This window comes from Akebia trifoliata, unplaced genomic scaffold (assembly GCF_017979445.1).
Source record: "Akebia trifoliata isolate Shusen 1 unplaced genomic scaffold, ASM1797944v1 Contig01305, whole genome shotgun sequence".
Lineage (NCBI taxonomy): Eukaryota > Viridiplantae > Streptophyta > Magnoliopsida > Ranunculales > Lardizabalaceae > Akebia > Akebia trifoliata.
Window position 1 is genome coordinate 1 of NW_028237661.1, and position 71597 is coordinate 71597.

General features: G+C 34.4%; 6 protein-coding genes and 2 pseudogenes across 11 annotated transcripts in view; 1 reads left to right on the forward strand and 7 right to left on the reverse strand.

The window, feature by feature from the left end:
- Positions 1 to 838: 838 nt before the first annotated feature.
- LOC147380554 (uncharacterized) lies at positions 839 to 2311 on the reverse strand. Its single transcript, XM_086431528.1, has 4 exons — positions 2093 to 2311; positions 1846 to 1999; positions 1294 to 1393; positions 839 to 1176 (listed from the first exon to the last, which is right to left on the reverse strand). Exons 1-4 carry the CDS (start codon positions 2303 to 2305, stop codon positions 1059 to 1061), a joined length of 585 nt encoding a protein of 194 aa, XP_086287654.1. The 5' UTR covers positions 2306 to 2311; the 3' UTR covers positions 839 to 1058.
- Positions 2312 to 3448: 1137 nt separating this feature from the next.
- On the reverse strand, positions 3449 to 19587 carry LOC147380555 (ent-kaurene synthase-like 1; annotated as a pseudogene). Its single transcript, XR_015175255.1, has 14 exons — positions 19372 to 19587; positions 16478 to 16533; positions 16116 to 16401; positions 15846 to 16026; positions 6835 to 7052; positions 6634 to 6754; positions 6459 to 6556; positions 6158 to 6384; positions 5955 to 6067; positions 5759 to 5857; positions 5449 to 5664; positions 5187 to 5328; positions 4704 to 4949; positions 3449 to 3871 (listed from the first exon to the last, which is right to left on the reverse strand). The product of XR_015175255.1 is annotated as an ent-kaurene synthase-like 1 (transcript).
- Positions 12629 to 15839, reverse strand: LOC147380556 (U2 small nuclear ribonucleoprotein B'' 2-like). Of its 2 annotated transcripts, none has more exons than XM_086431530.1 (2): positions 13200 to 15839; positions 12629 to 13039 (listed from the first exon to the last, which is right to left on the reverse strand). In XM_086431530.1, the coding sequence occupies exons 1-2, from the start codon at positions 13243 to 13245 to the stop codon at positions 12702 to 12704; spliced, it is 384 nt and encodes a 127-aa protein (XP_086287656.1). In that variant the 5' UTR covers positions 13246 to 15839; the 3' UTR covers positions 12629 to 12701. The 2 variants fall into 2 exon arrangements, with proteins under 2 accessions (XP_086287656.1, XP_086287655.1); XM_086431529.1 differs by having other exon boundaries at positions 13191 to 15839.
- A 24463-nt stretch (positions 19588 to 44050) lies between the features above and the next one.
- Positions 44051 to 48628, reverse strand: LOC147380557 (uncharacterized). 2 transcript variants are annotated; one of them, XM_086431531.1, is made up of 7 exons: positions 47391 to 48628; positions 47195 to 47310; positions 46072 to 46614; positions 45289 to 45553; positions 45042 to 45195; positions 44490 to 44589; positions 44051 to 44407 (listed from the first exon to the last, which is right to left on the reverse strand). In XM_086431531.1, exons 1-7 carry the CDS (start codon positions 48297 to 48299, stop codon positions 44191 to 44193), a joined length of 2304 nt encoding a protein of 767 aa, XP_086287657.1. In that variant the 5' UTR covers positions 48300 to 48628; the 3' UTR covers positions 44051 to 44190. The 2 variants fall into 2 exon arrangements, with proteins under 2 accessions (XP_086287657.1, XP_086287658.1); XM_086431532.1 differs by having other exon boundaries at positions 44112 to 44375; positions 47391 to 48625.
- A 5185-nt stretch (positions 48629 to 53813) lies between these two features.
- On the reverse strand, positions 53814 to 57176 carry LOC147380558 (ent-kaurene synthase-like 1). Of its 3 annotated transcripts, none has more exons than XM_086431522.1 (10): positions 56928 to 57176; positions 56727 to 56847; positions 56552 to 56649; positions 56251 to 56477; positions 56048 to 56160; positions 55852 to 55950; positions 55542 to 55757; positions 55281 to 55421; positions 54798 to 55043; positions 53814 to 54285 (listed from the first exon to the last, which is right to left on the reverse strand). In XM_086431522.1, exons 1-8 carry the CDS (start codon positions 57055 to 57057, stop codon positions 55373 to 55375), a joined length of 1053 nt encoding a protein of 350 aa, XP_086287648.1. In that variant the 5' UTR covers positions 57058 to 57176; the 3' UTR covers positions 53814 to 54285; positions 54798 to 55043; positions 55281 to 55372. The 3 variants fall into 3 exon arrangements, with proteins under 3 accessions (XP_086287648.1, XP_086287649.1, XP_086287650.1); XM_086431523.1 differs by having other exon boundaries at positions 55264 to 55421; XM_086431524.1 differs by lacking the exon at positions 55281 to 55421.
- On the reverse strand, positions 53965 to 54977 carry LOC147380559 (ent-kaurene synthase-like 1 pseudogene; annotated as a pseudogene).
- A 2258-nt stretch (positions 57177 to 59434) lies between the features above and the next one.
- Positions 59435 to 63675, forward strand: LOC147380560 (uncharacterized). The gene is made up of 4 exons (XM_086431526.1): positions 59435 to 59514; positions 62080 to 62159; positions 62543 to 62644; positions 63486 to 63675. The coding sequence occupies exons 1-4, from the start codon at positions 59469 to 59471 to the stop codon at positions 63654 to 63656; spliced, it is 399 nt and encodes a 132-aa protein (XP_086287652.1). The 5' UTR covers positions 59435 to 59468; the 3' UTR covers positions 63657 to 63675.
- A 7208-nt stretch (positions 63676 to 70883) lies between these two features.
- Positions 70884 to 71597, reverse strand: part of LOC147380561 (ent-kaur-16-ene synthase, chloroplastic-like) — a 7049-nt gene continuing 6335 nt past the window's right edge. The window contains exons 4-5 of the mRNA XM_086431525.1: positions 71446 to 71597; positions 70884 to 71294 (exon numbers count right to left, since the gene is read on the reverse strand). The exon at positions 71446 to 71597 is cut by the window's right edge and continues 2684 nt beyond it. The gene's annotated coding sequence lies outside the window, so the exon portion shown is untranslated. The remainder of the gene's footprint in view (positions 71295 to 71445) is intronic.

Here is a 71597-nt window from a genome sequence, read left to right on the forward strand (position 1 = left end):
GAGAGTAGACTCGTAGCTTCCTTTTCAATTATGTTCCAAGTTCTTTACTGTCATAGTTCCTTGAAGTTCTTTTGCTTTCCTAGTAGTTTCAATGACACATATAAAACTAGTTAATTATGTACTTAAAGATCCTGACATTGCAACGGTTAGAGTAAAGGGTTACTTTTTCTTCATTTTTTTTTTCATTAAGGTGGCAACTACTTATACAAGGTAGTAACAGTTGTGCTCGACTGGATTAGGTGATTTCAACTCCACAGAGGAAACTTGCCCATTGTGGGATTGAACCCATGACCTCCCACTTGGGTATACACACTCGAAAACACATACACACCATTACATCCTACACAAGCATGTCAAATTCGCCACAACTGAGTGCACACATGTGAACTTAATGATAACTTGAAATTTCCCTAAATAAGTAGAAGAATTAAATTATCTTTATCTGATCACATAACAATTGCTTTCTTGTTTGGCTCAAATGGAGTAGTGATGGGGTGTCAACATGTCTATTCCTCCAAAAGGCACAATTACTTGTTCTGTTGTGGGCTTGGTTGTTTTTCAAAGAAACTTTGCTTACCTATATGTCAGTTAAGACTAGGAAAGAAAGTCATCAGAACTAAGTGTATTCGAGAGAATTTAGGAATAGCTCCATTATGAAATAATACGAACGAAAATCGTTTGAGATTGTTTCAATATGTACCATGGAGACCAATAGTGATACCAGTGTCCCCCCGCCCCCCTCCTATCTCTATCCATCTCTTCGGTTCCTCTGCAATTTATATGATTTTTCCCCCGTGAAGACCACATGTACACCCATACACACAAAGAGAGAGTAATGGAAATGAATAATTTCATTTATTCTCGTCAAACTCAACGTATACAGAGTATGTATGTTTATAAGGGAGACACCCAGTTCAATGTATAACATTTGGTATTGTACACAAAACATATAAGTTAAGCTGGCCATGTAAATAAATAAATTTCCATTTTTCTATTCAGGTATCATCAAATTAAATTTTGTAAAGTAGAAATGGTCCTCCAGAGCAAGAATTCGTTCACTATGAGTCAGAATATGCCCGCACCACGTCCACAATGGTATCTTGACATATCGGACATCTACCGCTGCTCCACTGCAACTCATGGGCACACTTGAAACAAGTGCACATGTGCCCACATCTGGAAAAAAAACATTGGAATAAAAGAAATCTCTTAAATGTTGTTAAGGCTGAAAATTCTAAAATTTGGTACTTCAAAAGTTTTTTTTTTAAAAAAGAAGAAGTTTACAACAATTACCTATACAAAAGCGAGTCGACTTGCATTTCATAGCAGATACAACAATTGCCTTTCCTCATTGGTACCCTATTGAAGACCTCCATTTCCTCCACTCCTCGAACTGCAATCAGAAAAGTAGAGGTCCTTCAAAAGCTTAATGATTTATGATCAATAAGAAAGTATTAGAAAAAGTTTGAGGTGGATTGACGTAATGCACATGTGAGCTTTCTGAATGTCCATTATCAATGTTCCAGGAGGGATCCAATATTTTGAGTTGGTTTTTTTTTTTTTTTTGGGTGGGTAAGCTAGACTTGAACCCATGACCTCAAAAGCTTCTTTGCAATGTGTCAAACAAACTGAACTATGGGTCTAAGCCCAATATTCTGAGGTTGTTGACACATGGAATGTCCTAGCTCACTCATACACGAACAGATATGAACCTTGACGAGAATATAAAATCGAAAGCAGAGGAACCATGTGATCATTAGGGGTTGATGATACACGTTCTTATAAACTGAATTCTCAAGTAATTTGTGGTTCTAATTTGAAAAAAGAGCATCTTTTTATACTTACTGGAATGAGATACAGCAGTTGAAACCTCCTGCTTAATAGACTTCTGTAACTTCACCTGCATACCCACACAGCTCTCTACTGATTTTCGCAGCTCAGACATCTCGTGATGAAGCCTTGCCATATTCCCTCTCAACTCGTATATGAGTTCCATCTCCTGTAACCAAAGACACAACGAGATTATTTACTTCACAAGAAAGTTAGAACCTTGGTAGGAAAATTACGAATAAGGGAATGAAATGAATCTCACAAGCAAAGGACGATTTATGAATGGGGAGCATTGCCGGGTATCTTGGAAGTAAGATTGACACAGTTGAGGCAATTGCAATGATGAAGATGCAACTCGATCAGAATCATCACTGACTTCATGATAGTGAAATTCGCTGGGTTTATTTTCTTCCTCTTCTTGACATTCTCGACTATTGTTCAATGCCTTTGTCTTTGTAAGTAAGACAAGACTCATTGCTCCATTCTCTCTCAGAAACCACTAGAAAGCAAATTTGATACATTTCTTCTGCAAACATAAAAGGTCACTGATCATTAAAAGAATAATATTGGAGCTTTTCTTTCACCTAGGAATTGAATGGTCATTGATGATCAATCTGGACACGAATAAAATTGTAATTTATGTTAGCCAACCAACTACTCCAAAAGACCGATCTGTTGGAGAGGGAGAGAGGACTATGAATGTAAGAGGGTCACAGGGTTTAATTTGGGGTATGACACACCCGAGAGTGGAGGAAAACACCTCCATCAACAGTGGCAACTCCTGTTTAAGCAATTCAAAGGGTCAAGCGTTGTTTAAAGATATCTCAACCATCAGATCAAGTCAAGGGTCATCCTAGTTGTATCATCCAAGATCTCGAGAAGTGGAAACCCTAAAAAGCTTCCACAATTAGGTATTTGAATTCAAACCTGGTATAATAACAATTTAATTAAGAAACAATGCAAAAGGAGTCCAATGCAATTAGGTCCATATCATATTTTCACATTTGGTTACAAATTCGATTTGGGAACTACATGATTGAAAAACTCAAAATTAAAACGAAATAATCAAATTTCAGGTAGAAACATTTCCATAAACAATAAAATTATATCAAAATATTATTTTCTGAAAAAAATCTTATAAATACATTAATAAAATTATGACAATGAAAAAAAAAATTAAAAATTACTTACATTAGACATATGTAGCTAATATACCATTATTCTTCTCTTTTTTAATACAAAATATTTTTGTATTTGACCATCAAGCTTTGAAATACTTGTGCTAACATGCACCGCATAAGGGACACACCTCCAAGAGTAGAATAAAATGTTTAATCAGCACTCCTCCTCACCCATAACGGTGGAAAGAATCGAACCCGTGACTTATACGAACCTTGCACTTTGATACCATGTTAACCAACCAACTATTTCAAAAGACCGGTCTGTTGAGAAGGGGGGGGGGGGGGGGTATGACACACCTAAGAGTCAAGGAAAATATCCACTTAACACTCCCCCTCACCCATAAGGGACACACACTAGAGTGGGGGAAATATAAACTCAACAATACCCAAAAAAATAATAATAATAATAGCACGAGTAAAAGACAATAAAACACCGATGATTGACAACAACTCTTTACATTATTAGGGAATATAATCAAATTCGATCTCACTTATTGAACTCATATCTTTTCACAACTAGTTACATGTGGGATTTCATCTTTCAACATTTGCTAGCAATACATGGGAGATTGAGAGGTTCATGAATGTTAGCATTCACAGCTGTGGCCATTTCTTGCATGGATGTGAACCCATCATTCCTCATGTAAAAAAGGTGGACTACTTTGCTCATTTTCCAAAACAATTCTTTGCAAGCTCTTGGAAACACTACCCTTTGTCTGCAACACCAATCTCAACAGTTCTCTCCTACTATTATCAATGACACACCTCATCTCTCTAATGGCTTCTTCTTCGGTAACAACACCAGCGCCTTTGATCATGCACAAGGTTACAGCATTCAGTTTCCCTTCCTTGCTTTCCCTCTGCAACATAACACATAAGTAATAATAATAAGAAAGGTTTTATAACAAATGAGAGACTTAGGTAGTGTTTGGTCACTAATGCAGCTTCTCAGGAGAGTATTTTTAGCTTCCAACAACCAAAAACAATGGTATACAGATTATGACAGATGTGAAGCTAAGAGTAGTTTAGTGCAGCTTCTCAGAGGAGGATTTTAGCTCCCTCCCCACCTGAAAAGCGCTTTTGGGTGGAAGAATCAGGTTTGGTACAAACTCAGAGTCTAGATTCTCGCAAAAGGTAGAATCCAAAAGCGGCTCAAAAGATGATGTTGACCCATACCAGATTTTGGATTCTGGCCTCTGCGGGAATCTGGATGAAACATTTAAAAAAATGAGTTTTTTTTTTATATACAAAACTGTCAGTAATATTCAACTTAATGACCAAAATATCCTAGAAAGCATTTGGAAGCACTTCTAGATCTCCCCCCACCCCACACACATCACAAAAAATTCCCTGACACTCTCGCCCATGGTTTTAAATCTTTGTTTCATGACTCATCTTGATGCAAGAATGATAATGAGATGGCTCAGAAGAGTCATCCCTGCATCTCGGATGAATTTTAAAGCTATTTGAAGACCAGTGAACCAGAAAGGAGAAGAATAAGAAGGCATATCACCTCTCGTTCACGAAGGATCCCAAGATGACTAGGGCAAGTCATTTTTGTCTTGGATGATTTTTATGTTACAATCCCATTCTTATAGAAAGTGATCCAAAGAGGAATCATTCCACAGAAAACTGCTATTGAAAGCAAAGCCACACCAAACAAGGCCTAGAGTTCATTTAGAAAATGCACACCTTAAAGCTTGTAATATCATTGAGGAGGCGCCCACATGTGCTTGCAAGCTTATATAGATTATGGTACTCTGGATCTCTGATAACTTCCTCCGATAAAACAGGTCCGATAAAATAGAGAGCAGGGAGAACAGTAGGTCCCAAAGCAATTGATACATAGGAATTTGTAGCATACTCATCCATTGTTGGTATGGACTTGTTTCTTACCCACTCTGCCTCTTTCATCATAGACTCCAGCAAATTAAGCCACTGCCATAGAGAAATAGCTCAAAATCACCATCTACTCCAAAATAATAATAAAGAGAGAGTCTATTGCCACACCAACTTTTGCTAACGCCACTCCAAGATGTGTGTTAATTCTTTGGTGATTTACATATGAATTGAGGTGGTGAAAGCAAAAGTTGGTGTGGCAATAGAATCTTTCATAATAAAGGATAAACACTTTTTTTTTCTGAGAGGTGATGATAACTATATATACGATCTCACTATCTCAATTAGATGGCTTTTGACACTGCACCCTTGCCATGCGAACGCCTTTTCTTCAGTCTCATTAATTGAGTTCTTAAGTGCCAAAAATATTATCTCAACTTGTTCAGAGTAAAAATCAGTGGGTAAAACTCCATCAAACCTGTGTAGTTAAACACCATCATCTTTCGATAGGAACACTAATCAAGTGAATCAGAAAAATAAAAAAAATAAAAAAATTGCCAAGAAAGAGAAAGAGAAAGAGGGAATGGAGGAAACATACTTCTCAACCAATTTAATTAGGCTTAGTAGTTCATCCCTAGAACCTCCTACGTCAAAGAAGTCATCAACCACAGTAGTGAGCACACCATTTTTGGCCCATGACATGCGAGCATCAGATTGTTCAGGAGAGAAAAGCGTCGCCGCAGCAGAGAAATAACAGTACGTCAACTTCTGCCTCGCAAATTTTAGCTTATCCAATCTGTTGTCTTCAATCCATCTGCTTATGTAGAAATAGACATTATACATCACTTACACAAGCATTTGAGACTAAAATAGTTACTCCTTGAAGATTTTAGTGTATAAATGGCTACCGCTCTAGTTGTTTGAGTTCTTTACGATGTATGGATTGACAGATATTGAAGTCCTCCACAGCCAATTCTAGGAAATCTTTGGTGTCGACATTTAAGGGTCTGATACAAGCCAAAGGTAAGAGGATCAACACATTATCGATATTATCTGTGAATAATTTTTTAAAGTTTTATTCTTTTAATATTACTTAAAGTGTACCTATATGAAGTTTTTAGAATTCTTAAATTATCTATATCATAGTGCTGCACATTTCTCCTGTTTTCTAGGCGTTCTAAGTCCGCATGGTAGGGAAAGTTAAGGGCATCATCCACCTGAAATTTAATCAGATGAAATTTGAAATTATCATGAAAATAAATTGGCAAAACTAGCTTGAAAATGCCAGCTTTTCACAAAGAAATTACCTCTTGAATAATATGCTTATAGAACCTATTTGCATGAATTGGAGCATTGGAAAGTTCCCGTTTCAGAAAACGGCTGGACCAAGAATTTTGTTTCTCGAGAATTGATTCATCGGGGAATATGATGATTTGCGAAGCACGGTATATCTCTAAAACAATACCGATATCCTTTAGATACCCTCCAAGTGTATTCAAGAAATGTTCTTCTTCGTCAAATTGAGCAAAGGAATCTAAACCACATATATGAACTGATTTAGTCTCCATTAGCAACAAAAAAAAGTCTTGAAACTTCACAAAAATATACCTGAAGAGATGTCATATCCATGCATCCGTAAGATCCGAAATGCCAGAGCACTTGTGGCGATGTCTGAAAATATCTCTTCATCCATCTGTAACCAGCTTCTGTTCACCAACAAAAGTTTGGTTTTTCAACAACTTCGAATTAACTAATTTTAAGAATCTAGTAATTGGACCATTACCTGTATGTTTTATCCAAAACACTTTTTATTTCTCTCTTAAAATGTTGATCAATTCCCAACCTCTCAAGACTATCAACCATACAGAGATGGGAATATATATCTAGCGGATAAGCTGTTGGAACTGAAAAGGGGCAATAGAAGAAACCAAATAAATTTAAAATAACATAATTTAGTTAACTTAGGTCATTGTGGATAAGTTACCTGCATCGCCGAACTTTTCTAAGACTGAATGCAAGTAATTGAGGCAGTTAGCGTCTTGAAGGTGAGAAAGAGCAGCTGCAGTGGTGGATGGTGAATTAAACAGTGACCCATTCTTCATCTGATATCTCATGATGTCCTCCCAATCTTGTAACTTCCCCAGTCCTTCCGCCACATATGCCAAATATGCTTTTCTCCCCTCAGAGTTGCTTCCGAAGCCTCTGAAAAAAAATAAAGGGAAGAAGGCAAGAAAATTTAATGAATGCAGATAATGAGAACACAATGAACCCAACCAAAAAAAGCAAGAAGTTTCTTTTCCAACCAAAAAAAAAAAAAAAAAAAAAAAAAAATTGATTAAACAAATCCTATAACAACAACAAAGCCTGATTCCAAAGATTTGGGGCAGGTTAAATGAATCCTATTTTTTTATTCCACTATATTCAGAGCCAAGTCTTTTATCATTGAAAATGAGTTCACATCTGCTTTCACTATCTGCATTTGTTTACTTTTGGGTATTCATCTCGCATTTTTTAGGACTTTCGACTGGGGATGCAATCGGCCTTCATTGAACTTGCCCAAAACATCTCAGTTAACTTATGTTTAGTTTAAAGCCTAGAGGAGCTACTCCTACATTTTCTAGGTGTTTGTTTCCAATTTTATCTTTCCTAGTCTTTCTACTCATCCATTTCTACATCATCTCCGTTACAGTCATTTATTAACATTATACTTCTTGGATACCCAATATTCAGTTCCATATAACATAACCACTCTTACTAAAATCTTATAAATATTTCTGTTTATTTTGATGATTGGTATACATTTGTCACATAGCATTTCAAAAGTGTAACCCCAATTTAACCATCCAACTTTGATTCTATGGGCATCATGTTCATCAATCTCTCCATCTTTATGTATAATTGAAAGCGCCCTCAATCTGCGGGTGCGGATCTGCTTTTTATTTTTTGAGAGTCGCCACTTAGTTGTAAGGTCTAGGAAGCAAAACATGACTCTAACCAAATAAAAAGTACTTAAGTACAAAAAAAAAAGGGTTCGGGGATCACGTTACGGGATTGGAAGGTGTTAGGCACCAATCCCGCCCAACGAATACAGGTCTCTACTTTTTCCAAAAATTTTACATTGCAAGAAAAAAAATGGCCTAAAAATTAAAATAAAAAAATTACCTTATTTATCTGGGTGATTGCGATAGTCGATTCCCTCAGAACTGGCAAAGAGCGTTCCTCGTGTGAATCTTCCCGTTTTTGTCTCCATCGCTAGATCTGCTTCCGATCTCCGAGATGAGTTTTTCTCCTTCTAGATCTGAATATTTTTTAGCTTTTCAGAGTATTTTTAGAATTTCTGGGTTTTTTTTAGGTAAAAAAAAATAGGGTTTGGGTGTCTTAGGTAAGGACTTGGGGCTTCAGATTTAGGATTTGGAAAAGTTTTTGGCTTATCTTTCCTAAGATTTTTCTTGACCTACAAATTTAGGTGGTAGAGACCCCTTTTTAAAGAGCTTTTGGGAGATTAAGATTTGAGATTAGATCACTTAGAAATAAGATTAAGTTATTTCAATTAAGTTTTATTTGAATTTTGAATTTTAAATTTTGACTTACGTAGAATGAGGATTTTTTAAAATTTTGGAGAACCCCCAATGGAGGGTTCTTTATTAAATTATATTTTTTAATTCTTTTGGACCCCCGGTGGAGGGTTTTCTATAAATTATCATGTGGGCCCCATTTATATATATGGGTCACCACTTAAAATTTGACTCGTGGGCTGGATTAATAGATTTTATTTGTTCAAAATTTTAATTTAATTTATTAAGATTTCACTTTACATTAATTAGTGTTCTAATTATTAGTTTCAAAATTTTGAATTTTAGGGTTGGAAAATTACCGTTTTGCCCTCAAAGAGGACTTTTGTGTTGAGATGTTGTTTTTAGATGTTTTGAAATCAATTTTTCGTAAGGAATTCAATGAGAGTATCAGTTTGTGTCACTTATGGGTTTTTGGCATGAAATGATCGTGGACCCTATGAGGGCGTTTTCGTAATTTTATCGAATTTTGTGAAAATTGGCGAAACGATTTTTTTGGTCTTAATTTGTTGTTTGCGTAATGTAGGCTCTAGGGATGTTTTGGTGTTAAGGGTATTCTGGTAATTTAGTCATTTTTTGATGATTTTTCTCGTAAAGTTTGTTTTTGTCCCAAGAATGATAATTTCTATGTTTTGGGTCATATTTTCCTAGCGTAGTGTGTTTCTAAAGTTTGCTTGTTTGAAATACCTCATCCGAATTTTGGAAATACATCTAGTAACAAAAAAAAAATAGAATATTAATCCATCATTGGGAACCATCGCAATCGAGTTGATTAATTGGGCGAGTGCTAAAATGGGTGTCTACAAATGCCCATTTTTGGTAGAAGGTTGAAGCAAACTAGATAGTAAATCTACTTTGATAGATAATGCGATATCTGAATGTTAAAGCTAGTGATAGTTCATTTTACAACCTGATTTAGCAATTCGTCGGGACGTTCGGATCTTTGAAGATAACACTTTCCCTAAACTAAAAGTTGTCAAGTCCTCGTGCGCGAGCTCTCACTGACAGTGTCAGATCCTTGAATTTTAGCAAATTCTCCCTGATTAATGCAAATGGAACAAATGTGCAGGTGTGTGCAATTGTGTAATGATGATTTTGAAAAAAAACGCCTCCATTTTGTGCATTCATGATGAAAGGATGATGAACTTCAAAATAGAAAACTGAGTATGATAAATCTGAATAAGGTTCGAGTAAAATCTGAGTAAGGTCTGAGTAAGTCTGAGCAAAATCTGAGTAAGGTCTGAGTAAATCTGAGAAAAATCTCAAAGGATCTAAGCAAAATCTAAGATAAATCTCAGAGGGTCTGAATAAAATCTGAGATAAATCTCAGAGAGTCCGAACAAAATCTGAGATAAATCTCAAAGAGTTTGACCAAAATTTGAGAAAAAATTTAGATAAATCTTAGAGGGTCTCGATAAAATCTGAGAAGAGAGAAAAAACTGAATGACTCTGAGAAATAATGAATAAATCTGGGAAATAATGAATGCCCTATCTATTATTCTGGGTGAAAGGGTGCTGAGCTATTCTCTGGGCAAAACCAAAAATGAGAACCTCAAGGTTTTTCAAAAATTTTATGAATTTTAAACCCAAATTTTAACTTCCTTTGAACCTCAGAAGTTTTCAAAAAATTGTCATAAAGAGGGTAATCTTAAATTCGGAATTCCCATTATCTTTTAGGATTAACATTGATCAAGCTTGAGAACAAAATACCCCTAGTTTAATAGGAAACATTGCACTGGAGATAATTAAACACAGTTTGAAAAAAAAAAATGCCCCTAGTGTAAAGGGGAAAACTACATGTTATAAAAAAAGAAAGTACCCCTTGTTATGAAGAATTGAAATATTTGATGACTACAAGCGCAATAAAGATTCAACTTTTAATTTTGATTTTTTATATTGAAGATTTTAAGTTGGGCTCAAGAGAACAAATATTTCTTTTTGCGATTCATCGTAAAATCTACCATTTTCCCTCTTGGTTCACTTAGGGAAGCAAAAAATTTCAGATTAATCGTAGACAAGATACTCGTGACTTCTTAATCTTTGCTTGATTTAAACTGGGTATTGAAACTTAGTCATTCGGATTTCTGATGTTTCGGCTCGGATCGCCTTTTTAGCTTTTCAACTCAACATAGATTTTTTTGTTTTGTTTTTGGTTGCTCTAACTTTTGCTTGGATTGCCTTTTCAGATTTTCAATCTAGAGAGCGTGCTATAGCTTTTGCCTAGATCGTCTTTTTAGATTTTCGATCTAGCAAGTTATAATTTTTTCTTTGCTCTCATTGTTGTCAAGGCCGTTCTTTCGGATTTTCAACCTTGTAAGCTTACCTTAATTTTTGCCTAAGTTGCTCTTTCGGATTTTCAACTTTGCAAGCTTACCTTAATTTTTGCCTAAGTTGCTCTTTCGGATTTTCAACCTAGCAGGCTTTTTTCTTTCTCTTTTTTTATTTTGTTCTGATCGTTGCCAAGGTTGTCCTTTCAGATTTTCAACCTTGCGAGCTTGCCTTAATTTTTGCCTAAGTCTCCCTTTCGGGTTTTCAACCTAGCAGGCTTTTTTTTTTCTTTTTCTTCCCTTTTGAATTTTTGGAGTTACTACCTAATCATGCTTTGCTACCTTCCTTGACTTTTTCGCATAGTACTTAGGAGGACTTTCATAGGTAAACTTAGGACTGGGTATAAAAAGAAAGGAAGTTTGAGGCTCAAAAAATCGAATGCCTCTTGCGTGACATTTCTTTTAAATTTTTGAAATGAATTGGGACCCAAATTAGAAAAATGTTTGAATATCATTTTCATTTGAATGGTACGGCCCATCGTGATTGTTGGATTGAGATGGACTGGGTCATTATGAATCATTACCACAATTAAAATGGATTTTTTATTAGGTTGGTGCACCCAACGATATGATAACCTTGAGTTAAATTAAACAAAAGTTTGACCATCAAGAGGACAAAATCGTAATTTCCTGATCTCAACATTTGAAAAGTCCCTTTTCAAAAAGGCAACCCGGGAACACCCATAATAAGTTCGAGTCATGACCTATGTTGAGTTTCTAAACTCTAGGTTTACTACGTGCAATGCAATTTATTTGGTCACCCTTGCCCAAGTGCACCTATATACCTCTCGAGCATACTTAATCAGACAGTACGTAATGACTTGGTTTGATATACCATATAGGCACGAGTTTTGGGTTGTAGTATTCATAAATGATTTAGCGTCCCACAAGGAGACCGACCACGTACTAGTACTACGTTGGCAATCGGGACATGTGACTTTACAACTTACAATAGGACAAAGGCTCAGGTTACTCCAATGTGGGTGGATCGATATACCTTTTAGGGTCACCTGATTGAACGGTACTGGTACCCCAGTTTTATATACCATAAAGGTACGTGACTGGAGTTGTGATTTTCATGAATGACGTCGTGTCTCACGAGGAGACCGGGCCATGCACTAGCACCACGTTGGCTATAAGGGACATGCAAACATAATATAAACATGCTAGTGATGTGTGCAAAATAGGGTAGGGTGTGCCTGGGGCATTTTTCAGCCCATGGGCCTGATCAGATCATATGACTATCACATAAATATTGATCAAGGCATGTATATTGAAAATATATCTATCGAGATCATGACATATTAGAGGGGCAATCAATCAGGATAGTGCACAAGGAGAACAAAAATGATTGATCAAGACAACACACAAATAACCAACCATTGAGATAGGCATAGAAAAATCATTTTTATTTTTTAATGAACCAAAACAAAAAAGGTTTTTTTTTCTTATGGTCCAATCAAGGATCACTTTGAGCAACCCAAAATAAATCGAGATTTCAATGAATATTGAATTGAGGATAGAATGATAGTTGTGGAGATAAAGAGTGATGACTTTAAAAAAAAAAAAAAAAAAACTAATTGATTTTTTCAAAGAAAAGAAAAAAAATATTTAATTTAATTTTTTTTATATATATGAACAAAACAAAAGTTTTTTTTAGAGAAAAAAAACTGAATTATATTTTATTAAGCAAAAAAAAAATATATATTTATTTATTTTTTTTTCTTTTTATTTTTATTTAAAAAAAAACTGAATTATTTAAAAAAAAAACTGAATTATTGAACAAACAAAATTTTTTGTTAAAAAAAACTGAATTATGTTTTATTGAACAAATAAAAAAGAAACTTTTTTTTCTTCAAATTTAACTTTTATTAGGATTGGGATTTTAAAGATCCAAGTTTGAAAACCCAATCAAGTAGGCCACATTATTGGAATATCTTACAAGTTCATCTTCATCTAGCGTTTATGAATCTGAACGGACTGAAAGGAGTGAAATCGAAAATGGTAGCATGACCATCCAAAACAAGTTCAGCCATGGCAGCCTCTTGTGCACCTGGCTTTCCTTGGTGAAAAGAAGTAGCAGGCACTCCATTACTTTGAGCACTTGTACCATTAGTGGCAGTAGGGAACTGCGGATCTGCCTCAGCCTTTCCTTTTCTTTCAGCTCTTACTTCCTGCCTCGTTTTCTTCTCTCTTGGAGCGTAGGTGCCATCTGCTTTTGCAACACAGTCTAACTTTGTTTTTGCATATTGTATCCGCATCGGTTTATCATAAAATGGAAAGCTTTGCACTACAAAAAAAAAAAAGGGTCCGGGGATCACGTTATGGGATTGGAAGGTTTTTAGCACCAATCCCGCCCAGCGAACGCCGGTCTCTACTTTTTCCAAAAATTTTACATTGTAAGGAAAAAAATGATCTAAAAATTAAAATAAAAAAATTACCTTGTTTACCTGGGTGATTGCGACGGTCGATTCCCTCAGAACTGGCGGAGAGCATTCCTTATGTGAATCTTCCCGCTTTCGTCTCCGTCATTAAATCTGCTTCTGATATCCGAGATGAGGTTTTCTCCTCCTAAATCTAAATATTTTTTAGCTTTTCGGGGTGTTTTTAGAATTTTTGGGTGTTTTTTAGGTAAAAAAATAAAGTTTGAATGTTAGATAAGGACTAGGGGTTTCAGATTTAGGGTTTTCAAAATCTTGGGGGAGTTTTTGACCTCTTTTTCCTAGGGTTTTTCTTGACCTGCGAATTTAGGTGGTGGACCCTTTTTAAGAGCTTTTGGGATATTAGGTCACTTAGAGATAAGATTAAGTTGTTTCAATTAAAGTTTAATTAGGTTTTATTTGAATTTTGAATTTTAAATTTTGACTTATGTAGAATGAGGATTTTTAAAATTTTTGAAGAACCCCCCAATGGACCAATGGAGGGTTCTTTATTAAATTATATTTTTAATTCTTCGGGATCCCCGGTGGATGATTCTTTATAAAATATCATGTGTGCCCCACTTAAATAAATGGGCCACTACTTAAAATTTGTCCCGTGGGTTTGATTAATTGATTTTATTTTTTCAAAATTTTAATTTAATTTATTAAGATTTCACTTTACGTTAATTAATGTTTTAATTACTAGTTTCAAAATTTTGAATTTTAGGGTTGGAAAATTACCGTTTTGCCCTCAAAGAGGACTTTTGAGTTGAGATGTTATTTTTTGATGTTTTGGAATGTTTTGACATCAGTTTTTCGTAAGGAATTCAATGAGAGTATCGGTTTGTGTCACTTATGGGTTTTTGGCATGAAATGATCGTGAACCCTATGAAGGCGTTTTCTTAATTTTGTTGAATTTTGTGAAAATTGGCGAAACGATTTTTTTGATTTAATTTGTTGTTTTATGTGTTCAAAAGGGTTTTCCTAAGCGTAGTGTAGGCTCTATAGATGTTTTGGTATTAGGGGTATTTTGGTAATTTGATAATTTTTTGATGATTTTTCTCGTAAAGCTTGTTTTTATCCCAAGAATGATGATTTCTATGTTTTGGGTCATATTTTTCTAATGTAGCGTGATTTCTAAAGTTTACTTGTTTGAAATATCTCATCCGAATTTTGGAAATACATCTAGTAACAACAAAAAACATTAGAATATTCATCCATCATTGGGAATCGTAGCAATCGAGTTGATGAGTTGATTAATTGGGTGAGTGTGAAAATAGGGTGTCTACAATAATCGACTCAAGATAATGAAATTTTCCATTCCAAAGTATTTTTAAACCATTAGTTTTTACTAGATATTCCTCTTCTAGGTGTTAGTGTTAAATTTACACTCCAAATACTCGATTTTGGTTTTACTTATTATAAAGCCCTTGGACTCCAACATCTGTCTCTATAATTTTAGTTTTGTGTTGACTCCCTCTCTAGTCTCATCAACTACTACTACATCATTCGTAAATAATATACACCAATAAACGTGCACTTGCATACGAGCAATTACATCATCACTTTATCAATAACTAAATAAATAAATAAATACAAATTCAAACCAAACTCTCATGCAGACCTATTGTAACAGGGAACTCATTCGTTTCCTCTCCAATTTCCCTCAAACTAGTTACACACCCCACATAAATGTCCTTAATTATGTCAACGTATCCATTTGGAATCCATTCATTCTCAATTTCTCATCTATAAGTCAATAAAACAAAATAAATATTTTCATCTTTTCTCTATACTTCTCTATCCTTTGTCTAAGTAGAAAGATTGCTTTGATGGTTAATCAATCAGCATAAAATCAAATTGGAAGAATAGGATTCGTTTAGCCAACCCCAAATCTTTGGGATAAGACTTCATTGTCTTAATTCAATCTCTCTTTCCCATAGTTTCTTAGTGTGGCTCATAACTTTAATACCTCAATGGTTGGTACCAAAAAACAAAAAAAAGAAAAAATTCCTTCCATCAAGAAAGGCAACATGGTTCAATGATTCATGCCATTTTAGAAAGCTTTGGTGGCCCATTTCGGATTAGATCTAGATTAGAACTAAATATTGAGCCTTCCGGAATGTTTCAGATTTACTCGGAATGTCTCAATCGAGACTGTTTTGGTTTTCTCCTGACAGAATTCTTTTGAAGTTTCCAAAGTAGCATCCCCAATTTCTTTCCTTGTACATTAAATCACAAGTTATAACTGTTAAGGCTCCAGCAACTCATGAACCATAACATCACCAAAAATTACTAGTCTCCAACTCAAGGCACAAAAAATAGCAATTCAGATTTAGTAATCAAAGCACTTAATTGATTCAAGAGATATTTAAGTAAACTTGGATTCATACACTTCTGAGTAACACTAATAATTCGAAACCCTGATTAAATCCAAAAGTTTCACCAAGTCCTGTTAAATAGAGAAATTCAAAGAATCTAATTTTTGTACTGCTGGTGTGGGAATATAGCATCATTAGAGTGGATCAAAAGTTTGAGATCAAAAGAAGATGAACATAAACTCCAACTCATGATAATTCAAGCATAAGGATTCCTACTTTGACAGGAATTTTTGAATAAAAATGAAGGTCAAACATAAAGCCAAAGAAAAGATAAAATAAAGCAGAAAGTATAAACCTTTTGAACTCCATCTCTCTCTTCTGAAGCATAGCATCTAAAGCTGTTGGGCTTAAAGGAAGATTTAGACCCAAATCTTGAGCATATTCAATCATACCAGGAAATATAATATCAAACCCAATTGGAGTATGTTGCTTCTCATCGGTGGCAAAAGCAAAATTAGACCTGATAAAATGGAGGCCTGCAAAGAGATAAACCACTTTTTTATATTTGAATGGAAGAATAAAAGTGGAAAATGATGAGTATGAGTACGATTAACTATGGAAATACCCTTTTTCACGTGTCCATCACCGACATTCCATCGTTTGAGTGCCAGGATGCAAGCCAATGTGGACGAGAGAGCATCTTTAATCATTAGTGGATGGCGAACAGGAAGACCCCATGACCCATTGGAGAGTTGGTTCTCCAATAACCAATTTACACATTGAGGGAAACATGGAAACGTTGAAGAATTTGGAGAAGGGACCATCGCTACCCAAGCAGTGTCATAGGAAGAAATCGAAAGTTCAACATTGGTGAACATCTCCCTTATTCTTTCCTTTGGCCCCTCGGAGCACTATAATGTAATTCAACTTTTTATCAGTACATATGCAGTAAAAGAACAAAAAATTAAAAGAAGAAGATCAACATACCAGAATGGCACTGTTAGCTCTTCCCAACATCCTTAAACCAGGGTGCATAGAAATGGCTTAAGAACACCAAAGCAAGACAACCATAAAAAACAGTGAGTGTTAGAAAATAAATACCCAATACATGAAGAACGAAAAAGAACAGTATCATATCTACATGAGTATAAAGATAGTATATAAAAAAGTACAATAACAAAGGGAATAAAACATAATTGTCTAATATCCCCCGCAAGATTATCATGTTTGGAAAGCCTAGGTAAAGCTTAACTTAAGAGAAATGAAATTGCGACAAGGAAAGTCTCTTTTGTAAATATCTACTCTCTCTTCTTTTCTTTTTCTTTTTGTTGAAAAATATAAGATTTATTAAAATATAAAGAGATAGTTGAGATGACCATCACAATGAAAAGTCCAAAAAATTAAACCTCACTTACAAACAGATTGCCATTTGAATAATAGGTTTTCAAAGAAGACACCCTTAAACTCCTTGAATAGTTTACACCAAAAGAAAACAAAGGCCAAAAAAGGCTAATGACAATCTTTTGGGCCGATTACTCCTTCCCATAGAACACACAGGTGTTCCTCTCCTTCTATAGTCCCCAACAGACTGTAGAAGGAATTAAATGCCAGAGAACTAATTCTCTTCCCCTGAAGGCCCGACATTTACCAACTCTCAAATAATAAGGGAAGTAGAGGAAGGAGATAACCATAGAAATGGAATAATGATATAAAAATAATACAATCTTCATATCATACATTCAAAAAAATAGAAAAGAAGTATATATAAAAATAAAAGAAAACATTCACGCACTATATACCTGTGTGATTAATTAGTAAATTTAAGTCAATCTATAATATTAGACAACCATAGGTCCTTTTGATGGATTAATAAAATTTTGTCTATCATAGAAATAAATAAATAACCATACCTGAGTTTAACAACTTAAGTGTATGAAGGGTAAAATAGACCAGCCCTATCTTAGAAGTCTTTCATATAAATCTTTAAATAAAGGGCACTACCTTCCTTATCAACATGTATTTATGTGTCAACATGTGTACAAAAGGGAAAAAACAGCATAAGGTATTGTGTCATTGCTACATAAAAAGAACATGAAGATCAACAAAGGGAGAACAGCAATGGAGACTCATGTTTCATGGTAGAACCGAGAGGGCGTGCTGACTTTTGACGTGGAGGAGATCAACGATGTGAAAAAAAAACAGAATTTCCAATATAAAATGAAGAGAGATACGAATAGATAAATGTAGGAAAACTTCTTTGGAATCATCAATGCCTTATCCCAACTATTTGCGGTCACAAAACAAATCCTGTTCCTCCAGTCAATTTTTTCCAAGCCATGTATTCAGTTATTGAAAGTGTGTTCATATGTGCTTTCGCTATCTCAATCCACATTCTTCTGGGCATTCTTCTTGCTCTTTTAGAACCTTCAACTTATATATTCCTTCTAGTTGGTGTTATAATCGACCTTCATTGAACACACCCAAACCATCTCTTCAAAGACTTCATTCAGATGTACGAAAAAACATGATCATTTGACAAGATCTGAGTTAGGTCATTCAAGTTTTTGAGATCAACTCAATACAAAAATATTGAATTAAATCAAGTTTCTAAACAGAGCACCTAACATTGAAGAAACCAAAACCTAGCATTCAGGGCTTATTCAAATTCTTCAGAAAACAAAGACCCAATATTCAAATAATGGTAATCTACTTGATGTGAATAGAGAAACCAACATTTTCCCAAAAATCCATAGAATGCTAAAACCTTACAATCCATTTCATATAACTATATAAGAACAAGTCGAATTAAATAAAATGGAGAATAGTTGCAGGCAGTAGTAGCCACTAAAAGAGAAATAATAAACTAATTAAGATAAAAAAAAAAAAAAAAACATCACCACCAAATTGGAAAATAAAGAGAACCCATCAACTGAAATGCTGAGAAAAACTCATCCAAGATTAAAAATAGGAGGAACAACATTTTCCAAAAACCTATAGAATGCTAAAATCTTTCATATTGAACAAGTCCAATTTAAATAAAATGGGGAACAATTGCATGCACTAGCAGCCACTGAAAGAAAAGGAATAAACTAATTCAGATAACAAAAACACCATCACCAAATTGGAAAATAAATAGAACCCACTAACAAAAATTCTTTAAAAAAATCCCAAAAAACCTTTCATATATGAACAAGTCCAATTATAATAAAATGATGAACAGTTTATGCAGTAGTAGCCACTGAAAGAGAAAGAATAAACTAATTCAGATAGGAAACCAAAACAACACCACCAAATTGGAAAATAAAGAGAACCCATTAACAGAAATGCTTCAAAAAAACATTCAAGAACAAAAACAAGAGGAACAATATTGTCAATTACTCTTCAAAACATGTTAACCACACACACACACACACACACACACACACACACACACACACATATATATATATATATAGGGTCCCTTTCAGCAACAAACATTTTGACAAACATTTTGGCAAAACATTTTCAAAACATGGGTTAGAGGTTTTGGAATGGGCTGATTTTTGGTGAGGATGATCTCTACGGTGAGGAGATCATCCTCATAAAAGATCAGCCCATTCCAAAACTTCTAGCCCCATGTTAACAGGTTGAAAAATCGTGGACCGTCCATTTTTTGTAAACCATTTTTGATGGTTAGAAGTTTTGGAATGGGCTGATTTTTGGTGATGATGATCTATTCCCTGTAGAGATCATCCTCACCAAAAATCAGCCCATTCCAAAACCTGTAACCCATATTTTCAAAAATGTTTTGCCAAAATGTTTGTCAAAATGTTTGTTGCTGAACATTTCCCATATATATATATATATATATATATAGAGAGAGAGAGAGAGAGAGATCAAACCTGGTAGAGATGGAGTCCACCACCTTTTGGGATTTTGAAGGAGAAGATTATTGGGATGATAGAGAAACATGATAGTAGTGATGGAGTCCATCACTACTATATACACAGAGGAGATGGTGACTAGGAATTGGGAGGAAGAAAGAAGAATTATATATTTAAGAAACAGATGGATAGAGAGAGTGTTGAGTGCTCTTGAGAAAAGGAAACAACAACAACAAAGTGGAAAAATACTTTTTTTTTAATTTCATTTATGTCAGAATCTTGTTTTAAATGATACTGCTCCACCAACGCCACATTTTAGGGGATGTTTAAGAAACAGAGCAATAGAGAGTGTTGACTGCTCTTGAGAAAATGAAACAACAACAACAAAGTGGAAAAATACTGTTTTTATTTAGAGGATATTCCAGAGTATTGTTTTAAAACCTGAGTCGAACCGGTGGTCTGACCGGGCTCGACCGGATATTGTTTAATGAATATGGTTCGGTTATGAACCGCAGATTTGTGAAGGTACTTACCAAAAGAAAACAATATGATTTAATTTTTTTCCTTTCTCTAACAAAAATTCCATTGTAATCTACTTTTTTTCAAAAATATTTTTTTGGTCTAGAGTTTATAAGGGTTGAAATAGATAGAAGAGTCATGCTAGAATGACCTCATTGGGGATACAAGGGAGACACCTTGACATGGTGGTGCATGCATGCCAGGAGATGCGTTTTACTCGTATCTTAGAGAAAACACATCTATAGGCATGCACACATCACCATGTAGGATGTCCCTTGCGTGTCCCCCACTGAGGTCACTCCATCTAAATTAGAATCTTATACAAGAAAATTTTTTGGGTCTAAATCCTATATATAACAAGTATTTCCTAAAACTTCTCATTGCACTTTCTCCATGATCTAAAGAATGAAATGAGATTTGATATTATAAAAATGGGGAGATTACTTAAAAGTCCTTGGCGAAGGAATTTTTCTTAATTAGTCCCTAACTTTTAGGGCTTTTATTAATAGCCCATTTAATAAACCATTTTTTTTTTCTAATCAGTGGTTGAACCTCACTCCTCGCATTTCTCATGATTGAAATGTTAATGTGCCCTAATCATTCAAACTCATCTTTTTCATTTAAAAATTTGGATTTTCGACATCCCAACGAGTTTAGGAGATTCTATTATGACATAAAGAATTTGAGAAAGGAGAAGTCATTTTCATTTTTCAAAGATTTTTTCAAGCATTTTGAAGACATATGTAGAAAACTATGATTTTTTCATTTTTTAACTTTGTTTTTGGATGAAAATCGATCAAAGATGGTTCTTTTGGTTTGAAATCATTTAGACAACTCATTATGTCAAGTTTTTAGTTGATCTTTCCATGTATTTTAGTCAAAGAATCTCAAAAAAAATATAAACGAGTGGGTTTTACAGCGTTGAGTTTGACATTTTTTATTGTTGAGTATTGAATTCGACAAATTTAAAAAAAAGTTGGATGAAAATGATGAAAAGTTAAAGCATTCAATCGTGAGAAATGTGGGAGATGAGGTCTATGGACTGTTAAGAAAAGAAAAGTTTACTAAATGGACTATTTAGAGACCGTCCAAACTTAGAGACTATTTACAAAGAAATCCCTCAGCGAGGGTTCTTTAAGTAATTTTCCCTAAAAAATCTAATTAGGGGTTTATATTATTGGAGAAAAATCATTTTCTTGAAAATAAATAATAAATTTATCTATAAAATCGTTGTGAAAAAAAGAATTCTAAGAAAATATCAAAAAAAGAGTTGGGTTTTAGTTTTGGGAGTTGAGGAAATAGTTACATTAGAATTTTCCCACCCATATGAGAAATCATTTTCCCAACGTTTGTGGTCGAAAAATATTTCCCACAAAGAAAGCAAAATCATTTTCTTTGAAATGCACAACCATACATTTTACCAAAAAATCATTTTTCTCACATTTTTTTTTTCTATGCTATCACACATGTTATAAAATTCAAATTGGTTACCTTTTGCACCAAAATGGTATAGTAACTTCAGTGTTATTATCCATACATGGCTAAAATTTGTTCCACTATAGTCCTAATCCTAACACATATACACTCTTTTGTAACTCATTTAAACCTAAATTACAATATCTTTATTAGAATATTAATATGATGCATTGTAATAAAAAGCATATATGACACATAAATCACTCTGATTATTTTACTAAACCTATAACATATGTGCGTCTATATTGATATGGACATAATGTATTATGTAAACCTTATCACAGTGCATCATATTAATACTCTAATAGCCTTCCTATCCTTGTTCGAACTCTGGAGAACACGGCACTATCATCCTACACTCCCACGTTATCGTGCCACTTTATAACCAAGGCAAGCGGGACATCATGTATCCGTCCTAACGCAAATGTTCATTCCAACGATATTTAAGATGCATGAGACCCTAATGACAATTTAACAATATGACACTAACAGACCTACCTGTGTTTTAAAAGTGGATTAGGTCTCTTGAACTTAGGGATGTAGTTGTCATTTAGAAGACAAACTTAACTAGAAATCGTCACTCTCCTTTCACTTTCTAGATTTTTCTACATAAATAAAATGCATCAATATTGAAATTTGTGATTGCTAAGACATAAATCTTGATGTACATGAGGACTATACAACTAGTATAAATGTATTCTACATGTCAAATTAATGAAGGGGCCAACCTTTTACAAATGTAATAGAAAGAATTCAATTAATATATGTTATTTTAGTTTAATTAAGATAACTTGTCCCCTTGTTTGGATATTTAATTAAGGAAATGGTCCCTCACATGAGCAAAGATTGAAAGCAAAGAAATAAAATGATACATTGTAATGAAAAATTGATATCACATCTTCTTTGGGCTTTTGCTTTTGTTTTTGTTTATATTTTTTAATTTTTTTTAATTTTGTGAAGTTCATTTTTTTTTTAATTTTGTGAAGTTCATTAACTCAACTAAGCATCCTTTGAAAACTGTCATCACAAATGAGACCAATCATGTGCTTTATCCCCATCTCCTGTCATCAATAATTTTAGCTAATTTTTAGACAAAACAAAATAAAAAATACATGATTTGAAATGTTTATAGTCCTTCCATCCACTTGTGTGTTTTTATTTATTTAGAATTTTTTTAGGATGTTTGTTATAGGTAATTTATAGACAAAATAAAACAAAAAAATACATGATTTGAAATGTTTATAGAAGCCCTCCATCTACTTGTGTGTTTTAATCTATTTAAAATAAAAGGTGTAGTAGTCTTTATTTGATATTTTTTAAGTAACTCTGTGTTCGTTTATGTAGTGTTTTTTTTTTACATTACATAGTCTCAAGCCTAGATAACCCTTTGGGATAGGATTAGTGTTGTGTAAATGTCTTGTATTCTGTTGCACTACACATAATTATGAGGGTGAATCAGGTAACGCTCCCGACACGAATTTTTAAGGGGATGTGAAAAGGGCAATCGTGTAATATTTTGTTAAGGGTATTCTAGTTTTGGGGGATTTTATATGTTTTAGTAACTCTCAGTTATATAAATAGAGATCTCTAGGACTGTAAAACTTATGAGAAAATAGTTATTGTTCTTATTTTATTCCGTGGACGTATGCACACTATTGAACCAAATAAATCCTTGTGTTTTGTGTGATTATATTATCTTTCAAAATTAATCCGTACGGTCGCACATCTCGACTCCACAAAAGATTCCTAACATGCAACAAAGTAAGTTAGAAGGCAGCTTAGTTTCAAAGAACAAACGACCAAAGTAAACAAATCCTTGTTGCTAGATTTATTGTTGAGCCAACCCTATCATGCCCTTAATTTAGGATCTAGCTTTTCCTAAATCTCAAGGGTAGAGCGAAAAATTGAAAAAATATCAAAATGAAGATCTTCAACATTTAAATACAATATGGATTTCTTCTAAATAATTTTGACTGAATTTCTCTTAAAAATTAGACTTATGAAAAATTTTCACATATAGAAATATACTTGTATAATCAAAATTCATATATCCACTGTATTCCAACCACCATATTATAATGAATATACATCATTTAAAAAATATATACTATAATTACAATCTAAAAGTGTACATGGATCAATTATACATCTCAAATCTATCAACAGTTGTCCACGTCATAAACATTAATTCTCACTCTCTGGACATATACATACAAAAATACATAACACACTAATATATACAAGGAAGTCCAAAACTATACAAAATAGTTATGCTAAACTCAAATCTCAGCTTATATATAATAGAAATAGCGTTCATCATTCTGATCTTGCAATCCCTCTATATAATGTTATTTATCAAGAATATGCATCTCAATGGTTAGGACATCTGTAATGTTTTGTTGATAGGGTGAGTAACAGGGAAATTACTAAATAATAAACTCACATTTCAAATTAATAGTCATAATATTAATAAATGAACAAGCTAATTTATTATAAATAATGCAGGTTTTTAAATAAATAAACAAAATGAATAACACTCAAAACTAGCTAATCTTTAATAAAACATTAACGAAATATCTTTGTCTAATAATAAAATATAAGAAAACATAAACATGTCATAAGAATATAAATCCTGGTAATGTATGTGATAAGAATGACGAGGTACACAATCGATACAAAAATAACGATCTGTATATTGATGTTCTAGTACATAACTGGTTTGAAACTTATCATTAGTTCCCGATTTTATGGTCGGTTTAACAATTTGCTATAATTGGTTGACCGTGTTTTCCTACTCAGGTTAGTCGTTGATCTCTAATGGAGATTAATCATTTGACTACTATAAACTGTGAATGATCATTTGACAAGTTAGATTCATCGTACCTCTGTGTTATGCATGTGTTCTTAATCAATTTAGTCATCTACAAATCATCTTTATAGTATAATTTGTTATTTTCCAAAAATGATAAGAATTTTCTGAATAGTATGTATAAAGATATTCTCAAGTGGTATCCCATACTACCAGAGAGAATATCAAATCCCTATTATTCTCAATTGATTGGTTACTTCGAAAAGAGTTACCGATTAATTTTATGGGCATTCATTATCCCCTTTAATTGATAACAAAAATAACAATTATATTTTTCAAAATTCATTTGAAATAAATTAAAATAAATTTGCAAATGTGAGGATATTCCCAAGTATTCTAGAATTATAAATATATAAGTACATCATCCCACGATTGCCATCCTAATTGTATCCCATGCTCTATTACACAATGTTCAAAAGTACTCTAAACCTAGAAATTCCTAAATACAATCACATATAGTCAAGAATCTCATTTTCAATTTCAACCAATCGAAAATCTCATTCTCGATTATAAACAATCGAGACTTTCATTCTCGATTTCAAATTTAAATTTAAACATTTTTTTTATAATCACCCAATGAAAATACATTTTCAAAACAAGACGTTTAAATAATTTTTAAAGCGGACACTCTACGAAAATTACTATGGAAATCAATTTATTAAACAAATTGATTTTCTGGTTATACTCACCAAAATTCATTTATTTTTGTTTCATGATATTTAAATATCAGAGAAAAGATATAAAACGAATTATTCTATAATTTAATGCATGATTTTGAATTTAAATCATAATAAATTTGAAGCTAACTATCAAAATTAAAATAAAACAGATTTTATTGAAAACTATACTATGAATTTGAAATTATAAGTTTTCTACTTTAGCAATTGGGTTTTACTCGTCCCTATGACATTAAAATGATTTTTTTTAGCTAATTCTCTCGACGATTCGACCAAATAATTCGGTGACTAAGTAGATTTCGAAATCATGGATATTTTCTTTTTTAATGATGAATCTTAATTCACACCCTAAACGCATTTAAATATTAATTGAATGCAACATGCATAAATCCACTTTCGAACTCACACGTCTCTATTTCGATTTCAATCTCATGAGTATAATGGACATCAATTTGTTGTTTTTACTTTATAATAATATAATATTTTATATTATAATATATAAATGAATACAATTGTATATCACATCTTCTAATGCATTTTAACATATCAAATATTATAATATTATATATATATAATATAATATAATAATATTTATAGTTATTTTAATTACATTCTATCCCTTTAAGATTTCAAAATTTTTAAATTTATCATTTTTATATAAATAATTATAATTAACCCAATTTTAATAAAATAATTTATTTTAATATTTTAATAATATAAAAATTATTAAATAATAATATTTTTTTTCTCCGTTATGTCCGTTACCTTAGACCAATTCGAAATATATATACATATAGGGAAATGTTCAACACCCTACACTTTACCTTACGCTTTACCAAACACGTTTTGTCCTACATGGGTTAGAAGTTTTGGAATGGGCTGATTTTTGGTGAGGATGATCTCTCCGATTAGAAGATCCTCCTCACCAAAAATCATCCCATTCCGAAATTTCTAGTCCTATGTTTACAAGTTGAAAAATCGTGGACCGTCCATTTTTTGTAAACCATTTTTTATGGGGTTAGAAGTTTTGGAATGGGCTGATTTTTAGTGAGGATGATATCCTCACAAAAAATCAGCCTATTCCCAAACTTCTAACCCATGTAGGACAAAACACGTTTGGTAAAGCGTAGGGTGGTGAAAAGGACCCATATATATATATATATATATATATATATATACGGTCCCGTTCAGCAACAAACATTTTGGCAAAACATTTTTCAAAACATGGGTTAGAGGTTTTGGAATGGGCTGATTTTTGGTGAGGATGATCTCTACGGTGAGGAGATCATCCTCACCAAAAATCAGTCCATTCCAAAACTTCTAACCTCAGTTTACAAGTTGAAAAATCATGGACCGTCCATTTTTTGTAAACCATTTTTGATAGGGTTAGAAGTTTTGGAATGGGCTGATTTTTGGTGATGATGATCTCCTCACCGTAGAGATCATCCTCACCAAAACTCAGCCCATTCCAAAACCTCTAACCCATGTTTTGAAAAATGTTTTGCCAAAATATTTGCCAAAATGTTTGTTGCTGAACATTTCCCATATATATATGTGTGTGTGTGTATGTATAAAATATAATATAATATAATAATATTTTATATTTATTTTTAATTACATTCTACCCATTTAACATTTCAAAATTTTCAAATTTATCATTTTTATATAAATAATTATAATTAAACCCAATTTTAATAAAATAATTTATTTTAATATTTTAATAATATAAAAATTATTAAATAATAATATATTTTTTTCTCCGTTATGTCCGTTACCTTAGACCAATTTGAATTGAGCATCTCGGATTTTCAAAATTCCTCACCGATTTTTCTCTATTGACCAAAATACCCTTTATGCCTAAGTTTTCTTGATAAAATTAATATTTTCATAACTTATCATATTAAACTCGGATTTAAGCATGCTGATAGTCTAAACTATGCTTTTCGATGCTTTTGAATTCAACAATAATGTCCATTTGATTAAAAAAATTTCTTATAAAATTTTGAGTTTTATCTACTTCGACAAAATGTTCAAATTCTTTAATCATAATCATTATAAGGTTCTCCCAATTGTATAGTTCATTTAGTAAATTTTCCTTCTAGGAATTTTTATTTTAGATCGATAATATCATGATTTATTTTTAATTATTTTTCTTTTAAAACTTAATAAGAAAATAGGTTAATATAATTGACTTAATTCCTCGATATACGTAATAAATTTCATGGCATTACAAATCCCCTGGAGGGTAATGATTGTACGTTCTACTATAATGTATCCTTGATATGATGGATTGATGTATATCTTATTACTAGACATTAATTTTTTTTTGATAGTTTAATATGGTGAAACCATTAGACATGCGCATTAATTTTGGGATAAGGTTTTGATGCAACGACAAGGGAAGGAAGTTGATTTAAGAATGAAAAACAAAAAATTACTAATAGTGGTGAGTAGTTTTTGAAAATATATAAAATATAGCTAGGGAGGACTTTTTCAACATTTTGGAGGGAAAGAGAAAGATAAAGACAAAGACATAATAGTACGTAGGATGGTTGGAGATGGGAAATATTGTTGTTTTCTTATTTCAACTCTACATATGTAACACCCCGGATTTTCAACTCATATCTCGAGGAAAGTAAATGGTGAGATTTGGAAGAAAATATCGAAGGAGAGACTTAGAGTAAAATACTCGGATCTTATTATGATTAATTTCGAGGAAAATCAACTTCGCCATTAGATTCAAAAGGATCGAAATATATACATTAGCCTATAAGCAAGTCCGAATTCGAATTCGGATAGAGAAGTTATAGAATCCTCGAATTTCGTGTTAAGTGGGACCCAAAACAGTGGAATTTCGTTAGAGTGAGAATCGAAAAGATTTGATGACACCATTAGATCCGAATCGAAAAATTATTCGAAATGGTATATTCGTTTGTCGTTTTCCGAGTCCGAATAGTTAAGTTACGATCGAAACTAGAAATAAGGGGGAAATTACAAGTATGCCCCTCAGCTTTATTACAAAAAGGAATCTGATTTCTTTTATTTCATTATTTCCTCTTCTTCTCTAAGAAAACCCCAAACGACAGCCACTTCTCCACCCTAGGGTTTCGACCCATTTCCGTCAAGTTTGTGAGCGAACGGAGCCGAGTTGAACCTCGACGAAGAAGGCAAAGTTGTCGGCCACGACGAGGGCTACAACTTCACCACCTTTGGTTGTTCATTCTTGTTCGTTTTTCTCCATCCTCCATCAAAACCAGCCGGGTAGCTCGAGTAAACCCCAACACATTCCATCCGAGGGCTTCATCGAGTTAGGAGCTAGGTATATACTTCATTGTAGAAGCGAAGGAGAACGTCATTGTCGGATACCTTGCAAACCCTCGCTCGTTTCGCATCCAAGTCAGTCCAACCTCGACTCTTGAGCCATCCAACCCTGATTTGTAGTGCTAGCTTGTATCCTTGGCGTCCACAACCAAGTAAGGGACTTCTAATTCTTATTGGTAACTTTAGATTTCTCAATGTGCATTTAGGGTTTTGAAACAAAACTTATTGTTTGCATTTAAATCGTAGAAATTGGTGTTTGATTTCAAATTCATGGTAAAAGTAGGTGTTTTGTTTATGTTTTATCGAATTTTGATAACAAAATCGTGGGTGGGTTGAATGATTCGAAGAATGGAAGAAGAATCCGAAACATGGATCGAAAACTCGAAGGTTCGAGTAAGGTTCAGGCGGTAGGTGGGAAGGGTCGGTGCCACCGGCACCTACCGAAGGCATTCTGTCGGTCCCACCGACAGAATGAGGTTTCTGCCACCGACGAAACCAAATAACGCGAGAAAATTTTGTTCTGTCGGCAGGACCGTCGGTCCCACCGACACCTGCCGATGTGTATTCTGTCGGTTCCACCGACAGCATGTTGATTCTGCCACCGACAGCCACCGATAGACACAGTTTTGATCAGAACAGTGTTCTGACTATTGGCTTGACCTCCTCACACCTTATACACTATTTCTCACCCTTTATTTCAATAAAAACATTTAAGTAAATGTACATTTACTTTAAGTTCTTTAATGAAATTAAGGTTTTACCCCCCATTTCGGAACAATGGGAATGGTTTCAAGATCCAAATCTCAAAGGATCAAAATCCGAATTTTGGTTTAAAGAACAAAACGTAATTTTCGACATTTTCGGCAAGTTTTCAAAATGAAATAACTTTCGCGTTTCTTTGAATTAGATTACAAAAACTATATGGTGTCGAATCTCATGATCGAGACTTTCATTTCGAAAAATCCGTTTTCAATTTCGAGAACTTTGAAAAATTGAGTTTCTGACACTTAGCCAAATTTTCACCAGCTTTCTCTATTTTTAATAGCCTTGGTCCCGAGCATCGCTGGGACTTTGTTTTTAAATAAACTTTGAGGATTTTTAATGGAAAGACCAAAAGAATGACTTTGAAAGATTGGAAAGGGATGGTTGATTTGAAAAGACGAAAAATGAGAATGTTGAAAGAATGAGAAAGGGATGAAACGGTAAATTGTCAGAATCACACCCGAGGGGTGATGTCTGCCTTTTACATTGTATGTTGTGTGTAGGTTGGTGAAAGGATATCCAGGTTATTAATGAAAGGGTTGCATGTTTATTTCCGATTATGTTAGCGCTTGCGCTGAGTACTGTTATTTATTTTAGGCCGATTGGCCACAGTTGCATGGTAGGAACTGGATATCCGTTCTCAATCCTATTCTATTAATTTCTCTTTTGTTTTAAATGAAAAATCATATATATACGTAGCTATTTTGTGAACTGTTAAAGGGTTTGCGAATGCCTGAAGGGATAGTGCGTCACATCATCCGGAGGGGTGCACTATCCTGTGATGTACGGTAGGGACCACCAAACTCATACGTGGTATGGGACGCGTATGAGAGTGGAGTCACAACTGGAATCCGGGTCCATTCCTTTCTTATCTTTACCAGTGAACATGTATTGTAAAGGTGGTCGTATACGAGTGGAGTGTCATTTGGGAATTACATGCACGCCTGATAGGCATAGACGAAGATGATTAGTCAGTGATCACTAACAATCTAGTAGTAGTCGAACGTTCTGACACATCGAAAAGAGACCCATTGCTTACGGTCACGTCAAACGGCCAGTCTGAGCCGGATAAATGGTCACCAGTGTGGTAAGCGCAGCGACCGGCCACAAAATCAGGAACTAAAAACCAGATTTATGTTGTAATATCATGTCCTGACTGGGAGCGATCCAGTCGTGAATCCCAACTCTTTAATTCCAATACTCCACCATTTGTATTATGTATCTGTTGTTATATTTCGGATTATAAATGAGAAGCATGTCTATTATTTCAATGTTGGCAATCTTATTTGCATAAAATGAAAAATGTATGATGAGTATGGATGATTGATGCTATGTGTAATTTTTAAAACTGTTTAGTTGCTCATCCCTGGCTATATGTACCAGTTGATCGTATTTTATCTTGTAAAACCTTGCATGTATTAAAATGTTTCGTATGCTTTATTCGATCATGCTTAGGAAGGGTTATTAGTAGGAATTGGCTGTGGACTTACTGGGTAACCATTGTTACTCACCCTTTCCTTCCTATTTTTTTAGTTTCAGCACTTGCAGCTACCGAGACAGGCGTAGAGTCAGTATTTGAGGAGTATCTGGTCGGTCAGATCGACGATCAGAGTTTATTGCCTGGTGAGCACTAAGGCTACATCCGTTAGAATTGCCAGTTTCATCCAGGATGTATGTAGTTTTTGGATTGAGAGTTTAGGCCTATGTTAGAGTGAGAGTATTTTGTAAGCCTGTATATGATTAGATCTTCCGCACTCTGATCTACTTACATGTTAGATGTAATTAGTCTTCCGCTGTTCATTTCCTGTATTTACAGCTTTATATACAGGTTTTGATATAAATTGGTTTACCAGGTTTGAGTTCCGTGAAACGCTAACATAAGCAGAGGAGACCATGCCGAAATTTTGAGGTGCCACCTAGTACCTTGAGGTTTGGCATTGGGATTTGTGTTAGCGTTTGGCGGGGCGCTACAACATACATACAACTACAAGATTACAACCAACCAACTATTAAACTGACGGGGAACAAAAAAGGTTGTCAAAGTAGTTGGCACACCACAATGTGTATTAAGAAATGGTACACATTGGATTATTGAATTTGATAGATGTGAGATGATGATAATGCATTTAATTTTATTTCCTTTTTAAGTTTATTTATTTATTATTATTTGTTTCATGTCACTTTATTTATGATCTAGAGGATCACCTTTTATTGGATTGAGCGATTACGATTTGGTCTCACCAAGATCTTAGTGTTAAGCCTATTCAACAGTGAATCAACAATCAATCATTTTTTTATATATTGGGTTGGGATCCCATTGAATCGTGAAAAAACATGAGATCCAATGGTTGGAATTATCATAGAGGGCGTAATGTATCCTTAAGATACGTGTTGGATTTCATGATGATGTACTTGACTTGGCTCTGCTCTTGGTTAGGTCAACAAGATCTTAATGTTAGTAAAACCCCAAACTTGGGGAAATATCTATAGAGCCAATTAGATTCAGAACAATCCACAAAACTCTGAAATGATGCAATGACCTTGAGATTGAGGCCAAAATGAATTAATCCAAAACAACCTTTAAACATGTATGACATGATAATTCTAGATTTTCGCACTGAATTTCCATTATTCTTCTTGTATTTGACGTCTAGTGCATCATATTTATATGTAAAGTAGTCGAAATTAACCATTTTTGTTATTGTATGGTGTACCTTTGTAAAGGAGGTAGTCATAACTCGTGCATACACACACACACACACAAAATATAATTTTCTCATCAATTGTAATTTTACTTACCTAGTTGAAGTCACAAAGGTGCTTGTTTCAGGGTTTTATGTCTCACATAATTCCATTATCAGTGGGTTGTTTGCTAGATATTCAAACAATTTTAATTATAAAGTTTACAATAACATATACCTTTTGAGCAATTCTTTGTCACAGTTCAACTTCAAGTGTTTTGTCACTCATTCTTCTTATGAACATAGTCGTTCATGATAATTCAACTAAGTAAAATGGTGTTTGTAACAATCAAAATTTTAATTAATTAAATATGGAGTCATAATGACAAATAGATACAACATGAAGAGGGGGTTTCAATTTTTGAACTAGTTTATAGTTTAGATTTTTTGGTTATAACTCTTAATAGTTCTATGATCGTGTCCTCGAACGACTAATGCATGTATAAATTGGTGCATTTTGGGGTTCCAAACATTAATTATGTTTAATAAGTGTAAAATACACTTTATTTTTATTTAATTTTATTATTTACAACTTTCTTAATATTTAATTTTATTATTTAGAGGGCCACTACTCTTCTCTCACTAGTATTGAAATAATCTAGCTAGTTGTTATTTTAGTTATAATTACTTAGTAGTGATAATATTTTTTTTATTTCTTACTTGTAAGCAATTTTTTTTTTTTTTTTGTAATTTAATTCTTTTCATTAATATAAATTTCTGTCAAGCTTTCAAAAGAGATTTGACTATTATTATTCTTGGTATCAGAGTCAAGGAATTTCGCCCCCCTCTCCTCTCTCATCTTTGGTTCCTCTTCTTTTTCTTTATATTCACTAAACCCTAACCTAGAGTTAGCCTCATTCGATCTTCTCCCCTTTGGGGTTGTTTTACCTCTTTTTTCTGTCACATGCTATAGTAATGCATTATGTTTCTAACCTATGTTAGAGTTTTTGTAAACATTCACTATGATAACAATTTTTTAACTGTTTAAGATGTACGACAGTAGTAATAACAATTTCTGGAATGTTTGAGGGTTTACAATTTAGGTTCTAGTCTTCCTGTGGAGACCTGCGATAGCAACATGACTCTTTAGACTACTTATAACTACTGTGTGGGTTTCCCACAACAACAAGACTTATGTTTCGGTGTTGTAACATACCTGTTGGACTCTTTGGGTGTTGCAACAATAGCATAACTGTTGTTTAGGCTACCGTGGAGACCTACGATAGCAGTAGGTTTGCTGTTTGATTATTTTGGGCTATTGTGGAGACCTGCAATAGTAGCAGATTTGTTGTTTGGCAGTTTTGGGCTACTGTGGAGACTTGCGATAGCAACATATTTGTTATTTGTTTATTTTAGGTTGCTGTGGAGACCTACAATAATAACAGGATTGTTGTTTGGGACCTGCGACAACAACAGAACTGTTGTGTGAACTGTGTAGAAGCCCTACGATAATTTTGTTGCCCTTTCTACCTGTGGTTTATTCCACTTTGGGCCAATACTACGGGAGATCTCCCCTTAAACCAAAGTTACTTCTTTTTTAACAAGTAATGACGACAGATCCAGAGTCTAAGAATTTTAATTCGATTCTTAGGGCAAAATTTTCAGCCCAACGTATCACCATTGCCCTTCTTGATGGTCGAAACTTTCAATTATGGTCTCGATTTGTACAACTCTATCTAAGTAGTAGAAGGAAATCTGGATGGTTCTTTGGGACTATTACCAAACCAACATTTACTGATCCTAAATTTGAATCATGGGAGATCGATAACTGCATTATTTTTAGATGGTTATTTGACTTTATAGAGCAGCGCATTTATATAATGTTCATGTATCATAAGACAGTTCCATTTTTATGGCCAACACTTACTCAGACATATGCACATGCCAGGAATGACTTGATGATTTATGAGCTTTATTAAGACATTGCCCAGGCTACTAAAGAGACTTAAAGTGTAGTCGATTACTTCAGATTCCTTCAGTCACGTTAGGAGGAACTTTCTTAGTATGAGTCTATGATTAAGTTGTTTTCAGAGGCAACCGGTTATGTAGTTAAGAGGATTGCTTGATATCATACCTACCAGTTTTTTATGGGTCTGCATCTAGAATTTGATGCACTTCGGAAACAAATCCTCAAAACTACCCATTTACCTTCTTTATTTGAGATATTTACGACCATTGACAATGATGAGCGTCGTCGCTATATTTCTCCTTCTTAGACTCAGGTCCCTGACATTCTTTTTACTCCAACTACAAATCAGATGGCCTTAGCTGCCAACTTGATTTTCTCCGACTCTCATACCTTTAGATCAGGGAATCGTGGTTGTGATAGTCGTGGTAATGGTAAAGGGAGTGGCTTTACTTGCAGTCACTATGAAAAAACTGATTATGAGAAGGCTCACTGTTTTCAGCTCTATCCTCATCTAATACCATGATCTTCATCTACTTTATCTTTGGGAGAGACTGTTTATCGTGCTCCTACAGTGGAGTCCTCATCTATTCCTCTCATTGATCCTTCTTCTTTACTTGACACAATTGACTTGCAACAACTACAAACTCATATTGCCTATATTATCCAGGATCAGATTCAAGCTCACACTCAAACCTCTTCGACTATAGCCTCAGATATTACGCCTTCAGGTACATCCTCTGCATTTAATTTCACTTAGTCTAGTTCTAATCCTCTTACATGGGTTATTGATTTTGATACCTCTGATCACATGACTGGTAAGTCTATCTATTTTACTTCTTCTATTTTTTCCACCACCCATAGGGAGGTTTGCCTTGCTAATGGATCTTTTACACCTATTTTATCATCCCTTTGTCCTCTAGGATTTCTCTAGATTTTGTGCTTCATGTCCCTCACCTATCTCTTAATCTTTTGTCTGTTAGTAGTATTATTAAATCTCATAATTGCTTAGTTATCTTTTTCCTACTCATTGTATTTTTCAAGACTTGACTTCGAAGAGGATTTTTGGCAAGGGGTATGAGAGAGATGGGCTATATTTGTTTGGATCTCAGCCCATTGTTGCTCTGACTTTTGTACTTCCATCATCTAGCAACCACATTTTTATCACAGACTCTAGATTTATGGTATGCTCGTTTAAAACATGTCAATTCTCAACACTTATGTTCTTTATTTCCTACTTTAAAAATTGTCTATAACGGACATAAATTTTAATGCACTGTGTGAACTTTTTAAACACACATGTATTTCTTATATTTTTCGTATGCATCGATTTAATGTAATTTTTGATTTAGTTCATTCTGATGTGTGGGGCCTTCCCTTGTTATTATCTTTAATGGTCATCGATATTATGTTACATTTATAGATGACTATTCTTGTTACATTTGGGTTTATCTGATGCGTTCATGTTCTGAGGTGCTCCCAATTTTTGTTAATTTTCTTAAAATGATCAAATTCAGTACAATATCACTGTTAAATCCCTTAGGTTTGATAATGGAGGAAGAGGGAATATACATCTGATTGGATTTGCTCCTATCTTCGTAAGAATGGTATGCTTCTCCAATTGACTTGTCCATATACTATTAGGTAGAACGGGGTGGCAAAACGTAAGAATCACCACTTCATGAACATTATCCGTTGTCTTTTTCTCAGAATGCATGTTCCAAAGGCATATTAGAATATAGCAGTCCTCATTGCAACTTTTCTTTTTAATCGTGTTTTGAGTCATACCTTAGAGGGACAGGTGTCTCTTCATGTCATTCAACCTGATAGTATTCTCTTCCCTATTACACCTCGAGTTTTTAAGTGCACATGCTTTGTTCAAGACAAAACACCCAATCGTACAAAATTGGATGACAAAGTCATTCGATATGTTTTCTTGGATTACTCCTGTAATGTTTTTAAAAAAAAAATGTTGACCAAGTCAACTATTGTTGACTCAAGTCAAGTCAAGTCAATTATTGTTGACTAGTCAAACAACTTTGACTAAGTCAAATTGACTAAGATATTTTTAAGAAATTATAAAAGAATTAGAATTTTTGTAATATCTAGATATTTTTTTTTTGAAAATATCAAATAAGATATTAGCTGAATTTTTGTTTGATTGTTTCATTTTTACACAAAGAAAGAAGAGAAAAGTAAGAAGAAAGAAAGAAGAGAAAGAAAAGAAGGAAAAGAAAAGAAAGAGAAATAAAGAAAAAGGTAGGCCCTTGCAACTATTTATAATAGTTTTAAAAATATATATGTGGTGCCCCGTCGAACGCTAACACAAATCCCCATGTCAGATCTCGAGGTACTAGGTGGCACCTCGAAATTTCGGCATGGTCTCCTCTGTTTATGTTAGCAATCCAAGGCGTTTAATCAGCACCTGATAAACGGCATACAATCCTGCATACAGATATAAAATATAATACTAGCGGAAGCCTATATAAGTCTAATAACGTACGAAAGATCAGAGTGCGGAAGAATAACCAGGATACAGGATTATACAAAATTTCTCACTCTAACAGAAATCCTAACACTCAGAACATGTATAATACTCTCAGATAAATCGACACCACTAGGGGTAATAACCCCAATACTCACCAAGTGACGAACTCTGGCTGTCTATCTGACCCACCAGATGATTCTCACTCGTGCTCTATATCTGCCTCGCCAAACTTCGGATCTGAAACTAAAAAATGGAGAAAGAAAGAGTGAGTAACAATGGTAACCCAGTAGGGAAAAAACAATTTCTGCCAATAACCCCTCCTAACATGACGAATAAGCATACTGAATCATTTTAAAATAGTCAAAGTTTTACAGAAGAAATTACGATTAACTGGTACATATAGCCAGGGATGAACAACTAAACATTTTAAAACTCACATTACATCGATCAGCAGTACTCACTATAACATTATCTTTTTATACAAATCTAATTGATCAAAGGGAAATAATAAACATGGATTTCATTTTATATATCAAAATAAACAACAGATACATAATACACAATGGTGGAGTATTGGAATTAGAGAGTTGGGATTCACGACTGGATCGCTCCCAGTCGGGACATAATGTTACAATTCTTCTCTGGTTTTTAGTTCCTGATTTTGTGGTCGGTCGCTGCACTTACCACACTTGGTTGACCATTTATCCGGCTCAGGTTGGCCGTTTGACGTGACCGTAAGCAATGGGTCTCTTTTCGATGTGTCAGAACGTTCGACTACTATAGATTGTTAGTGATCACTGACCAATCATCTTCGTCTATGCCTATTAGGCGTGCATATGATTCCCAAATATACAAACCATTCGTATACGACCACCTTTACATTACAAGTTCACTGGTAAAGAGAGAGGAATATCCGGATTCCAGTTGTGACTCCACTCTCATACGCGTCCCATACCACGTATGAGTTGGTGGTCCCTACCGTACATCCCAGGATAGTACATCACTCTGGATGATATGACGCACTATCCCTTCAGGCATTCACAAACTCTTTAACAGCTCACAAAATAGCTACATATATATATTATTTTCATTTGAAAACAAAAGAGAAATTAACAATACAAGGTTGAGAATAGATATCCAGTTTCCTACCATGCAAGTGTGGCCACCCGGCCTAAAATAAATAACATAATGGAAACGTAAACAGCGCCTCGCGCTAACAGAAAGGAAATAAACATGCAACCAATAACATTATCCCTGGATATCTGTTCACCAACCTACACACAACACAACAACGTAAAATGCAGACATCACCCCTTGGGTGTGACTCTGACATTTTACCGTTTCATACCTTTTTTTCCCTCTTTCCGATTTTTTTACAATTTTCAATCTCTTCAATAAAACATCCATTTTCTGATATTCATCAACTCAAAATGAGTTCATTGAATATTAAATCACATTTTCCAACTATAGAATTTATTTCTATCAATAATATTGAAAAAGAATACAATTTTTATATCAAAACGGGGTCCGAACAGTGCACAAGACCCAATTTATGGAAATAATCCGTTATAATAATCTACCCACGTATAATTTGTTAAAAATACAATTAAACATACCAAACATGCAATTTCTGGCGTGAATTTTGAAATAAACAAAGAATTCTATATTTCGGAAATACATCCAAAATTTTTCCAATAAAATCCTAAATGCAATTTTCACAATCTATGATTACTAATAGAAATTGAGATTTCCTTACAATCACTAGGCGACGGAATTGAAGCACGTGCGCGGAAATCGAGGCGAACGATACGGAAATCGAGACGGACCGAACTTCGAAGCGGCTGATTTTTGAAACCGGCTTGGTGATTTTGAAGATCTCGATGTGCTCGTCTCTTCTCCCTTCTACGATGAAAGACGGTTTGACCCCGAAATTGATGAAAATCGAGGTTGAAGTTACGAAATCTCCGTATAAAAATATGGCTGATTTTTAACTATACGGGGTGAAAAAGGCGAGAAAACGAAAGGAATTTGGGTGGGTTATGTAGAGAATGAGGCTGCGGACGTTTCTCCCTTCTGCGTAGGAAGACGGTTTGACTCGGAAACGGACGAAATCCGAGGTCAAAGTTTCGAAATTTTTGTATCCAAATACGGCTGATTTTTGACGATATCAGGTAAAATAGAAAGTGAAACAAAGAAAGGTTGGGTGGGTTTTGTAGAGAACGTAGCTGCGGACATTTCTCCCTTCTGCGTCGATCGTCGACGGTGAATCGTTTGTGAGAGATCTGAGATTGAAGATCGAAGAGAAAAAAATTCGTTTTTTTTTATATGTCTCGGCCGTATGGACGCGTTGGGGAAGATGACATATAAAAAAAAATTAAAATTATTATTTAAATAAAATGTGGGACGAATTCGGTATTTTGTCAATTGTTTCGATCGATGATAACTTGATCATCCGGACTCCAAAACTGACAAATGAATACTCTATTTCACCTAATTTTTCGTTCTGGATCTAATGTTATAGTCAATTTCTACAAATTATGTCTCCATAAAAATTTTACATTTTTAGCCTGATGTGACCCCTCAACTTGATGTCGTATCGTTTTTGGCGATAATTCGACTTCCTGATCTCCAAAAATGACAAATAAAATAGTCCATGTTGAATAATTTTTCATTATGAATCCAATGGTATAATAGAATTTTAAAAATTATTACTCTAACAAAAAGTCACTGTTTTAGCCTGGTCCGATCCGATAATCGAGGATTTTGCAACTTTTATATTCGGACTCGCATTTGAACGTGCTTATAGGTTAAACTATGTTTTTCAATCATTTTGAATCTAATGGTGAGGTCAGATTCCATTAAAAATGATCAGAAACATCCTAAAGTTTTACCCCTAAATCCCACTTTTAATATTTTCTTAAAATTTCACTATTTATTTTTTTCCTTGAGATACGAATTAAAAATTCGGGGTTTTACAATATATATTGCTGATTTTATAATTGTAAAAATTGAATTTGTTTTGTTTTTAAAATAATTTTGATTTAGTAATTTTAAAGTTAAAATTATTTTGTAAATTTTTAACAACATGCATATTCTTTATACATATTTATATTATTATTTTTATGATTTTAAAGCATGCTAGTATTTGTTATTTTGTTTAAAAAGAATTATTACATGTTTGTAATTGATTTATACATGTTTTATACGTAATTATATATGCCAAAAATAAAATACAGCAACTATGAAAGTTGCTATTTTTGTATAAAATTGACAACATGTATGCTAGATTGGATTAAAAAAAATGGTTGTTTTATACATACGTTATACGTATTTATACGTGTTAAATATAAAATACAACAACTATGAAAGTTGTTGTTTTTATATAATATTTTACTATATATACTTTAATTGAATGCTCAAAATATTTGTTGTTTTATACGTATTTTATAAGTACTTTATACGTATTTTTATATGTATTTTGTACTTGTCAAAAAGAAAATACAGCAACTATATAAGTTGTTGTTTTTACACACAATACATATATTTTGTTCACATTTTTTTTATAAACATACATGATTTTTTAATAAGTTAAACTGGTGGACAGTTTACTTTAATCATTTTAGTGATGGATTTCCAAGAAATATTTTTAATTAAAAAATTGGGTAGAAAAGTAATTTATTAAAATAAATATGAGAACGAGTTCTTAATTGATTGTTGTGTTTTTAAAATACCCAGTTAGTGATATGTTCGGCGTATACCGTATAAGATATGAAAAGGAGAGAAAAGATGAAGTGATGCTTCAGTCATAGACTGTGTAAGACACGAATGAGTGAAATGCTTCGACTAAAGGTCGTGTAAGACACGAAAAAAAGAAAAAGAAAAGAGAAATGAGATTGTACATTTAAGAGTGGACTGGGTATTTAAAACACGTGTATGTTTTATTTTCATTACGTTTTGAAAAGAAAATAAATACTTATATATAGTATTTTAGTGATTTATTAAAGAGATTGTGAAAACCTATAAAAAATAATATGTTGTGACATTTCCGGAATGATATATTATTCTAGGATAACAGTTGCGTTGTTTGAGTTCTTATGTATTATGGGATGCATAAGAACACAACATCACAACAGGAATCCGGGAGTTTCTTTTTTATCTTTAATAGAGAACAAGATGTAGATAGTTGTATGATTGATAGAGAATATCGAGGATCACATGCACGCCAGATTGGCATAGATGAAGATGGCTAGTTAATGATCATTAATAGTTTAGAGTAGTCAAGAAAGAATGACCTACTTGATTTGGCCGGTTTCTTAAGGCCTTGGTCAACGGCCAACTTGAGCCAGAAAACAGTTACCCAAATTATGGCAGAGGCTGGCCATAAAATCAGGAACTAACGGTGGGGTTCCATACTGGTGAAGTATTGGAATAATCGTATTTTGACTGAGATGTTCACATCAGTCGTGACCCTCAACTCTCTATTATAGTACTCTATTATTTGATGATTATATTATGAACAATTGTTTCTTCAGATTTTTAAGTGTTTTAATTTCCTACTAAATTTTATGATATCGGTGTTCAATTATTTTCAACTATGTGTTGAATATCAAATATGCATGATTTATGAATTCTTAGAATGTTTAAATTGCATATAGGATGCTGTTATTTTGAATTGTAAGATTCCCCTATTGGGTAACTCCCCTGTTACTCACCCTACAACATCACAAATTTCAGGCACACCTGATTTAGGTGATCCTTCCAAGGAGGCTCAGTGCCAAGGCCTTATAGATAATCAGTCCAAGCTTCCAAGAGTGGAGCATGGGTATTACTAGTAATAAATCTTAAACTAGAGTTAGGTTTAAGTCTTTAATTATCGTTTTTGGTTATGTAATTATGAACACCATAGTATGTCATTACTGTTTTATGTATATATATCAAGTGTTTCTGATGTTTGAGGATACGTGTCTGTTCTGTTGAGAAATGATCAGGTATGACATATAGTTATATTATTTGTCGTTTAAGTTTATGTATTGATTATCATGACATGGGTTTTATATCATGCATCGGAATTCAACTTGGCAATCATGGAGATTCGGGTTGAGTTTTTGGGGCGTGACAAGTCCTCTATGTCTAAGGAGTATCGGTGTTATGATCAAGTTTTTCACTGTGTCATCTACTCTCTTGATGTTATTTTTTTTTGAAAATATTTCATACTTTCATACTATATTTACTTTGCAAAATTCTCTACTTTGCAGGACCCGTCTCCTATCGTGATGCCTTCTCTTATTTTTCCTCTATCTTCGTTGTCACTTAAGATTTATACTCGTCACATTCACCTTTCTACACCTTTGCCAACCCCCTTCTTGGATTTAGGTATGCCATTTTCTACCTTCACACATATACATGTTCTATCCCTTCTATTTTTGACTCTCACTTACCTATTGTCCTTCGTAAAGGTAAGTGATCATCCTATTGCCCAATTTGTTTCCTATTAGGATCTTTATTTCTTTTATTAGGCCTACCTTGCAGTCACTAATTCTATTCGTGTTCCTCGGTCTGTATCAGAGGCTTTGCAAGACCCATTTATCGAATCCCTCTTCTTATAAGAGACTTATAGGTCGTCTGATTTATCTGACTAACATTAGACCGGATTTGTCCTTTGTGATCAGTGTGGTCAACCAGTTCATGCATACTCCGTGTACTTCTCATCTTGATGCAGGTTATCGCATTCTTCGTTACTTAAAGTCACGTCCTGGTCTTGGGCTTTTCTATTCTTTCACTGTTCAGTTCCATTTGTCCTGTTTTACAGATGCTGATTATGCTGGCTCTCTTATAAAGATGAGATCTATCTCTGGTTTTTATACCTTTTATAGTAATAATCTTATCTCACAGAAAAGTAAAAATCAAAATGTGGTATTTTGTTCTTCTGCTGAAGCTAAGTATCGTGCTATGGCTCTCGATACATGTGAACTAATTTGACTTCGATATTTGCTAACAGAGTTGGATTTTCCTATATTTGGTTATTCTACTTTCTTTTGTGATAACAAGTCTGTTATTAGCTTGCTTCTGACTCCGTTCTTCATGAAAAAACTAAGTATATTGAGGTTGATATTCACTTTCTCAAAGAGAAAGTTTGATCTAGTGACCTTCAGACACTCTCCGTTCCTTCTTCAAATCAGCTTGTTGATATGCTTACGAAGTCTGTTAGTCCGTCTATCACTAATTCTCACTTTGTCAAATTGGGTTTAGTTGATATATTTGGCCCAGCTTGAGAGGGGGTATTGAAATAATCTAGTTAGTTGTTATTTTAGTCATAATTATTTAGTAGTGATAGTCTTTAATTTATTTCTTACTTGTAAGGGTTTTTTTGTAATTTGACTCTTTTAATTAATATAAATTCCTGTCAAGCTCTCACAAAGTAACTTGACTATTATTCTTCTAAAAATCTTCTATTAGTTCCCAATTTTTTGCAATAGCATAGACCTTGCATATGTTGTCTCCTTTTTCTTAATTAGTGGTATTCTTAACAGGTGTAGGTCCAAACTAGAAGTGTGTCTAAACATTCGAAAATAGTATGAATCCTCTCATCGATCAGTCTACGGCTTAATTTAAGTGAATAAATTCTACAAAATAAAAAATCCCCGTATTGATCCAAAAATCTATCATGGAAAACTGCTCTCAATCGTCACTAATATATAGAGATTCCTTCCAAGGCCACCTTAGAGAATGTTGGAGATAATTGTTATAATAGATTAAGCGTAGCTGAGATGATGATGCTGAGATTGATGAGTGGAAAGACGAAAAAAAAGAAAAAAGAAATGAACACAATCTAGAAAATGTATTAGTAACTTAAATATGGCATACAAATTAAGAGAAAGTCGATTGAAATGGTTTTGGCACGCTTTCAGAAAGGCCAATTGCAGTCCACGTAAGAAGGAATATGCAAGTTAAAAGTTCTAAAAGAACGAAAGAAAGACCCAAAAAAACATATATGAACTCACTTCCAATAACAATAGATGAGGCTTTGGGAAGAATTGAATGGAGGTTCAAGATTCATTCAACCAACCCCAAACTTATAGGTCTTCTCGAGAGTAGACTCGTAGCTTCCTTTTCAATTATGTTCCAAGTTCTTTACTGTCATAGTTCCTTGAAGTTCTTTTGCTTTCCTAGTAGTTTCAATGACACATATAAAACTAGTTAATTATGTACTTAAAGATCCTGACATTGCAACGGTTAGAGTAAAGGGTTACTTTTTCTTCATTTTTTTTTTCATTAAGGTGGCAACTACTTATACAAGGTAGTAACAGTTGTGCTCGACTGGATTAGGTGATTTCAACTCCACAGAGGAAACTTGCCCATTGTGGGATTGAACCCATGACCTCCCACTTGGGTATACACACTCGAAAACACATACACACCATTACATCCTACACAAGCATGTCAAATTCGCCACAACTGAGTGCACACATGTGAACTTAATGATAACTTGAAATTTCCCTAAATAAGTAGAAGAATTAAATTATCTTTATCTGATCACATAACAATTGCTTTCTTGTTTGGCTCAAATGGAGTAGTGATGGGGTGTCAACATGTCTATTCCTCCAAAAGGCACAATTACTTGTTCTGTTGTGGGCTTGGTTGTTTTTCAAAGAAACTTTGCTTACCTATATGTCAGTTAAGACTAGGAAAGAAAGTCATCAGAACTAAGTGTATTCGAGAGAATTTAGGAATAGCTCCATTATGAAATAATACGAACGAAAATCGTTTGAGATTGTTTCAATATGTACCATGGAGACCAATAGTGATACCAGTGTCCCCCCGCCCCCCTCCTATCTCTATCCATCTCTTCGGTTCCTCTGCAATTTATATGATTTTTCCCCCGTGAAGACCACATGTACACCCATACACACAAAGAGAGAGTAATGGAAATGAATAATTTCATTTATTCTCGTCAAACTCAACGTATACAGAGTATGTATGTTTATAAGGGAGACACCCAGTTCAATGTATAACATTTGGTATTGTACACAAAACATATAAGTTAAGCTGGCCATGTAAATAAATAAATTTCCATTTTTCTATTCAGGTATCATCAAATTAAATTTTGTAAAGTAGAAATGGTCCTCCAGAGCAAGAATTCGTTCACTATGAGTCAGAATATGCCCGCACCACGTCCACAATGGTATCTTGACATATCGGACATCTACCGCTGCTCCACTGCAACTCATGGGCACACTTGAAACAAGTGCACATGTGCCCACATCTGGAAAAAAAACATTGGAAAAAAAGAAATCTCTTAAATGTTGTTAAGGCTGAAAATTCTAAAATTTGGTACTTCAAAAGTTTAAAAAAAAAAAAAGAAGTTTACAACAATTACCTATACAAAAGCGAGTCGACTTGCATTTCATAGCAGATACAACAATTGCCTTTCCTCATTGGTACCCTATTGAAGACATCCATTTCCTCCACTCCTCGAACTGCAATCAGAAAAGTAGAGGTCCTTCAAAAGCTTAATGATTTATGATCAATAAGAAAGTATTAGAAAAAGTTTGAGGTGGATTGACGTAATGCACATGTGAGCTTTCTGAATGTCCATTATCAATGTTCCAGGAGGGATCCAATATTTTGAGTTGGTTTTTTTTTTTTTTTTGGGTGGGTAAGCTAGACTTGAACCCATGACCTCAAAAGCTTCTTTGCAATGTGTCAAACAAACTGAACTATGGGTCTAAGCCCAATATTCTGAGGTTGTTGACACATGGAATGTCCTAGCTCACTCATACACGAACAGATATGAACCTTGACGAGAATATAAAATCGAAAGCAGAGGAACCATGTGATCATTAGGGGTTGATGATACACGTTCTTATAAACTGAATTCTCAAGTAATTTGTGGTTCTAATTTGAAAAAAGAGCATCTTTTTATACTTACTGGAATGAGATACAGCAGTTGAAACCTCCTGCTTAATAGACTTCTGTAACTTCACCTGCATACCCACACAGCTCTCTACTGATTTTCGCAGCTCAGACATCTCGTGATGAAGCCTTGCCATATTCCCTCTCAACTCGTATATGAGTTCCATCTCCTGTAACCAAAGACACAACGAGATTATTTACTTCACAAGAAAGTTAGAACCTTGGTAGGAAAATTACGAATAAGGGAATGAAATGAATCTCACAAGCAAAGGACGATTTATGAATGGGGAGCATTGCCGGGTATCTTGGAAGTAAGATTGACACAGTTGAGGCAATTGCAATGATGAAGATGCAACTCGATCAGAATCATCACTGACTTCATGATAGTGAAATTCGCTGGGTTTATTTTCTTCCTCTTCTTTGACATTCTGGATTCTTGCCCAATGCCTTTGTCTTTGTAAGTAGGAAAAGACCAATCGCTCCATTCTCTCTCGGAAACCACTAGAAAGCAAATTTGATACATTTCTTCTGCAAACATAAAAGGTCTCTGATCATTAAAAGACATTATATTGTAGCTTTTCTTTTACCTAGGAATTGAATGGTCATTGATGATCAATCTGGACATGAATAAAATTGTTGTTTATGTTAGCCAACCAACTACTCCAAAAGACCGATCTGTTGGAGAGGGAGAGAGAACTATGAATATAGGAGGGTCATGGGGTTTAACTGGGGGTATGACACACCCGAGAGTGGAGGAGAATATACACTCTACACTCCCCCTCACCCATAAGGGTGGAAAGAATTGAACCTGTGATCCATACGAACCTAGTACTCTGATAGCATGTTAACCAACCAACTACTCCGAAAGACCAATCTGTTGGAGAGGGGGAGAACTATGAGTTTAAGAGGGTCATGAGGCTTAATTGGGGTATGACACACTCGAGATTGGAGGAAAATATACACTAACAGTTTATAATCCTATAACACTTGAGAAATTCCTTTTGGAGATGGAAACAATGTAAAAAAAAATCAAACCAGATTGATACCTTTCAAGAAGCTCACAAATTTCTTCATTATCTGAATAATTCTCAAGCATGTCCTGACAGCAATCTTTCCCATCTCCATGTGGAGGATAAACATAACTCAGGCAGGTTTCATCAATGGGTTTTATGATGTGCGTATTGAGATCTGGTTCTTCTGTTACTGTAACCCGTTCCCAATCATCAATGGATCCTTCATGCTGTCGTGTATCAAGGTCTATTTCTTCGGTAATTGCCTTTCCATCCCAACCATGTGGGGTAGTGTACAATGGTCCTTGTAAATCAATATTGCTAACGTTTAAGCTTGACCCTTGCCATGACACATTGGCTTCTTCTTGCAGATGTTCACCTATAGATGGCATTGAGTGGTTATGCTCAAATGTGGTTACCACCTGTTGATGAATGTCTTGAATCGTGAGCTCATCAGACATAACAGAGTGTTGTGAATCCAGGGTGCTATTTTGTAACTCGGTATGTGATCTCACGTTATCTCCCCGACTCAGGACTGCCCCACCATCATCCCATTTGACTTTTGGGTTGAATCTCTGCCTGGTTTAAATCAAAACCTATGTTAATGCCAAAAGCTAAGTTGTGGTCAGGATCTTTAGACCCAAGATTCGAAAATGTCAGAAGAAATTAGAGAGATTGAATGTCATAATAAATTTCAAAATCGTAGCAACAGAACATAGAATCACACTTGTCAAAGGTATGCCCCATTACTATAAAGATTACAAACTCGCAACTCACTTAGCCGCAAGGAACATCACAGAACAAAAACCATTAAAACCCTTATCCGAACATACATATATACCCAAAAAAAAAAAATTTGCTTGCCCAAGGCCATGAGCGAGAGGAATTGGTCCCCCTTGATACTGCTTTGCCTCTTGAAGCCCAAGCCCAAGCCCAAAAAGAATACTAGACATTTCACAACAAGTTCTACACATATAGTTCATGGTTACATCTCATATCAGTGTCACATATAAAGAACAGATGTCCAAGCAGACGATGCATAGACATTGTTTGTGTTGGTTAGTGTCCAATCTAACTAGAAACACAATTTTTTTTCCTTTTTTTATGAATCAACACATGTTGAGGCTTACAATGGAAATGAAATGAAATGGAATCGTACCTTAGGTGAAAGATTGTACTTCGTTGCCGTAGTTGGTCTAGTTCAGACGTTGAAGCAGGACGACATTGGTCTTGAACATCAACTTTGTTTTGCAGTAATCTGAGCCTAAGCAACGACTGTGTACAAAAGGAATTAACAACTCAATAAACATATTTTCTAACCCAAGAACCATAATAAATAAATGGAAAGAAGTTACCTGAATGCGACGCCACTGTGGGAATCTCGATACTACACGACATTCTTCCAGTCTGCTAAGCTCACTTTCTCTCTCCTGCTTCATTCGCAAAAACAAATCCATAATTGCTTGCCGCCCTCTGATTCGAGGACAATTTCCAATAAATGGAAATACATTTCTATCAATGTCATGGCTTGAAGTGATAGAACTCTGATTTCGATTAAACGAAGTCAGCCTTCTTATGATATCTGCCACTCTAACCCTCTCGCTTTCTCCTATATCCGAAACTTGCCCCTGCGAGGATGAGAGTGACTCACTTGGAGCAATCCGATCGGACTCCAGATCTGTGAACGAATTCTCGTATCTCTCATCGGTTGAGTCGCAAACAGAAGAATTCTCAATATTGCTAATTATAGAATTCATCCTACAACTACTACAAAGGGAATTGTAATTAGAATTCACCTCAAACTCCTTCCACTTATGAACAAGGGACGAAGCCCGGAGATTTGGAAGATCGACAGAAGATTCTGATTGAGTGGGTGAACTCTCTCTCAAGAACGTCGACTCACTTGTAGATACGGTCTGTGAATTGGAGAGAGCCAGGAGTTCGGCCTCGTGTGCTTGTCGAGCTGCCCATCCATCAAGTACCCGCAACTGTCTCCTCCTAATAGTTGAAGGCTTGACTCGATGAGTCTCCTTTGTACTACTCATTGAGCGAAAATTATGATGGGTCTTGTCTTTGTTATCGAACCGATATTGAGAATTCTCATCAATGTAGGTGTGGAGATGATCTCTCACTAACTCTTTGCAGTTCTTCTGGAAAGCACCTTGGGATTGGGAATTGGTTTCTCTGTCTCTAAGCCTGTTGTGATCCTTCAAAACTCGAGAATAAGGCGAAGAAGAAGCCATTTTGATTCTTGAAAAAACCATTTCTTCTTGAATTTAATTTTTGTTTTTTGGGGGACATCAATCTAAATGCAACGAACCCATTTCATGAAAGAGGTTGGAGAGATGATAAACAAAAAGATTCTTCCACAAACCACAATATCTAATGCTCTCTCTCTCTCTCTCTCTCTCTCTCTCTATACCCAAAAGAGGATCTTTTTTTTTTTTTTTAAGTTGAGAAATTAAAGGACAAAGGAGTTGTTTCAGGAAGTATTTCGGTAAAACCAGACATTTAGCTCATACCCATTTCCCTATATTTATCAAAACTGACGCATTGAGTGAGAGAGAGAGAGAGAGACGTTGGTTTATAGCCGTTTGGGTGAGCGTCAATGGTCCTTTTTTTCAATTGTTTTCCCCTCCACCAGTCAAAAAGAAAAGTAATTGATGGGTGGGAGGGGAGAGGAGGGTCACTACTTGACCGTTGTTCTTGCAAAGAAAGCAAGGAAAAGAAAGTCTCTCCTACGGCTTTCAATGGATCAGCTTCGGATTGGATCCGACCTGAAATCAATCGGATAGGATACCCTGAGAGTCATGATGATGTGTCATGTACTAGAATCATAGACTTTTCCTTGGGATACACAACTGTATATATTTATGTAAATATATGATCTATGATTCTAATTCGTCACGTCAAGAGAGTCTGTCAAAGTGAGGGAGTCAAAAAATCATTAGTCTTCTCTAAGAGTTGGCTCAATGGTGAAACTAGCGATAAGAGTTTCTTCCCTCAAATCTTGTGTTTGAAACTACATGTCTTCCTGACTTACTCTATTGTATATCGAGAAACTTCCGTGAGGTTGTGATATGCAATGCGACCATAGAGACTAGTCCCATCACAAAGGGTATAATGATACTCACGATAAATAAATAAATAACCTAAATTGGATTTTTATCAAATGTTGCTATCACGATAAATAAATAAATAAACCTAGATTGTATCCTAATCAGATCGGATTTTTATCAAATGTTAATATTAAAGTTGTGAATGGATCATATTAAGATCCCAAATTGGTCTGGATCAAGGATTTGGATTTCAATAAGGATCTGATTTGATAGCTTATCGGATCAACCAAGGACCTAATCCACTAGAGAACCATCAGATAATGTGTTTGAAAATATAGAAATAATCACTATTTATATTATATTATATATTTTATTTGATTTAATATGTATATTATTGGATTACTTATCAAATTAATATTATATCATATCCGAATTGGATTTGGAGCATAAAATGAGAGATCCACTCAGGTCCGGATCCATTAAATTTCGTACTGGATCGGTTCCAATTTAATACCAATCCAATCCGAACCCAAGACCCATTATTAGCTTGGTACACCATCAAATCAATGAAAATTCATAAAGTTCTTAGATGGCGAGGTTTTGAATAATTTTCAAGAGAAATCACAAGGCAAGCAAAAAATTTGCCATTTTATGGTCGTGGAGCGTAAGTAACCCCACCAAAATTTGAGGCAATTAGCAGAAGGGCAACCAGGTATGCACCTGAAATTTTTTGTATTATATACAGGGTAGCGATCGACAGCCAACGTTAGGGAGCCAAAATTTGTCCTATATGGCTTAAGAGTTTTGGATTGGACTGATTATTTGTGAGGATGATTTCCTTACCATAGACATCATTATTCTAAAAAATCAATCCATTCTAAGACTTCTAACTCATATAGGACAAAGGCGTTAGTCTGTGTTGGTTCCCTAACATTGGCTACCAAGCGGGACTCATCTATATATGGAAGGCATTCGGTCGACAATCTTAGGATGACAAAACGCTAGCAAAATGTTTGTTTTTTGTGGGTTAGAAATTTTGGATTGAGCTGATTTTTTTGTGAGAATGATTTCTATCCTGAGGAGATCATCTTCACCAAAAATCAACCCAATCTGAAACTTCTAACCCCATCAAAATTATTTTAGAATTGTGAATCATCAAATTTTTATCAAAAATTTGTATACCACTTTTGATGGACTTAGAAGTTTCAGATTGGGCTGATTTTTGGTGATGGTGATGTTCTCACCATAGAGATCATCCTCACAAAAAATCAGCTCAATCCGAAATTTCTAACCCACATAGGATAAAAATATTGTCAGCGTTTTATCATCATCTTCTTCAATCTATCATTTCCTTCATCATCTTTATTAAGTAGACAGTCAAAGAATCTTTGGTAGGCACAACACCTCCTCCTTCTCGCCTCCATCAACAGTGGCAACTCTTGTTTAAGCCATTCAAAGGGTCTAGCTTTGTTTAAAGATATTTCTACTGTCAGATAAAGTCAAGGGTCATACCAGTTGTATCATCCAAGATCTCGAGAAGTGGAGTTTCACAATTAGGTATTTGAATTCAAACCTAGTATAATAACAATTTGATTTAGAAATGATCCAAAAGGAGTCCGTTCCAATTAGGTCCATATAATATTTTCACATTTAGTTACAAATTCGATCTGAGAACTATATGATTGAAAAACTCAAAATTAAAACTAAATAATCAATTTCAAGTAGAAATTCTTATAAATACATTAATAAAATTATGACAATGAAATAAAATAATAAAAATTACTTACATAAGACATGTAGCTAATATACCATTATTATTTTCATTTTTCATACAAAATATTTTTGTTTTTGACTGTCAAGCTCTCAAATACTTGTGCTAACATGCATTAAACATATACGATCTTCATTTACACAACCCAAAAGGGACACACCTTGAGAGTAGAAGAAAATGTATGATTAGCACTCTCCCTCACCCATAATAGGGGAAAGAATCGAACTTGGGACTTATACGGACTTAGCACTCTGTTATCATGTTAACCAACCAATTACTTCAAAAGACCAATCTGTTGAGAGGGGGGGGGACTATAAATATAAGAGATGTAGATACCCCAATCTTTGCCTAGACAGAATCCAAGAGCACCAAAAGTTTTTCGGGAAAGGATTCGACTCGAATCAATTTTCAAATGATCGCGAGGGCCTCACAACGAGACAATAGACTAATGTATTTTTTATTATTATTTTGGCCTAGTATGGTGGTAACCAATGGTTAGGCTTACTTTTTAACCTAGCAAGAAGATAAATTTGTACAGTATGGACGTGACTAATGGCCAGGCTTAATTTTTAGCCTGGTCATAGGTCACCAATGGCCAGGAGAAATTTTGAATGGTATGAAGATGACCAATGGCCAAAACGAAATTTTGCACTAGCTATTGGTCACCTAAGGCCAATTCTATTAGACAGTTAGGAGGCCCATGTGCATTCAAATTTGTTAAGGGTTAATTACCTTTTAAGCCTAATTTTAATTTCTTTTTCCTTAAGAAAATCTTGTCATTTTACCTTTTTATCTTTGTTTTTTTTGCCTAAACAATATTTTTATCTTTTTTTTTAGTAATTCAACAAGTCATCTAATAATGACCTTTAATCAAATTGGTCCCCACTTGAGGTCAATTACCCCACTAACCTTGATTTGTTGTGGCACATTAGATACAAATTCCCTTTCTACTCCTAAATTCTTCACCATTCAAATAATTTTCATGGCATTCAATGTAATATGACCAATGTTCATAATTTTTGACTAATTTTTTCACTTAAGAGAACTCTCTAGAACTTGTGCCTAATGAGCAATCTATCCCTAATTTGTTAAAGATTCTCTCAAACTTACCATCTAATTATATGTCATTTGGGTTATTTTCTTCTCAATTGACTTAAGATCAATGTCTTAGGATCCTTTTAACCTTCATTAAAAATTCTCCATAACTTTTGGGATGTTTACCATCATACCCATTGGTAATTAAAATTAGTAAAATTCAACTAGAGGATAAAAACCATTAAAGCTAATGTCAGAAGATGGAAATGACTCTTTGTATGAAGGTTTTGTTGCAAATAGTGAGAACTACTTGCTTTGAGACAAGTTTATCCCCAATGATCTTCTAAACTCTTATAAATATGACCCCTATTCAAAGGGAGAAAAAAGAAAAGGATGAATAATCCAAATTTCTGTCCAAATTTCTCTTCAAGGAGGATGAGCTCTAGATAAGAAAAAATTATGTCCAAATTACTTCCTAAAATATTATAACCTACCTAAACTCTGTTCAAATCCATTCCCAAACCTTCAAAAAGCTCAAACTAAGAAGAATAAGAAGAGGAAAACCAAGGTGAGGTTGAACCCCCTTTCTCCCTTTCCAATCTCCCCATTCTATTTAACCCCCTTATTTACATTCTTGCAAGTTATTCCATAATAATGTACATCCATTTTTGTTTAATTGAGACAAAGAGGTAGAGAGTAAAACCTCCTAGGGGTAATCTCCTCCTATAACCCTCAATAAGCTTCATGAGGATTAGAATAAATCATTGTTCATTTTACTTTTTTGCAAGTTTAATTCTTAGATTAGTTGTTTTTTTTTTTTTTTTTAATTTCATAAAATTCTTAGAATAATAGTTTTTCTTGTTTTACCTATTTCAATAGCTTAAGGGCTAGAGAGTAATCTCTCTTTGGAGGTAATCTTTTATTTTTAAGTCCACCACATGAATACACTTTGCACACACTCACCTATAAAAGGGATGCAAACAAAAGTGTAGGTCCCTATGGATCTATATTCAACATTTAAAGCTAACAAAAATAATTCAAAATTGACACATTGCATGCATAAGGTCTTTAGCATTTCCATGGTGGATCCATTGGATACCTCCTAAAGACTAAACCAACAACAAAATACTCCCAAGTGAGCACATACCTCTAAAAAAGCTTTTGGATCCCAAAAAAGTGAAATCCTTATGGATTCTCACCAAGATCTTGGGCTCATAAGAAATTCCTATAAGCTACATTTTCATTTTTTACTTATTATTTCATTTTGTTTTTCTTCCAAAAACCATATTATAAATCTTCTAAAAATAGCCTTTGGATTCAAAAATAGGTGAAATCTTCATGAATTCTCACCAAAGTCCTAGGCTAACAAAAATTTCCAACAAGCACATTTTTCAATTTTGACTTGCTCATTGATTCATTTTCTTAGTTTCTTAAGGCTAGACTATAATTATTTGAGGTCTTAATTTTCTTCATAATTTCTTTTACTTTTTAAAATTAAGTTTATGTTTCAAAACCATATCTATGGTCATATATTAATAACCATTTTATGATGGGTGGGATAAGGTGCCTAACACCTTTCTTGTCCTTCAACCGAACTTCCTTACCATAGATCTCTAAGTAGACCATTTCCTTCACTTTTGGATATGTGAGTCACTACAAGCCAAAAATCAGATTTCAAAATATATTTTCTTATAGTATCCATTCACACTTTAATTGAATGGAAACGACTCCTAAGCCCATGTAGATGAGCTCAAACCTTTCCCATAGGTTTTGAAATCCACGTATCTACAAGAGAGTCACAGAGCTTAACTAGAGCACGACACACCTAAGAGTCGAGGAAAATATACACTCAACACTCCCCCTCACCCATAAGGGACACACCCAAGAGTGGGGAAAATATAAACTCCACAATATTGAAATAAAAAAACAATACCATGAGTATAAGACAATAAGAAAACGATTATCGTCAACAACTCTTTACATTATTAGGGAATATAATCAAATTCGATCTCACTTATTGAACTCATATCTTTTCACAACTAGTTATATATGGGATTTCATCTTTCAACATTTGCTAGCAATACAAGGGAGATTGAGAGGTTCATAAATAACAGCATTCACAGCTGTGACCATTTCTTGCATGGATGTGAACCCATCATTCCTCATGTAAAAAAGGTGGACTACTTTGCTCATTTTCCAAAACAATTCTTTGCAAGCTCTTGGAACCACGCTACCCTTTGTCTGCAACACCAATCTCAACAGTTCTCTCCTACTATTATCAATGACACACCTCATCTCTCTAATGGCTTCTTCTTCAGTGACAACACCAGGGCCTTTGATCATGCACAAGGTTACAGCATTCAGTTTCCCTTCCTTGCTTTCCCTCTGCAACATAACACATAAGTAACAATAATGAGAGACATTTTATAACAAATGAGAGACTTAAGTAGTGTTTGGTCACCGGTGCAGCTTCTCAAGAGAGTCTTTTTAGCTTCCAACCACCAAAATATCCTTGAAAGCATTTGGAAGCACTTCTAGATCTCCCCCCACCCCCACCCCACACACATCACAAAAAATTCCCTGACACTCTCGCCCATGGTTTTAAATCTTGGTTTCACGATTCATCTTGATTCATGAATGATAACAAGATGGCTCAGAAGAGTCATCCCTGCATCTTGGATGAATTTTAAAGCTATTTGAAGATCAGTGAACCAGAAAGGAGAAGAATAAGAAGGCATATCTCGTCTCGTCCACGAAGGATCCCAAGATGACTCGGGCAAGTCATTTTTATGTTACAATCCCATTCTTAAAGAAAGCAATCCAAAGATGAATCATTCCACAGAAACACTGCTATTGAAAGCAAAGCCGCACCTAGAGTTCATTTAGAAAATGCATACCTTAAAGCCTTGAATATCATTGAGGAGGCGCCCACATGTGCTCATAAACTTATATAGATTATGGTACTCTGGATCTCTGATAACTTCCTCTGATAAAACTGGTCCGATAAAATAAAGAGCTGGGAGAACAATAGGTCCCAAAGCAAATGATACATAGGAATTTGTAGTGTACTCATCCATTGTTGGCACGGACTTGTTTCTTACCCACTCTGCCTCTTTCATCATTGAATTCAGCAAACTAAGCCACTGCCATAGAGAAATAGCTCAAAATCACCCTCTAGTCCCAAATAATAATAAAGAGAGCGTCTATTGCTTCGCCAACTTTTGCTAATGCCACTCCAAGATGTGTGCTAATTCTTTGGTGATTTACATATGAATTGAGGTGGTGAAAGCAAAAGTTGGTGTGGCAATAGAATCTTTCATAATAAAGGATAAACACTTTTTTTTTCTGAGAGGTGATGATAACTATATATACGATCTCACTATCTCAATTAGATGGCTTTTGACACTGCACCCTTGCCATGCGAACGCCTTTTCTTCAGTCTCATTAATTGAGTTCTTAAGTGCCAAAAATATTATCTCAACTTGTTCAGAGTAAAATCAGTGGGTAAAACTCCATCAAACCTGTGTAGTTAAACACCATCATCTTTCGATAGGAACACTAATCAAGTGAATCAGAAAAATAAAAAAAATAAAAAAATTGCCAAGAAAGAGAAAGAGAAAGAGGGAATGGAGGAAACATACTTCTCAACCAATTTAATTAGGCTTAGTAGTTCATCCCTAGAACCTCCTACGTCAAAGAAGTCATCAACCACAGTAGTGAGCACACCATTTTTGGCCCATGACATGCGAGCATCAGATTGTTCAGGAGAGAAAAGCGTCGCCGCAGCAGAGAAATAACAGTACGTCAACTTCTGCCTCGCAAATTTTAGCTTATCCAATCTGTTGTCTTCAATCCATCTGCTTATGTAGAAATAGACATTATACATCACTTACACAAGCATTTGAGACTAAAATAGTTACTCCTTGAAGATTTTAGTGTATAAATGGCTACCGCTCTAGTTGTTTGAGTTCTTTACGATGTATGGATTGACAGATATTGAAGTCCTCCACAGCCAATTCTAGGAAATCTTTGGTGTCGACATTTAAGGGTCTGATACAAGCCAAAGGTAAGAGGATCAACACATTATCGATATTATCTGTGAATAATTTTTTAAAGTTTTATTCTTTTAATATTACTTAAAGTGTACCTATATGAAGTTTTTAGAATTCTTAAATTATCTATATCATAGTGCTGCACATTTCTCCTGTTTTCTAGGCGTTCTAAGTCCGCATGGTAGGGAAAGTTAAGGGCATCATCCACCTGAAATTTAATCAGATGAAATTTGAAATTATCATGAAAATAAATTGGCAAAACTAGCTTGAAAATGCCAGCTTTTCACAAAGAAATTACCTCTTGAATAATATGCTTATAGAACCTATTTGCATGAATTGGAGCATTGGAAAGTTCCCGTTTCAGAAAACGGCTGGACCAAGAATTTTGTTTCTCGAGAATTGATTCATCGGGGAATATGATGATTTGCGAAGCACGGTATATCTCTAAAACAATACCGATATCCTTTAGATACCCTCCAAGTGTATTCAAGAAATGTTCTTCTTCGTCAAATTGAGCAAAGGAATCTAAACCACATATATGAACTGATTTAGTCTCCATTAGCAACAAAAAAAAGTCTTGAAACTTCACAAAAATATACCTGAAGAGATGTCATATCCATGCATCCGTAAGATCCGAAATGCCAGAGCACTTGTGGCGATGTCTGAAAATATCTCTTCATCCATCTGTAACCAGCTTCTGTTCACCAACAAAAGTTTGGTTTTTCAACAACTTCGAATTAACTAATTTTAAGAATCTAGTAATTGGACCATTACCTGTATGTTTTATCCAAAACACTTTTTATTTCTCTCTTAAAATGTTGATCAATTCCCAACCTCTCAAGACTATCAACCATACAGAGATGGGAATATATATCTAGCGGATAAGCTGTTGGAACTGAAAAGGGGCAATAGAAGAAACCAAATAAATTTAAAATAACATAATTTAGTTAACTTAGGTCATTGTGGATAAGTTACCTGCATCGCCGAACTTTTCTAAGACTGAATGCAAGTAATTGAGGCAGTTAGCGTCTTGAAGGTGAGAAAGAGCAGCTGCAGTGGTGGATGGTGAATTAAACAGTGACCCATTCTTCATCTGATATCTCATGATGTCCTCCCAATCTTGTAACTTCCCCAGTCCTTCCGCCACATATGCCAAATATGCTTTTCTCCCCTCAGAGTTGCTTCCGAAGCCTCTGAAAAAAAATAAAGGGAAGAAGGCAAGAAAATTTAATGAATGCAGATAATGAGAACACAATGAACCCAACCAAAAAAAGCAAGAAGTTTCTTTTCCAACCAAAAAAAAAAAAAAAAAAAAAAAAAAATTGATTAAACAAATCCTATAACAACAACAAAGCCTGATTCCAAAGATTTGGGGCAGGTTAAATGAATCCTATTTTTTTATTCCACTATATTCAGAGCCAAGTCTTTTATCATTGAAAATGAGTTCACATCTGCTTTCACTATCTGCATTTGTTTACTTTTGGGTATTCATCTCGCATTTTTTAGGACTTTCGACTGGGGATGCAATCGGCCTTCATTGAACTTGCCCAAAACATCTCAGTTAACTTATGTTTAGTTTAAAGCCTAGAGGAGCTACTCCTACATTTTCTAGGTGTTTGTTTCCAATTTTATCTTTCCTAGTCTTTCTACTCATCCATTTCTACATCATCTCCGTTACAGTCATTTATTAACATTATACTTCTTGGATACCCAATATTCAGTTCCATATAACATAACCACTCTTACTAAAATCTTATAAATATTTCTGTTTATTTTGATGATTGGTATACATTTGTCACATAGCATTTCAAAAGTGTAACCCCAATTTAACCATCCAACTTTGATTCTATGGGCATCATGTTCATCAATCTCTCCATCTTTATGTATAATTGAAAGCGCCCTCAATTCGCGGGTGCGGATCTGCTTTTTATTTTTTGAGAGTCGCCACTTAGTTGTAAGGTCTAGGAAGCAAAACATGACTCTAACCAAATAAAAAGTACTTAAGTACAAAAAAAAAAGGGTTCGGGGATCACGTTACGGGATTGGAAGGTGTTAGGCACCAATCCCGCCCAACGAATACAGGTCTCTACTTTTTCCAAAAATTTTACATTGCAAGAAAAAAAATGGCCTAAAAATTAAAATAAAAAAATTACCTTATTTATCTGGGTGATTGCGATAGTCGATTCCCTCAGAACTGGCAAAGAGCATTCCTCGTGTGAATCTTCCCGTTTTTGTCTCCATCGCTAGATCTGCTTCCGATCTCCGAGATGAGTTTTTCTCCTTCTAGATCTGAATATTTTCTAGCTTTTCAGAGTATTTTTAGAATTTCTGGGTTTTTTTTAGGTAAAAAAAAATAGGGTTTGGGTGTCTTAGGTAAGGACTTGGGGCTTCAGATTTAGGATTTGGAAAAGTTTTTGGCTTATCTTTCCTAAGATTTTTCTTGACCTACAAATTTAGGTGGTGGAGACCCCTTTTTAAAGAGCTTTTGGGAGATTAAGATTTGAGATTAGATCACTTAGAAATAAGATTAAGTTATTTCAATTAAGTTTTATTTGAATTTTGAATTTTAAATTTTGACTTACGTAGAATGAGGATTTTTTAAAATTTTGGAGAACCCCCCAATGGAGGGTTCTTTATTAAATTATATTTTTTAATTCTTTGGGACCCCCGGTGGAGGATTTTCTATAAATTATCATGTGGGCCCCACTTAAATAAATGGGTCACCACTTAAAATTTGACTCGTGGGCTGGATTAATAGATTTTATTTGTTCAAAATTTTAATTTAATTTATTAAGATTTCACTTTACATTAATTAGTGTTCTAATTATTAGTTTCAAAATTTTGAATTTTAGGGTTGGAAAATTACCGTTTTGCCCTCAAAGAGGACTTTTGTGTTGAGATGTTGTTTTTAGATGTTTTGAAATCAATTTTTCGTAAGGAATTCAATGAGAGTATCAGTTTGTGTCACTTATGGATTTTTGGCACTACGTGAAAATCCCAAATTTGTCTAAAAAAATTTGTTGGGCCGGCCCGTCGAATTTTAAACCCAAAACTCCGCGGCCTGTGTACCACGTTTTTGGGTCGATCAAATTTGTCTAAAAACTCTCTGCCTCTCTCACTATTTCTCTTTCTCTTTGCCTCTCTCTCACAGTCGATCTCTCTCTTTCTCTCTCTCACTGTTTATCTATCTCTCTCTTTCTCTCTCAATCGATCGACCTCTCCATCGAAGGTGAAGCACGATTCTTCCCGATGGAAATTTTGCGAAGAACTCTTTGTCTCCATTGTTGACGACGTTGCATCTCTTTCGATTGCACATCTCGAAATCGAATAGATTTCAATCGCAGCCGCGCGAAGAAATCTCTATCTCCATTTCAGACGAAGTTGAATTTCTTTATAGTTGATCCGGACACTCCTCCATCACTAACTTCCCTTTGAATTTCTTTATAGAATCTCTATGTTCTTGGATTCTCTACTAATCAAGGATCTAAAAGCTTGAATTTCACATATGGTAGATTCATGACGATTTGTCTGGAAAAATTGAATTTCACATATAATCCTCAAGGTATGTTCGAAATCTCTTTTTTCCTATTTGATTCATGTCTTCTAGGGTTTGTATCGTATAAATTGGATTGAGTTTCATTGAATTTTAGTAGAAAAATAGTTGAAATTTAGGTTTTGTAAGATTTTCTTATTTCAGATCTCAGTTTTGTATGATTCACGTTTTAGATTAGTTAAAAACATCATTAAAAAAAATTATGCCAAATTAGAGACTTAGAAAACGGATTGCCACTAATCTCAAAAATTTAGAACCTGTATATATTGTCACAATTGCCTAAATGATACCTCAATCATTCAGGTTTAAAATACAATAAAAGAATTTACTAATGAAAGACTTTGAAAATGGAAGGGCACAAAATTCTACATTTATCCACTACATTTATCCATAATAAAAAAGCATCTTTTTGATATTTTAGAGTTCTTTGAATTTTGTGCTCTAAGATATATCCTTACCATTAGATTTTGTGTTTCAACAGTCAGGATTATGTGATCCTTAGAGTTTTGTTTTCTTGTTTCCATGGATCCCAAATCATTTCTTATTTTGGGGTGCAAATAGCAGCTCTCATTTTTTATCCTACACTTGTGGGGAGTGGGTGTAGCTCAAGGTTGTAGGTGCTTTAGTTTTTAGTCTAATATCGGAAACCTATAAGAAAGGTGAAGAAAGTTCTGATGTATAAAAAAAGTATTGAAGAGAAGGTTTAAAACATACTTACATGGACAAGGTCAATGGACGATCAAGAAGGTCCATGGCCTACGTTAGCGACCTCCATAGCACTTTGGAGGGGTGCTCTAGAACTAATATTTCACCTATTCGTTTGAAATATGAAGTTGTATATGTACTAATGCATTCAAGATCGGTATTTCTTGACATCAACAACATTTATCAATGATGTTTACTCTTTGAATGGATACTTCCTTTATTAACATGACATCCCACAAACCTGGGTAGTTTGCTTGCTCTCCATTTCAACATTGTTTGACTATGACACTCAAGTTCGTGCAGTTAGATTTTTTCTATTACTAATAATCCGATTTAAGTGCTGGAAAGGACTGGATGTCTTCTTATTGTTGTATTGTTTTGGGCATGCATATATATTTGCAAAGTGAGTGCCAATACTGTTTGTACAGAATCAAATATCTCAGTTTCACATTAGGAAATTGGCTAGAGACGTCCTGTCACTCTACAATACAGGCCTGCCCTTACAACGGTAGCCAAAGTATTTGCATAATGTTTAACAAAACTGGCAATTACCAAACTGATTGTTTCATCTTTTTCTCATTTCACAAGGGCAATCCTTGACTATTTGCAGGCAAGCTCTTGATTGGTATTGGATTGCAGCCATGGGCTTCCAACCAAAATCATAGGTCTAACACCAACCTGTATGTATGTCAGTAGAGATAAATGGGAACAAGGTTTTTTGGTAGGCAAGCAGGTTAGTGGTAGGTAGCTATAAGAAGGATTTGGAACGCAGATCTTGTTTCAACTCCCATAGGCTTCATCTGTATAGTATGCATGTAAGGTGATGGGACATGGTTTCTATTTGCATACTAAAATTCTACACATCAAGTGAATGCCTGATTATTTATTAGAAGTTCTAGGAGTTCTATACTTAAATTATTTATGCTGTAAATTCCAGCTACTTGGGACTTCCGTGTGCCCTTATTTTTGGGCTGCATCACCATGCCAATCAAAGAACATTAATCAAGGCAATGTAGATGGAGACATCGGGTAGGAAAGCATGTATGATACATGAGGTGATTCTTATCCCAATATTGGAATTGGTAGCTGGAAATAAATTGGGCAGGCCACTTTTTTATACTCCCTTCTATCTCCCACTCCATGTATTTTCACAAAATTTTTTTTTTTTTTTCTATTTGGTATCTTTTTTTTTTTTTTCTTTCTTCTTATTCTATTGCTTTGTTTATGTTGGCTTGTGACACAATTAAAGCATTCCAAAACAGATTCAAATATAAAATAATACCACCTACATAAAAAAGTTGTTCTATTGATTTGATTCATAAATATAATTTTGTAATATTTAGTACTCTGCAGTTTTTTGATTGATTGAAAATATGGGGTATATGCCCCTCTATTTACTACTATGCAGTTTTTCGATTGATTTGATTCATCCTTATATAGGCATATGCCCATTGGCATCCTTCAACACAATATCCATCAATTCTAAGGGAAAATCTCTAGGTTCTAAGGAAACAAACCCAATAGAGGGGATCATTGTATTTTTCCACTAATTTGCATTTGATATGTACTTAATCATGGAAGTGTTCTCACTACCATTGTGTATACTCTTCGTCTTGTTAAGCCTTGAAGCAGTTAATGCAAATTGTGAACTTATAAAATAAAATAGAAAAAGACAATTGTGAACTACTTTGGTCTTTCAAGATTGATTTTTTTTGTTTGGTGACAAAAACTTTTCTTGCAAATTTCATTTTTAATGAATGTGGCTTATCATATTACATGTATTATTAGAATACAAATGCATTTATAATTTATTTCAATTTTTTTTTTTTGGGTGGAATGTGAACTATTGCTTTTTTATTTTCCTCGCAGAATCCCTCAAAGTCATGCTTGTTTGTGGTTCTGATTTACTTGAATCTTTTGGTATTCTTGGAGCATGGATTCGTGAACAGGTATATCTCAGAAAGAAAAAAAAAAAAAGGAATCTTCCCTTGTTTTTCAATTGTGCTTCCCATTGTGTTCTTCCATGAACAGACTAGTTTCTTTGAACACTAATATGAACCAATCTGTAGACCTGGGATGTAGGACTCTGTCTATGACCAAATCAAGGAGATCCTTGCAACGAAAACAAAACAATAAATTAAGTGTTTTTCCTAATATGGTGTTTGAGAATGTCTTCCTTTTTCTTGAATAAGAAAAACAAAATTTTCTTTTTAAATGTCTCAACTAGTTCTGGGAAAGGGGGAATTCATCTTTGTTTTCCAAACTCAAACTTTATTTAGGACCTTTAAGGCAGCTGGAAAAACTGATCAAATATCCCTCTATGGTTTTACAGGTTCGAACTATATGCAAAGATTATGGCATTGCCTGCATTCGTAGGGAAGGCAAAAACATTGAGAATGTCATATCTGCTGATGATATTTTGAATGAATATAAGGTAATAAGAATCTTTGGTGGTTCTAAATATTTTTTTTAAAGTGTACTTTCATAAACAGCTAAATCTCATCATGCATGGCTTATACCTATAGGTCAGCTGGTTTGACAAAAATTGCAAAGCAACTTTGAGGTCATGGGTTCAAGTCCAGCTTAACAATAAAAACAAAAGAAAAAAAAAACCATCATGGAGGTGGGTTTTCTATATGCAACACTCAGTGTATGTATGCCCCCTTGTCAATCTGGTTTTATTGACTAGTCACCGCATGGATTCAAGTATGGTCCCAAAAGTTCCTTCAATTAAACTATCTGATTCATGAACATAATTTAGTAGTTGTAAATATTTTCAGTTCATCAACTATTCAAAAGCAAAACACACAAATGCACACTCACAAAGATGCAATTTTGATAAGAATATCCTTAATTCAATTAAGGGAAAGAGATTCTCCATATATTGGATCTTACTTGATGTGCAATGGTCACATCTGTTTATTTCGGAAGAGTAACATCAGAGTAACATCAAAGTTGTAGATGAACTTGTACCTAACTAGATCAGCTCGACAAGAGTAAGGTAAATGATTTTTCGATTTATTCACAAAATACTAGAGATAACATGAACATGTTGATTAGTATAATAACATTGAAAGGGGAGCCTCTTTTTGTTAATCTTTTCAGGGAATGCATTTCAAGAGGGTTGTCAGTTAAATATCTTACTGCAGATGAAGTTATTGATTATATCAAGGAACAACACTTGTACTTCAATACAAATGAAAAATGATCACTTGAGTATTAAATTTGCACAATCTAACTGTACAATTAGCTGTTCTTAATATCATGATGTACAGTTCCCTCCAGATTCTTCACGTTCTCTTGCATTTGGTTCTGGATATCATAAAATCTATTGCTATGATCTTCGTAACACACGAACGCCTTTGTGCACATTAATTGGTCACAGTAAGACTGAGTTATGTCAAGTTTTTAGACTCAAAGACTCTTGTTTTAACGTCCACGGCTAACACACTGAAGCTTTGGGATTTATCAGCATGCACATCGCGAGTACTTGACAATCCTCTCCAAACATTCACAGGCCACACAAATGTAAAGGTGCTCATCATATTGAATTAAGATTCTTGATTCTCATAGTGTAAATTTGTTTCTTCTATGACTGTAGTTCAAGTTTGTTGCCAATGTACCTCTGTTAATTTGCTATATTTTTTAAACTTGTTGGAGGTTATGGTGACACGTATTTGTGCTCGATACTGGCGTGTGTTTTATATGTATTCTTCCAAAAGGCTGATAGCACAACTGCTGGGAATTACAATGATTTGATTTATGAAGTGTTTCTTCAGGTAAGTTTGAATATATATATTTCGATTAATATTTTGAGTAAGTTTTAGTCTTTTTGTTTAAATGGGAATTCTTTTTCTTGTTCAATAGAAATTTGATGCCGTCGTTGGAGATACAACCATTAGAGCCAACCGATCCCAATATGTAGACTTTACACTACCATATACAGAGTCTGGGGTATCAATGCTCGTGCCTATTAAAAACAATGGAAAGAAGAATGCGTGGATTTTCTTGAAGCCTTTAAGCAGAAATCTTTGGTTAACAAGTGGTTCCTTCTTTATCTTCACTGGTTTTGTGATTTGGGTCCTTGAACACCGGATCAACGAAGAATTTAGGGGGCCAGCAGCTTATCAGTTTGGCATGACCTTTTGGTTCTCCTTCTCTACACTTGTTTTTGCACATAGTAATTCCTCATACATCTCTTTAAATTTACTTACTATTAGTTTCAATAGAGTGCAAGGACACCTTTTGAGGGCATTCGGTTAAAAAGAACCAAAGTCATGAAGGTTTCCTTTGACATAGTATAGTGTGCATTGGTTAAAAGACTTAGGCTGATGTGGTTGAGGTCCAAACAGTATCTATTTTGTGATAATTTCAATACAACTTTGTGATGGTGCAGGGGAGAAGGTGGTGAGCAACTTGGCTAGGTTTGTGCTGATCATATGGATTTTTGTAGTCCTCATACTTGCATCAAGTTACACAGCTAGCTTGACATCGTTTTTGACGGTTCAACAACTCCAACCAACCATCACTGATATCAAAGAGCTCCTAAAGAGATGCGAATCTGTTCATTTGTGTTTGGGCTCTTGAAGCAGATGGGGTTTGATGAATCCAAGCTTAAGTCCTATAATTCTTCAGACGAGTTCGATCAAGCTTTATCAAAAGGAAGTCAAAAAGATGGCATTTCTGTAGTTTTTTATGAGGCCCCTTACGTACAGCTCCTCCTTGCGAGATACTGTGCTAAGTATACGATGGTCGGACCTACGTACAAGACTGACGGATTTGGTTTTGTAAGTCTTTCCTGCTCTCTTTGGAATCATAATCACTGGGAAATACTAAATTGCTAATGTTCCAAATACAAGTATTGGGTGTTAACAATCTCCAATTACTTAATTTTTTTTTTTTTTTGAAGAAAATCCTCAAACAACTAATCTTTTTTATTATTATTATTATTTTTTTTTATTGTGCAATATTTTTTTATAAATAACTTTCCGAGACTTTGTGATATTGACAGAAATGTCATTACACAACAACAATCAAGTAGTGACTTTTTTTTATAAACATTAGTAGACTAATTTTGGTTTTGATACTTCTTAAGAAATTTTATGAAAAAACAAGGTATGTGAGGTTGCTAACACCAAATGCTTGTATAAGACATTAGCAATTCCCATATTTAAGTAAAGATGTATTGAAATCTTAGCTATGTTTCTTTCAATTTATATGTGTACACATTGAGGTATAATTTTTCGACAAGCAAAGTGATGAGATGCATCCACATTGGGCTATTATGTGTTCAAGAAGATGTTGCAGATAGGCCAACAATGGCAACTGTGGTTCTTATGCTCGGTAGCTATTCTGGCACTCTTTCCCAACCTTTACCACCTACATTTTGCGTGCATGGTAGAATGAAGTCAAACATGCCCATGAGTGATTTAACACTGCCATCAACTATGAATGAGGTGACAAATACTGAGTTATACCCTCGATAATCGTATTGATTTATTGGAAATTACTTATTTTCTTTAGACATTATTAACTAGGGCTTGTCATTGCCATTTATGGCAACAAGTATGCTTGTGCTATTATTTACATTTGGGAGGTGTGAATATCATTTAAATCATATTGGATTATATGAGTGTTATTATCATATGCAAGAGTGTTCACAAATAAAACTAGATGATCTTTTGAGACATTATTAAGTTTGGGTTAAGTAGCCAATGCAATCAGGTTATTTGAGAACATGTACACCTGTTAGGTATTCCTGTCAGTTTTTGTAAATTACATTTTTTGATGCAATTGATGCCATTTTCAAAGGGAAGCAACTGAAATTATTATTTATTTAGTAACGGTTAAATAAATACTAGAATTTTGATATAGGAATGACTTTGGTTGGTTGAATGCTCTGATTGTTTATGCTCTGGCTGCTTGTGGGCTTTTTCCAGCAGCCATTCAAGGATTATATTGGTGTTTACCTGCAAACAACCTCGTATATATACATATATCATTTCATTCTTCTTCTTCTTCTTTATTTATTATTTTCATTGTTCTTCTTTCAATAGGTTTATTATTGCTTAATTCGTTATTCAGGATTTCATTTGATAAACTAACTTGGAAAACAAATTTTATTTGCTGCTGGTAAATGGCACATAATTGTTATTGCAAACTTTGTTTCAATCAAACAGGTGGGGTACCTTGGTGTTTGTATTGCTTGAGATCCTATTTTGGTGTCTTTTTGCATCTTTACATTTTATTGGGTCTTGTGAACAGTTAACATGGAGAGTATGGGTGGACAGCTAACATGGAGAGGACAATGAAGGCACAGGCTCTGAGGGACTCGAGCATGACTGGGTACATATCAAGCAAGAAGACAATGGAGATCAATCCAGAGAATCCCATTATGGAGGAGCTGAGGATGAGAGGTGATGCAGACAAGAATGAAGTTAGTCAAGGATCTGGTTCTATTGAATTTTCTTCGATTTAATGTAAAGTTGGGTCTATTTCAATTTCAAAATATTAATTCAGGAATATTGATTCAGTTTTCTCTTCTTTGTTCTTCAGTTAATATGGATGCCCATCATATTCTTATTCTATGATTTTTCTTTTGTTTTTGATTTTTCTGATTTTTTTTATTATTATTTTGTTCATTGTGATTAGTGAATTAGAGGACCGTGCTATTGTTTGTTAAACCTCCAAATTCGACGGTCATACTCTATGAAATTTTTTTTTTTTTAAGCCCATTCTCCAATAATTTGATAGTCCAGGGCCGTCAAAAAAAAAATTCTACAAGAGAATATTTGACGGGCATATTTGATGGGAGGGTCCGTCAAATTTCTCAAAATTTGACGGGCTAAGACCGTCAAATATGGGTTTTTTTCACATAGTGTGGCATGAAATGATCGTGGACCCTATGAGGGCGTTTTCGTAATTTTATCGAATTTTGTGAAAATTGGCGAAACGATTTTTTTGGTCTTAATTTGTTGTTTGCGTAATGTAGGCTCTAGGGATGTTTTGGTGTTAAGGGTATTCTGGTAATTTAGTCATTTTTTGATGATTTTTCTCGTAAAGTTTGTTTTTGTCCCAAGAATGATAATTTCTATGTTTTGGGTCATATTTTCCTAGCGTAGTGTGTTTCTAAAGTTTGCTTGTTTGAAATACCTCATCCGAATTTTGGAAATACATCTAGTAACAAAAAAAAAAATAGAATATTAATCCATCATTGGGAACCATCGCAATCGAGTTGATTAATTGGGCGAGTGCTAAAATGGGTGTCTATAAATGCCCATTTTTGGTAGAAGGTTGAAGCAAACTAGATAGTAAATCTACTTTGATAGATAATGCGATATCTGAATGTTAAAGCTAGTGATAGTTCATTTTACAACCTGATTTAGCAATTCGTCGGGACGTTCGGATCTTTGAAGATAGCACTTTCCCTAAACTAAAAGTTGTCAAGTCCTCGTGCGCGAGCTCTCACTGACAGTGTCAGATCCTTGAATTTTAGCAAATTCTCCCTGATTAATGCAAATGGAACAAATGTGCAGGTGTGTGCAATTGTGTAATGATGATTTTGAAAAAAAACGCCTCCATTTTGTGCATTCATGATGAAAGGATGATGAACTTCAAAATAGAAAACTGAGTATGATAAATCTGAATAAGGTTCGAGTAAAATCTGAGTAAGGTCTGAGTAAGTCTGAGCAAAATCTGAGTAAGGTCTGAGTAAATCTGAGAAAAATCTCAAAGGATCTAAGCAAAATCTAAGATAAATCTCAGAGGGTCTGAACAAAATCTGAGATAAATCTCAGAGGGTCCGAACAAAATCTGAGATAAATCTCAAAGAGTTTGACCAAAATTTGAGAAAAAATTTAGATAAATCTTAGAGGGTCTCGATAAAATCTGAGAAGAGAGAAAAAACTGAATGACTCTGAGAAATAATGAATAAATCTGGGAAATAATGAATGCCCTATCTATTATTCTGGGTGAAAGGGTGCTGAGCTATTCTTTGGGCAAAACCAAATATGAGAACCTCAAGGTTTTTCAAAAATTTTATGAATTTTAAACCCAAATTTTAACTTCCTTTGAACCTCAGAAGTTTTCAAAAAATTGTCATAAAGAGGGTAATCTTAAATTCGGAATTCCCATTATCTTTTAGGATTAACATTGATCAAGCTTGAGAACAAAATACCCCTAGTTTAATAGGAAACATTGCACTGGAGATAATTAAACACAGTTTGAAAAAAAAAATGCCCCTAGTGTAAAGGGGAAAACTACATGTTATAAAAAAAGAAAGTACCCCTTGTTATGAAGAATTGAAATATTTGATGACTACAAGCGCAATTAAGATTATAACTTTTAATTTTGATTTTTTATATTGAAGATTTTAAGTTGGGCTCAAGAGAACAAATATTTCTTTTTGCGATTCATCGTAAAATCTACCATTTTCCCTCTTGGTTCACTTAGGGAAGCAAAAAATTTTAGATTAATCGTAGACAAGATACTCGTGACTTCTTAATCTTTGCTTGATTTAAACTGGGTATTGAAACTTAGTCATTCGGATTTCTGATGTTTCGGCTCGGATCGCCTTTTTAGCTTTTCAACTCAACATAGATTTTTTTGTTTTGTTTTTGGTTGCTCTAACTTTTGCCTGGATTGCCTTTTCAGATTTTCAATCTAGAGAGCGTGCTATAGCTTTTGCCTAGATCGTCTTTTTAGATTTTCGATCTAGCAAGTTATAATTTTTTCTTTGCTCTCATTGTTGTCAAGGCCGTTCTTTCGGATTTTCAACCTTGTAAGCTTACCTTAATTTTTGCCTAAGTTGCTCTTTCGGATTTTCAACTTTGCAAGCTTACCTTAATTTTTGCCTAAGTTGCTCTTTCGGATTTTCAACCTAGCAGGCTTTTTTCTTTCTCTTTTTTTATTTTGTTCTGATCGTTGCCAAGGTTGTCCTTTCAGATTTTCAACCTTGCGAGCTTGCCTTAATTTTTGCCTAAGTCTCCCTTTCGGGTTTTCAACCTAGCAGGCTTTTTTTTTTTCTTTTTCTTCCCTTTTGAATTTTTGGAGTTACTACCTAATCATGCTTTGCTACCTTCCTTGACTTTTTCGCATAGTACTTAGGAGGACTTTCATAGGTAAACTTAGGACTGGGTATAAAAAGAAAGGAAGTTTGAGGCTCAAAAAATCGAATGCCTCTTGCGTGACATTTCTTTTAAATTTTTGAAATGAATTGGGACCCAAATTAGAAAAATGTTTGAATATCATTTTCATTTGAATGGTACGGCCCATCGTGATTGTTGGATTGAGATGGACTGGGTCATTATGAATCATTACCACAATTAAAATGGATTTTTTATTAGGTTGGTGCACCCAACGATATGATAACCTTGAGTTAAATTAAACAAAAGTTTGACCATCAAGAGGACAAAATCGTAATTTCCTGATCTCAACATTTGAAAAGTCCCTTTTCAAAAAGGCAACCCGGGAACACCCATAATAAGTTCGAGTCATGACCTATGTTGAGTTTCTAAACTCTAGGTTTACTACGTGCAATGCAATTTATTTGGTCACCCTTGCCCAAGTGCACCTATATACCTCTCGAGCATACTTAATCAGACAGTACGTAATGACTTGGTTTGATATACCATATAGGCACGAGTTTTGGGTTGTAGTATTCATAAATGATTTAGCGTCCCACAAGGAGACCGACCACGTACTAGTACTACGTTGGCAATCGGGACATGTGACTTTACAACTTACAATAGGACAAAGGCTCAGGTTACTCCAATGTGGGTGGATCGATATACCTTTTAGGGTCACCTGATTGAACGGTACTGGTACCCCAGTTTTATATACCATAAAGGTACGTGACTGGAGTTGTGATTTTCATGAATGACGTCGTGTCTCACGAGGAGACCGGGCCATGCACTAGCACCACGTTGGCTATAAGGGACATGCAAACATAATATAAACATGCTAGTGATGTGTGCAAAATAGGGTAGGGTGTGCCTGGGGCATTTTTCAGCCCATGGGCCTGATCAGATCATATGACTATCACATAAATATTGATCAAGGCATGTATATTGAAAATATATCTATCGAGATCATGACATATTAGAGGGGCAATCAATCAGGATAGTGCACAAGGAGAACAAAAATGATTGATCAAGACAACACACAAATAACCAACCATTGAGATAGGCATAGAAAAATCATTTTTATTTTTTAATGAACCAAAACAAAAAAGGTTTTTTTTTCTTATGGTCCAATCAAGGATCACTTTGAGCAACCCAAAATAAATCGAGATTTCAATGAATATTGAATTGAGGATAGAATGATAGTTGTGGAGATAAAGAGTGATGACTTTAAAAAAAAAAAAAAAAAAACTAATTGATTTTTTCAAAGAAAAGAAAAAAAATATTTAATTTAATTTTTTTTATATATATGAACAAAACAAAAGTTTTTTTTAGAGAAAAAAAACTGAATTATATTTTATTAAGCAAAAAAAAAATATATATTTATTTATTTTTTTTTCTTTTTATTTTTATTTAAAAAAAAACTGAATTATTTAAAAAAAAAACTGAATTATTGAACAAACAAAATTTTTTGTTAAAAAAAACTGAATTATGTTTTATTGAACAAATAAAAAAGAAACTTTTTTTTCTTCAAATTTAACTTTTATTAGGATTGGGATTTTAAAGATCCAAGTTTGAAAACCCAATCAAGTAGGCCACATTATTGGAATATCTTACAAGTTCATCTTCATCTAGCGTTTATGAATCTGAACGGACTGAAAGGAGTGAAATCGAAAATGGTAGCATGACCATCCAAAACAAGTTCAGCCATGGCAGCCTCTTGTGCACCTGGCTTTCCTTGGTGAAAAGAAGTAGCAGGCACTCCATTACTTTGAGCACTTGTACCATTAGTGGCAGTAGGGAACTGCGGATCTGCCTCAGCCTTTCCTTTTCTTTCAGCTCTTACTTCCTGCCTCGTTTTCTTCTCTCTTGGAGCGTAGGTGCCATCTGCTTTTGCAACACAGTCTAACTTTGTTTTTGCATATTGTATCCGCATCGGTTTATCATAAAATGGAAAGCTTTGCACTACAAAAAAAAAAAAGGGTCCGGGGATCACGTTATGGGATTGGAAGGTTTTTAGCACCAATCCCGCCCAGCGAACGCCGGTCTCTACTTTTTCCAAAAATTTTACATTGTAAGGAAAAAAATGATCTAAAAATTAAAATAAAAAAATTACCTTGTTTACCTGGGTGATTGCGACGGTCGATTCCCTCAGAACTGGCGGAGAGCATTCCTTATGTGAATCTTCCCGCTTTCGTCTCCGTCATTAAATCTGCTTCTGATATCCGAGATGAGGTTTTCTCCTCCTAAATCTAAATATTTTTTAGC

Coding starts and splice junctions, on each gene's coding strand:
- LOC147380554 (XM_086431528.1), bottom strand. CDS start 2,305: ATGAGTCTTGTCTTACTTACAAAGACAAAGGCATTGAACAATAGTCGA. Junction 1,394..1,845: donor AACTGCTGTATCTCATTCCA/GTAAGTATAAAA, acceptor TTCTGATTGCAG/TTCGAGGAGTGGAGGAAATG. Junction 1,177..1,293: donor GTCGACTCGCTTTTGTATAG/GTAATTGTTGTA, acceptor TTTTTTTTCCAG/ATGTGGGCACATGTGCACTT.
- LOC147380558 (XM_086431522.1), bottom strand. CDS start 57,057: ATGAGATATCAGATGAAGAATGGGTCACTGTTTAATTCACCATCCACC. Junction 56,478..56,551: donor TGGATATGACATCTCTTCAG/GTATATTTTTGT, acceptor TATGTGGTTTAG/ATTCCTTTGCTCAATTTGAC. Junction 55,422..55,541: donor CTAATTAAATTGGTTGAGAA/GTATGTTTCCTC, acceptor TTAACTACACAG/GTTTGATGGAGTTTTACCCA.
- LOC147380560 (XM_086431526.1), top strand. CDS start 59,469: ATGACGATTTGTCTGGAAAAATTGAATTTCACATATAATCCTCAAG. Junction 59,515..62,079: donor TTTCACATATAATCCTCAAG/GTATGTTCGAAA, acceptor TTTTCCTCGCAG/AATCCCTCAAAGTCATGCTT. Junction 62,645..63,485: donor ATATTTTGAATGAATATAAG/GTAATAAGAATC, acceptor CATGATGTACAG/TTCCCTCCAGATTCTTCACG.
- LOC147380556 (XM_086431529.1), bottom strand. CDS start 13,245: ATGCTCTCCGCCAGTTCTGAGGGAATCGACCGTCGCAATCACCCAGGT. Junction 13,040..13,190: donor CAATCACCCAGGTAAACAAG/GTAATTTTTTTA, acceptor TTTTTTTTGTAG/TGCAAAGCTTTCCATTTTAT.
- LOC147380557 (XM_086431531.1), bottom strand. CDS start 48,299: ATGGTTTTTTCAAGAATCAAAATGGCTTCTTCTTCGCCTTATTCTCGA. Junction 47,311..47,390: donor CACAGTGGCGTCGCATTCAG/GTAACTTCTTTC, acceptor TTTTGTACACAG/TCGTTGCTTAGGCTCAGATT. Junction 44,408..44,489: donor GTCGACTCGCTTTTGTATAG/GTAATTGTTGTA, acceptor ACAACATTTAAG/AGATTTCTTTTTTTCCAATG.